Source organism: Miscanthus floridulus, chromosome 4, assembly GCF_019320115.1.
Source record: "Miscanthus floridulus cultivar M001 chromosome 4, ASM1932011v1, whole genome shotgun sequence".
NCBI lineage: Eukaryota > Viridiplantae > Streptophyta > Magnoliopsida > Poales > Poaceae > Miscanthus > Miscanthus floridulus.
Genome location: NC_089583.1, coordinates 111810286 through 111882180, shown reverse-complemented (window position 1 = coordinate 111882180; position 71895 = coordinate 111810286). Strand labels below are relative to the sequence as shown.

The window sequence follows — 71895 nt, the reverse complement described above, 5'->3', positions numbered from 1 at the left end:
AGAACTCGAATACATCGACGCAGTAAAGAACCTAATCAACAAGTTACACTTAGCTTGCTTCTAAGATAGTAGAAACTTTATCAAGAATGTATGATTTCGACAATTAACCCATTCTAAATAATGAATGATGCATCATGAGTCCATCTTTCAAATTTGCTAAAATGACTTCATCCATACTAGTATTAATTAGGTAAATTTTGCTAAGGGACACCAACGTGACATTTGCTTATTTATACCATAGAACCATGAATTTACCTAGTATCATTACAAAGTCGTGTTTCTTTGCCACTGGACACAATAGCCATTAAAATAATTATATATCTGACATTAAAAAAGATAAGGGGGTACGAAAGGTCTCTTTGCTCTCCACTCTACCCATCTTCTTATTCCTCTCTCTGCATCCTCTCTATTCTGTCTTTTTGGCTGTCCGAATTAATTTGGTGGATGCGGAACAGGTGACCATGGACATCGCCTGAATAGAGGGTGGACGAGGGGTGTACGGGATGGGGCGGCAAATAAACTCTAGCACAGGCTTGGCGGCTACGACGGCCGGCCGGCCATGGATGTGGAACATAAGGAGATAAGGCACCATTGGAAGGCAACGACGACGGCGGAAGCGGCGGGTGTTGGTGGTGGGGGAGGAGGAGGAGCAGTGGATGACCATGGACGTGACACGAAGGGATCGAGAGGAGGCACCATCAAAAGGCAACAACGACGGTGGGAGTGGTGGGTGTTGGTGGTTGTGGGGGAGGAGGTGTCCATGGAGGGAGGGGTGGCACCAATATGGAAGGCAACTACGGCTGCAAGGAGCGGAAGGTGGTGGTGGTAGGGGAGGAGGAGTGGCCCGGTCGACATGGAGGGACGAGGTCAGTATGCTTTGCGGTGTCATTCAGGGACGCACCGCTGGACTATGCCAGGTGCTCGACGTTGGCAATTTCTTTGCCTGCTGCGAGTAGGGGGATGATGGGGGAGATCTCCATATGCTTCGACTTTGCCAAATTCCTATCATACGATGACCTATTTGGTAGCTGGATCCCGAGCAACAGGTGGGGAGGTAGAGGAGCCTCTTTGACGCGCCGGAGCTCGAGCCCGAGAAGATTAAAGGCAGAAGATAGAGTGGAGGACCCTTTCACACCCCCTTCTCTCCCTGATGTTGGATAAACGATTACTTTAATCGCTATGATTTCCAACGGCAAAGAAATACAGTTTCATAATGGTACTATGCAAAAATGGTTAAGTGTGGATTAGCAAATACCTTGTATGAACTATGCCCTGAGCAAAATTTTCCTACTAATTATTCTCTCGTGGGGAATAAGGTGGTAATGAATCGACTCATTACGTTCCGTAAGTCCAAGAAAGAAACTGAGAAGTGAGATAATGATGGACCAAACATTCTGTTATTCTGCCTTTTGAATTATTTTTGTTACCGTACCAAATTTCTTTGTGAGAGCGTTATGTGACCAAGATTTTTAGATAATCCTAAAATGTAGTTTGTATTTAAGCAACAATTGTTTTACCTTTTTCCCTTCACGTTTGCACTATATGCTTTTTTTTTATCTCAAGTTGACGTTCATCTAGTAGTGAACGTTGTAGGTGAGCTGCCGATCCTAAGACAAGCCACGACAGGTGTGTTTAACGTGGTCTCTCGGGAGCGAGATGTTCTTCGATTTCTCCAAAATCCTTTTATTTAGAGTGTCTTGCGCATCATGCTCACCATTGAAAGTATGCGGTGCATGTTTTGCACACACTTGTGTCAACACCCATTATATTAGTCTCGGATCAGATATCATCTTAATTGTACGTTTTGATGTATTAATGGGAAATAAATCTTTATTTGATCTGAACGATCTGCTGTGATTATTTTTTTAGGGTAAAGTATAATTTACACCCTCCAACTATCGCTAAAGTATAGATTTCAACCTCGAACTTCAAAACCGGATAACTTTGGCCCTCCAACTCTTGAAAAAGTTCAACTTTCATCCTTCTGGGCGGTTTTGCGTATGGACAGTACTTTTGATATTTCCAGGAGGCGCCGAAATTTTATATTATTTGTTTAAGCATCTTAACGTCCTCAAATGAAAAAACTCAAAACTACAAAGTTGTAGATCTCATTGAGAGCTACAACTTTGGTATAAAAAATATTTTATTTAACTCCATACAAATAATATATTAGTGCTCTAATGCGGCAAGCGCTAGTTGACGATTATTATGGTGCTGAAATTTTATATTATTTTTTCGAGCATCTTACTATCCTCAAATGAAAAAAACTCAAAACTACAAAGTTGTAGATCTCATCGAGGTCTAAAATTTACATATAAAAATTATCTTCATCCGTCATCGTATTGAAGGGTTTTCTATTTTTTAAAATTAGAGTCTCATCACGCGACAAGTCGATACAAGTCGCGTGATGAGACTCTAATTTCAAAAAATAGAAAACCCTTTAATACGATGGTGGATGAAGATAATTTTTATATATAAATTGTAGACCTCGATGAGATCTACAACTTTGTAGTTTTGAGTTTTTTCATTTGAGGACAGTAAGATGCTCGAAAAAATAATATAAAATTTCAGCACCATAATAATCGTCAACTAGCGCTTGCCGTATTAGAGCACTAATATATTATTTGTATGAAGTTAAATGAAAATACTTTTTATACCAAAGTTGTAGATCTCAATGAGATCTACAACTTTGTAGTTTTGAGTTTTTTTATTTGAGGATGTTAAGATGCTTAAAAAAATAATATAAAATTTCGACGCCTTCTGGAAATATTTAAAGTACTGTTCATACGCAAAACCGTCAAGAAGGATGAAAGTTGAATTTTTTCAAGAGTTGGAGGGCCAAAGTTATCCGGTTTTGAGGTTCGAGGTTGAAATCTATACTTTGGCGATAGTTGGAGGGTGTAAATTATACTTTACCCTTTTTTTTATACTAACAATTCAACTTAATTTGCTTGCAGGACAGCGAGGTTAGAACGCATGCAACAACTGAAAATCCCAAATCTGGTGCCAGTACAACAGTTATCAGTCAACGTCTCACAACGCAACAAAAAGATCTTTTCTTGAGTTGGTATATGCTATCATTACCTAACCCCCTTGTCCATGTATCCACATGATGCGATGTCATATATAGGGTATATATATCATCAGCCCGGATCTATCGCAATAATTATCAAGGACTCACTCAAGTCGCCAAGTATACGACGCCACAATGCAACGAACCCATATAGAGTAGATTGTGATCAGGAGCTGGCCTTAATGAGAGGAGATTGCAGTGATAGCCAGGAGATCCACTTGTTTAACGAGTCACACTCTTCATGCGTTGCTTAATTACACTGATACATCGCACACGCACAAACGCACGCACATCCAGTACAATTACATACATAACAAACAGGCAGAGCAACCAATCAATCAACGATCCAATCAATATCCATTACGCACCGGCGAGTAGCAGCTACGGTAGTAGTACATACGCACCGATTAATTAATCATCTTTTTTTTTTGCGAATCATCAATCAATTAATTATCTTGCCATGAGGCGGAATCGATCGATCACCAGCAGCGAAATTAACTTAATTACAAACGTGAGGCAACGTGTGAGGTTGGCACACAGAGCGTGGCCACGCAGTGGCGTGCTCGTACACGGACGCTTTATTGGCCCCGTTCGTTGTCTGAAATTTGACTGAAACTGGCTGAAAAATACTGTTCCGGCTGAATTGTTGTGAGAGAAAAATATTGTTTCGGTTAAAAAAAGAAGCCGAACAAGCCATTTTTAAGACGAACGGGGCCATTACAGTAAGTAGTCAATGATTAGCTCCAACTCCATCGCTCAAATCTTAATTACATTACAAACCGCGCGCTGCTGGTCGATGATTCACTTGCCTCGTTATTATTGCGATAGCGCACGGCCGGCCGTGTGCTCGATCTGCTAGTGCTAGCTACCTCTTCCGATCCGATCCGGTATCATCATCGAGGTAATGCCTGCATGCCGCCGTCCGTAGCTAGCTGCAGGCTGCAGCTAGCTGTGCAAGTGCAACTCGCTGGCGGCGTCGTGGCCGGCATTTTTAGCACTTGTTCGATTGTTTCGGATTCATGACCTAGAATTATTTCTGGCTAAAATGATTTATGTAATTTGTATAACAATTTATCAGCCCGCCGGCCAGTGCTGCGGTTGCGCTTCCACCCCCACATGCCCGCCTAGATACACACAAGTGCGTTCGGTTGGGGAGCAGAATCCATGCATGCGGTGCTTCCCTAATCGCACCCGCGGAGAATAATCCCCACGAGTTGCTTGCTTTCGTGTTCTATACTCGTGCAATTAATGGAACGGCCGGTAGTGATGGACTGGAACTGGATGGAGTGAGAGGTAGGTCACGATCTCGGTCGATGGAAACACTGGTCCAGTGGATTGGATCTGCAACCGATATGTTATGATCATCATCTCTGTTTCTTAATTACCTGCACGCTTGAGATCCTAGGAACACAAATGGTTGGTGGGCAATATCTCTCTTTTTAAGTGAAATAAGTATCCTGTTTTATACAACATCATATCGTGCATACTCCTAGAGAACATGGTATAATAAATGCCTACTGTGATAATGTGATGAGTTCAATCCATCTTAGTATTTCTTTTCTTAGAGCTTTTCATAGTGCACTAGTGCGAAATAAGTTGGTTGCTTGACATGAACATGTGTTGGCAAGATAGCCCCTACAAGGTTGAATGACCAACACGATCATTTTTTTTTTACAATATCGGTTGAATGACCAACAAGATAGCCCCCTATAATTAGATCATGCATAGTCCCTACAAGGTTGAATGACCAACATGATCTAATTATAAATGTCTCATGATCTTTCCTGTTTGCAAACTTCTTACCATCGCTTCATCGTTCCCATCGTCTTCTCATCCTAGCTTATAAAAAAAAAACCTACTCTCTCCATTCTAAATTGTATAATGTTTTAGCTTTTCTAGATACATTGTTAAGTGCATATTAAAAGCTATATGTGTCTATAGAAAAATCAAAACGTTTCTTATAATTTGAAATGAAAAAAGTAGTTTTTTAGATAATGGAAGACGGTTCCAGCCTCTACCGTCCCGGAGACACAGCTGAAAAAATGGAGAAAGTATTAGCCATCTTTCTCAACTGTTGTTGCTTATAAAATGTTTACCTTGCTTGCATTGCCGTTCAGTTTTTGTTAAGAGAACGGGACGGGAACCTTAGCTCACTGACAGTCACTGCACGGCTCCGCCTCAAGACTGATATGGGCCTGGTCCTTTTTTTGCGGTCATTTGGGCTTCCCTGGTTTTGAGTTCTCAAGGACCAGTTTTCTTAGGTGGCTGCCGTGTTTACTCCTAGGCCCTAGGGATCAGACCCAGGAACGTAAACAAGCTATAGAAGCGTTGTGTGTGTGTGTGTGTTTTATAATAACATAACACTACAGCTGCGTTGTTGGTGCGCAACTGAAGTCTGAAGGTCGTCATGACATCCTGAATTCCTGATCGCCTCCTGCGTCTGCACACTGCACAGCAACAAAATGTCCTTTTCCCTTTGTTAAGAAGAAAACTGCAGATACGGCAGCATGTTCCTATTGTCCTATGAACTGTCTTAATTTCTCTATCTAATCACCGCTGTTGGATTCTGATCCCCTAGCTGTCTGAATTTTTTAGCTGTTATACGTCTGAATTCTTGCCTGTTATAAATCTCAAACCACGGGTCGATCTCTTGGTTGGAATTTGGAAACGGTGCAAGCATTACTGGTCAATCGGAAGAACACATGCGATGCATTGCTTTCTGTTTAATCAAACTGTCCAAATTGGTAATATCGGTCCGTTCGCTTCGCTGAAAAAACAAGCCAAAACACTGCTCTAGCCGATTTGTTGTGAGAGAAAAACACTGTTCCTACTGAAAAAACAAGCTAAAAAATACGGATTATAAGAGAAGCGAACAGGGCCATCAAAGTGGCATTATAAAGCGTGGCAAGTTATCTAGTCTAGACACTAACGTGTAGTGTAAACAAAATCCACCCGCTTCTTATCAACCATATCTCTCGTAAGTATGAGATGTATGGCGACAGTGGCAAAAGTATCAAATTCAGATGATCTATGCAAATTTTTTTTTACAAAGATCATGTGATATTATCATCATCATAAAAGCTCCCTTAGCTGCCAAAAGTCAATCAAGTTAAAGTGATTGGCAATCCATGAATCCAGGAGTGCCATTTCAGATGATAATATTTCCGTGATATGAATTCAGATCTTTCATGTGCAGGAGCACATCCTCAAATATCCCTCGACGTCTGATTTGTCCCACACGTAGAAACAACACACAAATAATTCTATTTACTAACATCTAACTCATCATAGCTATGATAGTATCAAGTTGGACAGCTGCAATACAAACAGCAGTGGTATATACATGCATGAAAGTCCAGTTGCCATGGAATTTTTTTTATATAGTTAAAAGCAAGCACTTCTCCACGAGAAGTTTTTTTACTATAGAATTCTTTTTCCCCCTTAAAAAAAGTTTATAGGATGCATTCTGGTGGTGAACACAGTGGCCAGCGTTGGCGCTTTCACTTGTTCAGATATATAAGAATTTATTTAATAATATCCTTTGCCAGTTGGATATGAGTATTTGTACATGATGAAAGCGATTTTGTTAGGTGGAAGCGTCGATCTGTCCCCCTTCAGGCTTCAGTTCAACGCGCGCCTGTCTAGGTTTTGCCGTCCTTGCTGACTACTGCCAATGCTCAAGGTCTAAGCTAGCTGTAGCTGGTAGCTAGCTCTAGGTTTCTTTTTAAAACGAATCAGACAGGAGACCTGCCGATCATAAAGAAGAAAGATAAGTCCAAAATAGGCATAACGATACAACATCGACCAACAACCACGCTGGAAAACAAACTCAACAAAAGGAAAAGAAAAACAACTCAAGTCGGTCGGATTAGGACATCGACACGAACTGCACAAAGCCGAAGCTCAACTCAAAAAAGAAAAAAAAGAGAACCACCACCAACACCAAACCACAGCGCTACACCGCCAACCCCCGGACCACTAAGGACGTCAGGGCAAAAACACCTTCGTCACCGCTCGCGCCGTCGTTACCGACGATGATCCACACCGAGCTAGCCTGCTGCCAAGTAGGGCTAGCCGCCCTAGGTCGTTGCAAGCCGTGTAGCCGTCCCGCAATCAGATCCGCTTGCGCTGCCTGTCAAGACGATGTACCACACTGGACTAGCCACCGCCAAGTAGGGCTAGCCACCGTAGCCCGCTGCAAGCCGCCAAACCAACACGTGAGCAGCTGCCTCTGTTGCTCACCAAGCCGATCCCATCCACCGAGATCCAGACGCGTACACTGTAGTTTCCAGCAATCTAGTTGCCTCATCGAAGGTATAAGTGCCACATGGGTCAGAAAACCTCCTTATGTCGGAACGGCTGCCGCTGAGCGGGGCCACCCGCCGCCAAACCACGTAGGTCACCTCGGCAACGCAAATCTACTGGCCACCACCTCTCACGCCGGTCTCCTCGCCAACTTCGTGGGTGCCGCCCACGCCGGTCTCCTCGCCCTCTTCGTGGGCGCAACTAGCGCCCGGTCCTTCTAGGACCGTCGCCCTCCACCGAGCAGATGCCAAGCCCTCTAATCGCTGCTCCAACGTCCTCTTCCTAGCAACCTTCTGACGCCATCGGCAACCACCATGACTAGCATAGCACGAGCTTCCAAAGCGACGCCTCCAACGAAAGGAACGACGCCACAAGCGCTAACCAGGAGGTTAATGTTTTACTCCAGAAAGAAAGCTCCATGCAAGAGGAGGGGGCTGATCGATGGACGCTTGTAAACGGCGCCCGCAAGCGTCGCCGTCATCGGCTCGAAAGGGCAAGGCTTTCGCCAAGGCCCCCAACCCCCTGCACAGACCTCAATGCTGCCGTTGCCAAGCGAGGGTTGCCGCTCGTCATTCCCATCCGGAGCTCAGCCCTGCACAAGGTTGAAGCCGCAACCAGCCCCAGGACGCCGGAGCCCAGGGCAGCAAAGCAGCGTTGCCGCAGTCCAACGTCGCTGTCGACCGCCCTCGCCGGTGGTGTGCCGCCACACCGCCGCCCCCGCCAAGCGGCTGAGCGCGTCCTTGACGAAGCGTCGCCGCCGCCGTGAGACCCTGTGGGGCGAGGACCACCGCCACCGAGCACGCGCAGATCCAGCACAGGGGAACCGGATCCGGCCGTCGGAGGACTGAATCCGCTGCCCCTTAAGCTCCAATCGCCGAGGCCGCGCCTGTAGTCGACGGCGAGCAGCAGCCACCTCCACCTTCGTCGAGCGCGCCGCTCCGGCCAATTTCGTGTATTGTAATGTTTCTTTTTTTCATCTGTATGTACGAAAGACAGTATAGAAATGAAGAAAATGTTGTGTCAGTGAATATCTATCTACCTCGTTATTCAACATGATGCCAAACTGACTGCGTGCCTAACTGTAGTTAGAATGGAGATAACTTTTGCGAATTCGCTAAATAAAATTATCCATTTCTCAAAAAGCTATCCACCGATTTGTTTGGGGACATGCATGTCATTTGTTACCAATCATGATTACACGTGTACACCCAAATATACTAAATAGAGGTTTAGGTTGAAGATTAGCTACACAAAAGCGATCATATGTGATCAAAACAATCTCCTTCCACGTTCCTCCAACTATAACTACCGCCGAACTATCATCAATAATTTTGAGTTACATATTTCTTGAGATCTCCTTTTTTATGAATCACCTCTACAATGCTAAACATTAACAACGGATAAGATAAACTTTAAATATAAGTCAAGTCATTATATGTTTAATCAAGACTTTGCAAATATTATTAGCAGGTTTAATGACCAACTAATTATTCTCTTGATCGTGTTGTCCTAATTAGGCCCTGTTCGCTTATCTTATAATCCGTCTTTTTCAGTTTGTTTTTTCAACCGAAACAACGTTTTTCTCTCACAACAAATCAGCGGGAACAATATTTTTGCTTGTTTTTTCAGCGAAGCGAACGGGGCCTTAATTAAGGACCATTTTGTGTGCTTATATCCTTTAAGGACTCACCCCATTCCACCCGTTTCAAGTTTCGTTTAGTTTCAACTATGAACTTATTCTTCATAGTTTGTGTCGGGTACCTTAGAATGGGGTACCCCAAGCGAAACATCAAATGGGTCGCTAAAGTCCCATCTAAAAAAATAAAAGCTAGAAGGTAAGTCATGGGCCCCTCACCCGCCACGATCGAGCCCACTGGGCCCTCCCCCTCCTCGCCTCGAGCCTCGAGCAGGAGGTCTCGGCATCCCGACGCAAACTCCGCTTCGTGCGAGGCTCCCCAGGGAAGGCCTCGGCAGGGAACGCCGTCTCCGCCTCGCCCGAGGCCCTCCACAGAAGGCCTCGGCAGGAAGCGCGTTCTCCGTATCGCGCGAGGCCTCTCGCGCGAGGCCTTGGCAAGGAGCCTGATCTCCGTCACGCGCGAGGCCTCATTCTCCGTATCGCTCGAGGCCGGCTCGTCCGCGGTCCGTCGCCCCCCGCCTCTGCCGATCCTCCCGACAGCGCGTCATGTCTCATTAATGCTTCAACCACTCCCGGAATCTCAGCCGGACGGTGGCTTAACGCCACAGAATGGCCGACGCGACCCGAGGTCGCATCAGCGCCATACCGGCCGGGACAGGGCACGGCGGGGATTACCGGCCACTGTGTCCTAACACTGTGTCCATGATCAGCCAAGGCCTCGGCACTGTACACCAGGGCCTCGGCGATCTTGGGGTTCGTGCCTGCCGAGACCCCCCACCGCAGTACAAGCCTCGGCACCGACCAAGTCTCGGCCTTGCGTACAGTCCCTCCACAGTGGCTTGCACGTTCGCCGCTGCGTCCACTCCGAGGCATTCCCGGGGCTCCCACGACGCACAGGATATGATGGGACGACCACGCCGCCCCAGTACTCCAAGGACGGACCACTCCGACGACCACGCCGCCACAGGAACAGGCCACAGGGTTCGAACATGCCGCCCCTATTGGCATGATGCCGCATAGTAATACATGTACTGTCCTTGTCCTCCCTTCAACTATAAAAGAAGAAGACTTGGGCTACTTAGGGGGGGAGAACACCTGGTAACACACACACATGCACACATTCCCGCCGCTTGAGAGCAACGTCTCAGACGGCCCACACGACACCTTGCCGAGACCTGGGACTAGTTCCCTCCTTCCCTTAGCTTGTAACCCCCTACTACGAGCACTTCGGTGCAAGGAATACAAGTTTGATCTCTTAGACTGGACATAGGGTACCGATTGCTCGAACCAGTATAAATCTTGTGTCTCTTTGCATCACCATCCGGAATCAGGAGCACGCAGAACAAATTCACTAGTCGGTTGAGGACCCCCCGGTCCAAAACACCGACAGTTGGCGCGCCAGGTAGGGGCCTCTACGTGTTAGTTTCGTCATCCCAGCAGGTGCCGGATGGCAGACCCCGTACGACCATTGCGTCTCGGCACCGTGGTTTGGTTCGGGAGCCTAGAGTTCATGTCTCTAGGGCATGAGTACGACATGGTACTCCTCACTCCTCGAGCCCCACCGTCCGATGATGAAGTTACGCACCGGCAGCCCAGGCGCAGGCGGCGCCCGGGCGGCCGCTCTCGCCGCACTCGCCAGGCACGACGTGAGCAAGGCCACCCCGACGCTACGCGAACCCAGGGCGGCACGCCACTCCCCGCCGATATCCTACGACCAGCTGTTGGTATGGGGTCCCTAGCTAGGGACCTGTCTGGCCTGAGCTTGGACAAAGGAAAATCGCCGGTGGCTCGCGGCGATGCCCAGTCATCAAGCTCCGCTTCCCCACTCCCTGAAGAACCGACCCCGGCGGAGTAGAATCTGGCGACGGCACCATCCCCATACCCCTTTGGGTTGAGAAATGCCGCCGCTTCTTACGCCTACGCATACGCTGCTGCTCACAAGGATCCCTTAGTGCGCTGCCAGCGCTTTGGTCTCGACCTAAGCACCCACACCGACTCCTCGGATGAGGACGCGGCATGGCCCAAAGTGGATTTCTTCGGGCTCCACGACTCTAGGGCTTTGCGCCAGTTCTTGGCCGTAAGCGACTACTGCTTTGGTTACTTCGACTCCGACAACGAAGGCACTTACGATCCCACTCGCGAGTGTTTCCACGTTGGGCTCGGGATGCCGAGGGCAGGCGAAGAGGACGAGGCGGCAGGTAGCCGCTCCCTGCTTTGCCCAGGGGCGGGCGCCACCATGCCCCCATGCATTGCCCTGCCGGCCGTACGAAATGAGAACGTTGCTCTTGCACGACCTTAGCGCCCAGACCTAGAGCAGCTCCGAGAGCTCTAGGCCAAGGTCAAACAAGACCAACTCCTTCTGTAGCAGCTTTGAGACACTCTCAAACAAGAATAGCGAGGCCGCGGCGAAGGCGGGGGAGCCTGACGGAGGGCCCGCGATGTGCATCACCGCATCCACGACGACGAAGGGAGTGAGCAACCCCCAGTCTTCAATCGCGCTAGCCAGAACGTCGTGGCTACGGCAATGCTGGTCCGCGCAATGCCTGAGCCTTCCACCACGGAGGGGCGGCGGGTCCACGACGAGCTCCGTGATCTCCTAGAGACCGCTGCGGTTCAGCAGGCCAAGAGTTCTGCCTCCCGACGGCACAGGGGCACCTCGAACCTGCCCACGGCTGAAAGCTCTAGTTTGGTTTTGGTTAATTGATGAAACCCTAAGTGCTAACCTAGTTTATCAAAGTGATTATGAGATAGGTAGCACTACTCCAAGTGATGAAGCAATGACGAAGATCATGACAATGGTGATAGCATGGTGATGATCAAATGCTTGAACTTGGAAAAGAAGAAAGAGAAAAACAAAAGGCTCAAGGCAAAGGTATAAAATGTAGGAGCCATTTTGTTTTAGTGATCAAGACACTTAGTGAGTGTGATCACATTTAGGATAGATAGACGTACTATTAAGAGGAGTGAAACTCGTATCGGAATGCGGTTATCAAAGTGCCACTAGATGCTCTAACTCATTGCATATGCATTTAGGATCTAGTGGAGTGCTAACACCCTTGAAAATATTTGTGAAAAAAAGGCTAACTCATATGTGCAAGGTGTTTGCAGGGTTGAGATGGGTTTGGGTCCCTCTCTCCCTCCCGCCGAGCTTGCGAGGCGGGATTCGGCGCTTTCGGGAAAATGAAATGTCTATTTTCTATTGCGCCGGATGCAAAATTCTTGGTGGTTGGCACACTTGAGAAAGGGTGAAGAAGTTAGAGTTGAAATGGAGTTGGTCGAAATGATGCTGGCGTCGGTCTACTGACCGGACGCTGGGTCACTCAGCGACCGGACGCTGAAGGGCTGCGTCCGGTCGAGGTGTCAGACGGCACAGTCGCTAGGGTTGAGCACCGGACGCTGGTCTGCGTCCGGTCAAGGTGGACCGGACGCGTCCGGTCAAGGTGGACCGGACGCGTCCGGTCGAAAAAACATTCCTCGGGGAGCTTACTGGAAACGACCGGACGCTGGGGCTTCAGCGTCCGGTCAGTTTTGACCGGAGCGTCCGGTCAGCTTTGTAGCCATTGAAATCTGACGAACAGCGTTTGAAGCCGGTGACGCGTGGCGTCCATCGGGCGACCGGACGCTGAGGGCCAGCGTCCGGTCAGTATGACCGGAGCGTCCGGTCAGAGCGTGTTTTTGCCCAGTGAAGGGGTATAACGGCTCTATTTGATGGGGGCTCTATTTATAGCCCCATGGCCGGCTCAAAGGATAACTCTTGCACATTTTCATTGACATAGCATCCTTGTGAGCTTAGCCAAAGCCCTCCCACTCATCTCCATCATTGATCCATCATCATTGTGAGATTGGGAGAGAATCCAAGTGCATTGCTTGAGTGATTGCATCTAGAGGCACTTGGTATTCGTGTTGCGCTACGGATTTCGCTTGTTTCTCTTGGTGGTTGCCACCACCTAGACGGTTGGAGCAGCGGTGGAGGATCGGCACGAGTTGGTGATTGTTCGTGGCCATCTCCGGTGATTGTGAGGGGAGTTGTACCTTCCTCGGTGGAGTGCCGAAAGGTAACTCTAGTAAATTGCTTGTGTCATTGAGTTACCTCACTTGTGGGTCGGTTCTTGCGGTGTCCAATCGTGTGGACGAGGTTTGTGCAACACCTCTTAGCCGCCGAACCACCAAGTGTTGGTCGACACAACGGGGACGTAGCGTGTTGGCAAGCACGTGAACCTCGGGAGAAAATCGATTGTCTCTTGTCTTTGGCATTCTCCCGGTGATTGGCTATATATTCATCTTGTGATTGGTTCATCCTCTACACGTCGGTATAATCACTCTACTCACTCATTTACATTCTTGCAAACTAGTTGATACAAGCTCTTTAGTGTAATTAGAATTGAGAGCTTGCTTTATTATTTACATTCATCTAGTTGAGCTCTTTAGAGTAGCAAGGTTGAGAGCTCTTAGTGAGTATTTACATAGCAAGTTTGTGTGCCTAAGTATTCATTGCAACTAGAATTGTTGGATAGGTGGCTTGCAACCCTTGTAGAGCTAGAGCAAGTTTGCATTACGCTATTTGTCATACTAATCAAATTGCTCTAGTTGATTTGTAGATTTTTAAATAGGCTATTCACGCCCCCTCTAGCCATATTAGGACCTTTCAACGGCGCCGCCTCGGCAGGAGAGGGAAGCCCTGGCTCGCCCCGAGCCTGACCGAGCGCCAATAGCCCACAGGGTCCCCATGCTTCTAGACCGCCTCGACAATCGATGTGAGGTGCAGGGAGACCATGAGGTGGTCAGTAGGCGACGACGCCACGACAACGAGGGGCCCGCTCGAGGCTACCACCCACACCGGGGCGGTCGCTATGATAATGGGGAGGATCGTAGTCCTTCCCCTGAACCGCCAGGCCCTTGGGTCTTCAGCAGGGCCATCCGCGCTGCTCTTTTTCCCACCCAGTTCCGGCAGCCGACCAATCTCGCAAGGTACAACGGTGAGACCAACCCGGAGCTCTGGCTTGCCGATTACCGCCTGGCCTACCAGCTGAGTGGTGCGGATGATGACCTACTCATCATCCGCAATCTCCCCTTGCTCCTGTCAGACTCGGCGCGAGCCTGGCTCGAGCACCTTCCCCCCTTACAAATCCACGACTGGCGCGACTTGGTTAGGATCTTCATCGGGAACTTCCAGGGCACATACGTGCGCCCTAGGAACTCCTGGGACCTTAAGAACTGTCGCCAAAAGCCGGACGAGTCTCTCCGAGACTTCATCCGGCGCTTCTCCAAATAGTGCACCGAGTTGCCTAGCGTCGGCGATTCGGAGATCGTCCAAGCTTTCCTCTCTGGCACCACTTGTCGGGACTTGGTCCGAGAGTTAGGTCGGAATGTGCCGCGCTCTGCTACCGCGCTTCTCGACATCGCCACCAGCTTTGCCTCGGGTGAAGAGGCTATCGGAGCCATCTTCCCCAACACCGACACCAAGGGTAAGTGGAGGGACGAGGCCCCCGAGGCCTCAGCCTCCCACCTCCCTAAGAGAAAAAAGGGGCACCTAGGGAAGCAGGAGGTCCTAGAGGCTGATCTGGTCGCAGCCACAGAACGCAAGAACCCCCGAGGCTTCAAAGGCCCAGGCCCTTCGACGACATGCTCAAGAAACCCTACCCTTACCACCAGGGCCCGGTCAAGCATGCTCTTGAGGATTGCACCATGCTGCGGTGTTACTACGTCAAGCTCGGGCTCCCCGATGATGACGCCAAGCAGAAGGGCACTGGTGGCCGGGATGAAGACAAGGATGACGGGTTCCCCGAGGTACGCAACGCCTTCATGATCTTCGGTGGGCCCTCGGCCTACCTTACGGTGCGGCAGCGCAAGAGGGAAGGCTGAGAGGTCTTCTTGGTCAAGGTGGCCACCCCCCAGTACCTCGACTGGTCTCGAGAGGCGATCACCTTTGATTGAGATGACCACCCTGACCATATTCTAAATCCCGGGCAGTACCCACTGGTCATCGACCCGATCATTGGCAACACCCGACTCTCCAAAGTGTTGATGGACGGAGGCAGTGGCCTCAACATCCTCTACGCCAACACCCTAGAGCTCTTGGAGATCGACCGGTCGAGGCTCCGAGGCGACGTCGCACCCTTCCACAGCATCGTGCCAGGGAAGCGCACGCGACCCCTCGGGCGCATCGACCTTCCTGTCTGCTTTGGCACCCCTTCCAACTACCGCAAGGAAGTCCTCACCTTTGAGGTAGTCGGGTTCGGGGGAGCCTACCACGCCATCCTGGGACAGCCGTGCTATGCTAAGTTCATGGTAGTGCCCAACTATACCTACCTCAAGCTCAAAATGCCAGGCCCTAGCGGTGTCATCATGGTCGAGTCCATGTACGAACATGTGTACGACTGCGATGTCAAATGCATCGAGTACGCTGAGGCTCTTGCAGAGGCCGAGACCCTCATCGCCCACCTCGACCAACTCAGTGGCGAGGTATCTGACTCCAAGCATCGTGCGGGGGCATTCGAGCCTGCAGAAACCATCAAACTCATCCTAGTCGACCCCGCCTGCCTCGACGACCGAACGCTAAGGATCAACGCCTCCCTCGACATCAAATAGGAAGCCGTGCTCGTCGACTTTCTCCGTGCGAACGCTGACATATTCGCATGGAGTCCCTCGGACATGCCAGGCATACCAAGGGAGGTCGCCGAGCACGCCTTGGACATCCGGGCCGGATCTAGACCCATAAGACAACGCCTGCGCCGCTTCGACGAGGAAAAGCATAGGGCCATCGGTGAGGAGATACAGAAACTCTTGACGGTTGGGTTCATCAAGGAAGTGTCCCACCCAGAGTGGTTGGCTAACCCCGTGTTGGTCAAGAAGAAAAATGGGAAATGGAGAATGTGTGTAGACTACACTGGTTTGAACAAAGCCTATCCAAAGGTCCCCTTCCCATTACCTCGAATCGATCAAATTGTTGATTCCACCGCAGGGTGCGAGACCCTGTCTTTCCTCGATGCGTATTCTGGCTACCATCAGATCAAGATGAAAGAGTCTGACCAACTCGTGACTTCTTTCATCACACCATACGGCATGTACTGCTACGTCACGATGCCCTTCGACCTCAGAAACACAGGTGCCACGTACCAACGATGCATGACCCGGGTCTTGAGCGACTGAAAGCATCTAGTCCCCTAGTTGGATTTCGGTGATTAATGTCAATACAAGATTACTATGACTAACGTGTGTTTTGCAGAGACAATTAAGTTAGGTCATGGTAATGGAGATCGATTGGGCAATCGAGGTTGTCATGCCCCTACGATGGAAATCATTTTGGTTTTCAAAGGATGGACGACAAGGTTAAGGATAACTAGTTCTAAGTGTCAATTGGAGTTGGAAAGACACTTAGAGTAGTTTAGGACTTTGTTTTTCCTTTGGCCGTACTATGAAGGGGGGTATGAATGGGTAGCTTGACCTAGTTGAGTCTAGTGAGTTAGGTGTGGTGCACACTTGTTAAAACTAGCTCTAGGTAGCTCCTATGAATGCCTAAGATCCTTTGGAGCAAACTTCATTCACATATGTTCGAAAGTTGGAAGTGAATGGAGGGTCAAACACTGACCGGACGCTGGCTCCGGTGCGACCGGACGCTGGCCGCAGGGTCCGGTCAGTTCATTTGACCGTGAAGATCAAGTCTGGTGTGACCGGACGCTGGAAGGTCGTGTGACCGGACGCTGAGGGCTAGCGTCCGTTCGACTCCAGTAAGGGTCCAGACTTGGGAAAGAGTGACCGGATGCGTCCGGTCAGTGGTGACCGGACCCTGAGCATCTAGCGTCCGGTCGTTTATAGTAAGCATCCAAGAGCGACCGGACGCGTCCGGTCGGTACTGATCGGACCCTGACAGCGTCCGGTCATCACTTGAAAACTGTTCGTGGGTTGAACTGACCGGAGCGTCCGGTCAAAATGATCGGAGCGTCCGGTCATCCCGCAGAAGCTCATAACGGTTCGTTTTTCAGGCTGCCTTATAAATAGAAGCTCCACTCATGAGTGGAGCATCTTTTGCTCATTCCAACAGCTGAGAAACACATTTGTGAGTGCCAAGAAGAGCAAGGTCCTAGTGAGGTATTTGTGATTTGAAAATCCAAGAGAGTAGCCTCACTAGTAAATCAAGAGTAGCAAAGTGTGCATCCATCTTCTCATTAGGCTTCGCATGGTCAAGTGAGAGTTTGTGCTTATTACTCTTGGTGATCGCCATCACCTAGATGGCTTGGTGGTGATTGGGTGTTTGGTGTTCACCCGGCGGAGCTTGTGGGTGACCCAACTCAAGTTGTGAGCAGCTTTGGGTGATTCACCGCGACGGAGTGTCGAAGAATCAACCCGTAGAGAGCACTTGATCCTTGCGTGGATCAAGGGGGAGCTACACCCTTGCGCGGGTGCTCCAACGAGGACTAGTGGGGAGTGGCGACTCTCCGATACCTCGGCAAAACATCGCCGCGTTCCTTTCTCTCTCTATTTACTTTGAGCACTTACTTTGAGCATTTACTTTGAGCAATTCAATACTTGTTTTTACATCCATAGAATTGTTTGCTAGAGTAAGTTTGGAACTTAGGTTACAAGGTTGTTGTGCATTAGTTTGATATAAACACTTTTCTAGGCACAAGGGGTTAATTGGGCTATCCATAGGATTTGATTATTGCAAGAGAATTTAGAATTAGCCCAATTCACCCCCCCTCTTGGGCATCTTGATCCTTTCAATTGGTATCAGAGCCTCGTGCTCATGTTTTTAAGCTTAATCGCTTAGAGCAAGATGTCTCACGGAGATGGACCTCCTCCTATCTTTGAGGGAGATGATTTTCCATATTGGAAAATCCGCATGGAGGCTTACTTAGAAGCTCTAGATGTTGGAATTCTTAAAGCCGCCTCTCAAGGGTTCACACCTAGGAATGCCGCACAACTTCAAGGCGATGAAGTGAATTATGAAAAATGGAATGCAAAGGCTCGCAACACCATCTTTAGAGGCCTTTGCAAAGATGTGTTTAATCGTGTGAGGAACCACAAAGACGCCCATGCACTATGGTCGGACGTTTGTGCACTCCATGAGGGAACCAAGAGTGAGCGTGAGGAACGCTATCATCTTGTGATTAAAAAGCTAAATTCTTTTGAGATGTTTCCCAAAGAAAGTGCTAATGAGATGTATTCTCGATTAAATGTTCTTGTAGAGGAAGTCAATGGGCTTGGACTCACTCAAATGTCACCATCCAACATTGTGAGAAAGATCTTGAGTGTCCTCCCCATTAACAAATATGGGCACATTGTGACCGTGCTACATCAAGGTGATCTTTCCGCCACTACACCGACACAAATCTTGGGAAAGATCAATGCTCATGAGATGTACATGCACATCACACCACAAGATGGCTCATCCTCTACAAAGAAGAAAGAGAAGGACTTAGCATTCAAAGCTAGCCAAGACAAGGGCAAAGCAAGACTTGAGTATGAGAGCTCAAGTGATGAAGATGATGAAGAAAGCCTTGCCCTCATGGTGAAGAAGACCACCAAGATGCTAAAAAGGCTAAACAAGAGTGGCATCAAGTTTGATGGCAAGAAGAAGAAGTTCTTCACTAGCTCAAGAAGAAAGCCAATCTCCGAGATGGATTGCTACAATTGTGGCGAACTTGGTCATCTAGCTCATCAATGCACAAAGCCCAAGAAAGACAAGTTCAAGAACAAGGGCAAGAAAGATGATTCAAGTGATGAAGATGAAAAGAAGAAGAACAAGCCATACAAGAAGAGAGATGGCAAAAAGAGGGAGTTCTACAAGAAGAAGAAGAGTGGCAAGGCCTATATTGTCGGTGATTGGCTCACGGACATTGATTCATCAAGTGGATCATCCGATGATGATAGTGATGATGAAAAGGTGGCCGCCATTGCTATTGATCTTGCATCTTCACCGCCACCATCGCCATCATCCTCTACACACCTATGCCTTATGGCCAAAGGTGAACGCAAGGTAACTAAGAGTGATGATAGTAGTGATGATGAACATGCTAGTGATGATAATAGTGATAGCGATGATGATGACTCACCTACATATGATGATCTTGTCAAAATACTAAGAAAATATACCAAAATCATTAGAAAAAGTAGAGCTACAAATGAAAAACTTGATGCTAAAAATGATTCACTCTTAGCTAAGTGTGATACATTAGAAAAGGCTAATGATGAGCTCAAGGAAACAAATGATTCTATATCATCCAAACTCAAGGAGCTCAAATCTTCTAAGAAAGAGCTTAAAGATAAAAATGATAAACTTGAGTGGGTGCACAATGAGCTTATCACTAGTCACAATAAGCTAAAAGATGAATATACAACTCTAAAGATTAATTATGATACTCTTATTATTGCACAAGAATTCTTACCAAATGAGCCACATGATGCTACTAACCATGTTGTTAAGATTGATATAGCTACCTCATGTGATGATCTAATTGATGAAAGCATTGAGCATGGATCTAGTAGCAAGGGCAAGCAAGTGGTTGAGTGCAATGACTATGATAAGTATGTCAAGCTCAAGAGTGACAATGAGAAGCTCATGAAAGATCTTGAAAAGATGAAAAGTCACAACACCATTGTGCTAGAAACTCTTGATCATGACAAAGAGGTGATCCTTGAGAATGAGAAGCTAAAAGAAGAAATCAAGAAACTCAAGGAGGAGAAGAACAATGATCTTCTCAAGGAAGAGAACAAGAAGCTCAAGATGGAGAAAGAGCATCTCAAGGTGGGATTGAGCAAGTTTGCTAGAGGCAAGCATCTCCAAAGTGAGCTACTCATGAATACCATCATGAAGATGGATAGAAGTGGCATTGGATATATGGCAAGTGTAGAGAAGAAGAAGGCTCAAGCTCAACACCAATAATCAAAGCCAAAGCCAAAGCCAAAGAGATGTTTTGAATGTGGACAAGAAGGCCACTTTGCTCATGAGTGTCAAACTCCACCACCACAACCCTTGCCCAAGCATGCTAGACCCTTTGCTTTCAATGCTCACTACATGCTTAGAAAAGATTCGAGTGGAAAGATGAAAGTCATGTTCTTAGGTCCCCCCAACAAGAGTAGGCCTAAGAAAATTTGGGTGGCTAAGTCACTTGTTGAGAAGGTAAAGGGCCCTCAACAAGCTTGGATCCCTAAAGCTTGAATCTCTTGTGTGTAGGTGAACTACAAGACTAGTGGAAGTCATTGGGTTATTGATAGTGGTTGCACTCAACATATGACCGGTGATCCTCGTATGTTCACCTCACTAGATGAAGAGGTAGATGGTCAAGAGAAAATAACATTTGGAGATAACTCAAAGGGCAAGGTCAAAGGATTGGGCAAAGTGGCAATATCAAATGATCATTCCATCTCCAATGTGCTCTATGTTGCTTCATTGAGTTTTAACTTGTTATCCGTTGGGCAATTGTGTGATCTTGGCTTTCAATGCCTATTCACCGAGAAGGAGGTTGTTGTATCCAAGTTAGATGACAATCAAGTGATATTCAATGGATTTAGATACAACAACTTATATCTAGTTGACTTCACCTCCGAAGATGCAAACTTGAAGACTTGCCTATTCACCAAAACAACACTTGGGTGGCTATGGCATAGAAGACTTGCTCATGTTGGGATGAGCTCACTCAAGAAGCTTATGAAGAATGATTTGGTGAGAGGGTTGAAGGATGTGAAGTTTGAGAAGGACAAGCTTTGTAGTGCATGTCAAGCCGGCAAGCAAGTTGTAAACACTCATCCAACCAAAGCTTTTATGTCAACCACAAGAGTGCTAGAACTCCTACACATGGATTTATTTGGACCAACAACATACAAGAGTTTGGGAGGAAATCTCTATTGTCTTGTGATTGTGGATGACTATTCAAGATATACATGGGTGTTCTTCCTTCATGACAAATCCGAAGTTGCATCTTGTTTCAAAAAGTTTGCCAAGAGAGCTCAAAATGAATTTGAAGTGAAGCTCAAGAAGATAAGAAGTGACAATGGCAAAGAGTTTGACAACACAAACATAGAAGCTTATTGTGATGAAGTTGGAATCAAACATGAAGTCTCCGCAACCTATACTCCTCAACAAAATGGTGTAGTCGAGAGGAAGAACCGGACTTTGATCACTCTTGCAAGGACAATGCTAGATGAGTACAGCACTCCCGAAGCTCTATGGGCGGAAGCAATCAACACCGCATGTTATGCATCCAATCGCCTATTTCTTCAAAAGTTCCTTGTCAAGACACCATATGAGTTGCTCAATGAGAAGAAGCCGGACGTCTCCTTCTTTAGGGTGTTTGGTTGCAAGTGCTACATCTACAAGAAAGCGGCAGTTTGACAGTTGATCTTCATCAGCGACAGTTCACCATCTTGTCAGTTCAGATGGCTCGCACCAAGAATGTTGGTGGTGGCCCAGGTGATGATGATCGGAGGCCCCCGCCTCGCCAGCTAGCCAGATCTAAAGGCAAGTCAACCAAGCAGGTAACATCCAAGAAGCGGAAGTACCCCGACGCAGAGACAGCGAGAGCAGCAGCTGTTGCAGAGGCCGCAGAGCGTGCCGAGAGAGGTGGTAACCACAGCGGAGTTGTCATTGCAGATTAGCCAGTTTCACCCGCAGTCAGAGCTGCAATTGAGGAGGTTGAGCGTTGTCACGGTAGTCCAGCTAGGACTGCCATGTTTGCAGGACGACGGGTTGCCATTGAGGAGGGTCCGTCAGCACAGCAGCAGCCCCCACTAGCAGAGCCTCAGCTAGCCCAGGAGACTCAGGAGAGTCAGGAGACCGAGCCGGCACCTCAGCTACGCCGCTCGAGTCGTACCAGTGCTGCAGTTCCACCGAGGCCAGTTACATAGCGCAGGGGTTCACGCCCTCCGCCCAGACCATAGGGTCCGCCTCCAGTGGTTCACCTCGACTTGAGGGCCGCTATAGCCAGGCAGGTTCAGCAGCTGCGGTTTGTTGAGTTTGAGGTTTGGTTTCCTCCGAGGAGGGATGAGAGAGCAGCTGAGGGGTTCTACACGCCACTGCAGGAGGATTTCTACAATGCATATCTTAACAGTGGGGCAGTGTTCAGATCATAGAGGGTCTGTCAGATAGAGTCCATTGTGGCAGCAGCCGGAGAGAGCATTCGGCAATACTTGTCATATTTGCTAGGACTGACAGATTTGATTGGACGGACGGGCATATATGTACCTTCTTGGGTCCGTTAGTTTTATGCCTCGCTCTACATCGATCCTCATCACAGATTCATTCACTTTGCTTTCAATGGCAAAGACTACAGAGTGACTAGTGGCAGAGCCAGGGAGATACTGAGACTACAGGAGTAGCCTGTAAAGATGCATGAGGTTTGCTATGGACATTAGGAGCCTCCCAGGCATCCTCATGGAGGGCAGGTGCCCCCTATAGATTTAGTGCGGCATTGCTTCAAGGAGCCTTTTGGTGAGGGGTCGAGCAGGAACCCCAGTGACTTGACTCCTACAGCGAGGATACTAGAGGCCATCATCAGGAGGACACTACTTCCCAGGTTGGGATATAGGGAGGGCTTGACTCGCTTACAGCTCTGGCTTCTCAATGCCATCATGCAGATGACAGTGTTTGACATCTGGGACCTCCTTCTTTCAGAGATGGAGGATACTATAGCTAAGGGATTCAAGGGTCGTAGGCAGCTTCCCTATGCTCACTGGATCACGTTCCTCATCCGTAGAGTTGTGATTGATAAGCTCCCTGGCATGATGGATGAGTATACAGGTGCCACTATAGAGTTCCTAGCTTACAACCTGTCACAGAGGATCAGACACGCCACTCCTCAGGCACCTAGACAGCCTAGCCATTGTCCCAACGTGCCAGAGTCCGCAGCTCAGCAGGATGAGATCATCAGAGGGATTGCAGCCACTGAGGAGGAGCTAGAGGCACAGTAGGAGGTGAGCGAGTACAGTGACAGCTCTGACGACGACTACTAGCCTATACCTCAGATGCCTCCACGTAGACACAATGCAGAGGCAGGTAGCTCCAGTTCTGCTCCACCTGCTCCACAGACAGACCCCGCTCTCATTGCTATTCTTGAGCGGATGCAGCAGGATCAGACACGTCAGACATAGGAGACAGCTGCCAACTTCGTATAGTTTCAGGCTCATCAGGACGAGTTTCAGCGGCAGCAGCAGCTTCTTTAGCACTAGCAGTTACTTATGCAGCAGCAGCTCATGGGATTCATGCAGCATATAGTGACAGCCATTGGGATTCCACTGCCACAGACTTCGCCCCAGCTTGCATAGCCTCCTACCACTTCGATGACTCCAGCAGTACAGCCCGTCGGGCTTCAGAGTCAGGGACAGCCTCCAGCTCAGTTTCCTTCACCTCCTGTATAGGTGTCCCAGTGGTTAGCCTCACCTGGTGTAGCCCCGCGGTTCACTCCTTATCACACGGGTTTCTCACCAGAGCAGACTTTCTCACTATTCGTGCCTGAGTCGTCAGTCTCCAGGAGTCTTGGAGCATCATTCAGTGAGTTGACCGGCATGCCTACTCTGCCTTACATGCATACTGCCGGTCCGTCTACAGCAGCTCCAGCTATCATGACTACTCAGAGGCTCCCCTCGTCTGTCGCCTCGTCAGATCCTACGACAGACATACTTGCAGCTTCATAGGCAGCACCAGCCCTAGCTCAGACCCAGACCGCTTTAGTGACACTTCCTGCTTCAGAGGGTCAATCAGTTCAGAGCTCAGGGTCAGATGATGATGGCGCCTAGTTCCATCTTGCTCCACGTACTTCAGCGCCCGACTCGTCCGCTGCAGCCCCACCGTCCGACCCTTAGGTTTTTGTGTTTGACGCCAAAGGGGGAGAGGGTTTGAGTATGTAGACTTAGGGGGAGCGAGTTTTAGGGAGAGCTAGTTATCTAGTATTAGCTTATTATATACATTTGGAGTTTTATTTGTGTGATACACTATTACTTATGTATTCGTGTATTTACTTTCATGCATACTATTATATATATGTGATAGTGCTATCTACGTGGTTGTGATATTTGACATGTGTGACTTCTACTTTGCTTTATCTATATGTCATATCACTTGTGTAATGCTCAGTTGCTTTTGCTTCTGCGTGTATACTTCGAAGCAAATGAGCTTTGTTATTTGTACTCATGCTTAATTCATATCCTTTGAGTACATTGTGTTGGCTTGGGTCATATAAGCTTGACTAACTCTTTTGTTCTCATTGACAAAAGCTTATATGAACCAAGTCCGTCAAAAACCTCACTCCATAACATACTCATGGTGGTATTGTTATCAATCACCAAAAAGGGGGAGATTGAAAGCATCTAGGCCCCTATTTAGATTTCGGTGATTAATGTCAATACAAGATTACTATGACTAACGTGTGTTTTGCAGAGACAATTAAGTTAGGTCATGGTAATGGAGATCGATTGGGCAATCGAGGTTGTCATGCCCCTACGATGGAAATCGTTTCAGTTTTCAAAGGATGGACGACAAGGTTAAGGATAACTAGTTCTAAGTGTCAATTGGAGTTGGAAAGACACTTAGAGTAGTTTAGGACTTTGTTTTTCCTTTGGCCGTACTATGAAGGGGGGTATGAACAGGTAGCTTGACCTAGTTGAGTCTAGTGAGTTAGGTGTGGTGCACACTTGTTAAAACTAGCTCTAGGTAGCTCCTATGAATGCCTAAGATCCTTTGGAGCAAACTTCATTCACATATGTTCGAAAGTTGGAAGTGAATGGAGGGTCAAACACTGACCGGACGCTGGCTCTGGTGTGACCGGACGCTGGCCGCAGGGTCCGGTCAGTTCATTTGACCGTGAAGATCAAGTCTAGTGTGACCGGACGCTAGAAGGTCGTGTGACCGGATGCTGAGGGCTAGCGTCCGTTCGACTCCAGTAAGGGTCCAGACTTGGGAAAGAGTGACCGGATGCGTCCGGTCAGTGGTGACCGGACCCTGAGCATCTAGCGTCCGGTCATTTACAGTAAGCATCCAAGAGCGACCGGACGCGTCCGGTCGGTACTGACCGGACCCTAATAGCGTCCGGTCATCACTTGAAAACTGTTCGCGGGTTGAACTGACCAGAGCGTCCGGTCAAAATGATCGGAGCGTCCGGTCATCCCGCAGAAGCTCATAACGGTTCATTTTTCAGGCTGCCTTATAAATAGAAGCTCCACTCATGAGTGTAGCATCTTTTGCTCATTCCAATAGCTGAGAAACACATTTGTGAGTGCCAAGAAGAGCATGGTCCTAGTGAGGTGTTTGTGATTTGAAAATCCAAGAGAGTAGCCTCACTAGTAAATCAAGAGTAGCAAAGTGTGCATCCATCTTCTCATTAGGCTTCGCGTGGTCAAGTGAGAGTTCGTGCTTGTTACTCTTGGTGATCACCATCACCTAGACGGCTTGGTGGTGATTGGGAGTTTGGTGTTCACCCGGCAGAGCTTGTGGGTGACCCAACTCAAGTTGTGAGCGGCTTTAGGTGATTCGCCATGACGGAGTGTCGAAGAATCAACCCGTAGAGAGCACTTGATCCTTGCGTGGATCAAGGGGGAGCTACACCCTTGCGCGGGTGCTCCAACGAGGACTAGTGGGGAGTGGCGACTCTCCGATACCTCGGCAAAACATCGCCGTGTTCCTTTCTCTCTCTATTTACTTTGAGCACTTACTTTGAGCAATTCAATACTTGTTTTTACATCCATAGAATTGTTTGCTAGAGTAAGTTTGGAACTTAGGTTGCGAGGTTGTTGTGCATTAGTTTGATATAAACACTTTTCTAGGCACAAGGGGTTAATTGGGCTATCCGTAGGATTTGATTATTGCAAGAGAATTTAGAATTAGCCCAATTCACCCTCCCTCTTGGGCATCTTAATCCTTTCAGCGACAACATTGAGCGGACCATCGAGGCCTACGTAGACGACATCATGGTCAAGACCAGGAAGGCCGAGGGTCTTGTCGACGACTTAAGGATAACCTTTAAATGCCTTAGGGAGAAGGGCATCAAGCTCAATCCCGAGAAGTGTGTGTTCGGGGTCCCCCAAGGCATGCTCTTGGGATTCATAGTCTTGGAACGCGGCATTGAAGCCAACCCAGAGAAAGTCTCGGCCATAACCAGCATGGGACCAATCAGAGACCTCAAGGGAGTGCAAAGGGTCATGGGATGCCTTGTGGTCCTGAGCCGCTTCATCTCACGCCTCGATGAAAAAGGCTTGCCTCTGTACCGACTCTTGAGAAAGTCCGAGCGTTTTTCTTGGACCCCCGAGGCCGAGGAAGCCCTCGATAGACTCAAGAGGCTGCTCACTAATCCTCCCGTCCTAATACCCCCGACCATGGATGAGGCCCTCTTACTCTACGTCACCGCAACGACCCAAGTGGTCAGCGCCGCCGTAGTGGTAGAGAGACAGGAAGAAGGGCATACTCTGCCCACCCAATGACTCGTTTATTTCATCAGCGAGGTGCTCTTCGAGACCAAAGCATGCTACCCCCCACATCCAGAAGCTGGTCTACGCCGTAGTCCTGGCCCAGCGCAAACTGCGCCACTACTTCGAGTCACACCCGGTGACTGTGGTATCATCCTTCCCCCTGGGCGAGATAGTTCATAACCGGGAGGCCTCGGGCAGGATAGCCAAGTGGGCTATCGAGCTTATGGGGAAAACCTTGACCTTTGCACCTCAAAAAGCAATCAAGTCTCAGGTCTTGGCCGATTTCGTAGCTGAATGGACAGATACCCAACTGCCGCCTGCTCAAATTCAGACGGAATGCTGGACCTTGTACTTTGACGGATCCCTAATGAAGACCGGGGCAGGCGTGGGCCTGCTCTTCATTTCGCCCCTTGGAGTATACATGCGCTACATGGTGTGGCTCCACTTCACCGCCTCCAACAATGTGGCCGAATACGAGGCCCTCATCAATGGCTTGCAAGTCGCCATCGAGCTTGGGGCATGGCGCCTCGACGTCCGAGGTGACTCGCGGCTCATCATAGGTCAAGTGATGAAGGAGTCAAACTGCCTCGACCCCAAAATGGAGGCTTACTGCAAGATGGTACGACGCCTAGAAGACATGTTCAATGGTCTCGAACTAAATCACGTCGCGCGGAAATACAACGAGGCCGCCGACGAGCTGGCAAAGATGGCCTCGGTGTGAGCCCCGGTCCCCCCAAATGTCTTCGCTAGGGACCTCCACAAACCTTCCATCGGCTGCACCTCGACAATAGAGGAGGGCCCACCTGTGGAGCCCATGGCGAAGCCCGACGCCCCCTCTGCTGCCGAGACCCCCTCGACCGAGCCCAAGGTCATGGAGGTCAACGCCGAGCCTCTACAGACGGATCAGGACGCAGATTGGCGGGTCCCGTTCCTCGGTTGGCTTGATCAGGGGGATCTCCCTGATGACAGGACCGAAGCGCGATGGCTCGCACGCTGAGCCAAGACCTACGCCCTCTACAATGGTGAATTGTACAGGCGAAGTCCCTCAGGTGTCCTCCAACGTTGTATCAGTGCCAAGGCGGGCCAGGCCCTGCTTTGGGACTTACACGCAGGCACCTACGGGCACCATGTGGCGCCTCGGACGCTCGTAGGGAACACTTTCCGCCAAGGGTTCTACTGGCCGACGGCGGTCGCCGATGCTACCAAGCTAGTATGCTCCTGCGAAGGATGCCAGTACTACGCTCAGCAGACACATCTCCCGGCCCTGGCCCTGCAAACCATCCCCATCACATGGCCATTCGCCATGTGGGGGCTCGACATGGTCGGGCCTCTGCAAAAGGCCCCTGGGGCTACACCCATCTACTGGTATCAATCAATAAGTTCTCCAAATGGATCGAGGCTCGTCCGATCAATCGAATCAAATCCGAGCAGGCGGTGTTGTTCTTCACTGACATTATCCACAGGTTTGGGGTCCCCAACACCATCATCACCGACAATGGCACGCAGTTCACTGGCAAAAAGTTCCTGACATTCTGTGACGACCACCACATCCGTGTGGCCTGGTCAGCTGTAGGACACCCAAGGACCAATGGCCAAGTAGAGCGTGCCAACGGCATGATCCTACAAGGCCTCAAGCCAAGGATTCACAACCGGTTGAAAAAGTTTGGCAAGAAATGGCTCGACGAACTCCCGTCGGTCATCTGGAGCCTGAGGAATACTCCAAGCCGAGCCACAGGATTCATGCCTTTCTTCCTAGTCTATGGGGCCGAGGCCATCCTCCCCACCGACCTAGAATATGGTTCCCCGAGGCTGCAAGCCTATAACGAGCAAAGTAACCGCACCACCCGAGAGGACACCCTTGATCAGCTGGAGGAAGCCCAAGACGTCGCGCTACTACACTCGGCCAAGTACCAGCAGAGCCTGCGGCGCTATCAGGCCCGACGCGTCCGAGGCCGAGACTTGAAGGTAGGTGACCTGGTGTTGAGGCTAGCACAGAGCAACAAGGGTCGCCACAAGCTGACCCCGCCATGGGAAGGACTATACATCGTCGCCCAAGTACTGAAGCCCGAGACCTATAAGCTGGCCAACGAGAAGGGCGAAATCTTCACCAATGCTTGGAACATAGAACAACTACGTCGCTTTTATCCCTAAATTTCCAAGCATTTTATATGTCGTTTCCTGAAATACAATTAAAAAGCGTTCTTTAGTTGGTCTTATTTTTCGAGAAACCCCCGAGCCCATCGTAGGTCTTAGCAATACAATCAACACGACAAGGGAGACTCGGCTCTGCCTTGGCAGAACCAAGCCTCCCTCGGGGGCTAGATGGGGACTCCCCCTAGGTCCCATGCACTATTCTTTAGTTGTTTTTCGCAAAAATTCCTACGCCAAGACTCTAGCAGGCTCTGACGAATCATTTGCAAAGACTCCTTGGACCAAGGTCCGTTTCCTAAGCAAGAGGCCGGTAGAGTCGTGAGACGGCCTACGCCCCCGGGCTATGACACTCCCTCACTACCTCTCGCTCAAGGGATGGCTTAGGCCCCAAAGGGGTATTTTGCAAAACGAAATCTGATCAGAAGCAACAGAGGACAAAGGCTCGGAAGCATGAGAAAAACAACTAAGAAACACAAATACTTCAGAAATAAGGGCCTCGACGGCCACAAACGTTATGATACAAAAATAACCCCTGTTCTATCTTTACATAGCCCTCGGGGCCCAGATTAAGGCTCGGGGCCTTCAGCACCGGTAGATGGAAGGGGAGGAACCACCTCCTCTTCGAAGAGCGTCGCCAGCACCGTGCCAGGGCCCTCCGCCGCCTCCATCAGCTTCGCGACTGCCGCGTTGGCCTCCTCGTCATCATCGGGCAGAACATAGCCATCACTGATGGCCGGGAGGTCGACGCCAAGGTAGTGAGAGGAGATGACGGCCATCGCCCGCTTGACACCCGTGTGCAGCGCCCCTTGGAGTCCCTCGTGCACCTGGCTGCTCAGCGCAATCAAGTGACTCCCAAGGGAGCTGCCTGACTGAATCCCCTCGACCTCCAAGGCCTCGTAGGCGGAAAGGGCGGCACGTTTCAGCGCCTCGTGCTCCTCGATCTTGGTGTTGAGCACTGTCTGCACCGCGCTGGAAGCCTCGGCGGCCCGAGCGAACTCCGCCTCTGACTCTACACCGCGAAAAATGGAATGAGGTCGAGCCAGAGAAAAAACAACCCAAGTTAAGGACGGAAGCCCACGGAACTCACCCTTGGCCTTCGGCTCCCAGCATCGGGTCTCGGCCGCCGCCCTAGAAGCTTCACTCCCCAGCTCTACGTCATACAAAGAAGTTAGGAAGCAAACATAAGGAGAAGGAAACGAAACAGGGGGACTGGAGCTCACCCTCGACCATCCCTCTCAAAACCACAGCCTCGATTTGCGAGGCCTCAACTGAAGCAAGGGCCTCGTCCAAAGCGTCTTTGGCCAGCTGGTGCGCACTCTCCTCTGCCCCCAGCTACCCGACGAGGGCCTTGCCCGAGGCCATCGCTTCTTTAGCCCGGGATCTGAAGGCATCCCGATCGCTGATGGCACGGGTAAGCTCCTCCTCTAGCTCCTTGATCCGCGCCGCCAAGGGGGTGAGCTGCGTCTGAGCTATGGCCGCCTTGACCCTCGCATCAGCACAGCAAAGGCGGAGGTCCTCCTCCTCCACGCTTCGTGCCGACAGGAGCTCGTTAGCATCGGCAAGAAGGCCCCTCTGCCGCTGAAGCTGGTCCCAGATTCCCCTCTCTCGCCGGAGGAAGACCGACTTCCCGAGGGACTGGGTCTCGAGCTCCTAAGGAGGCAGAGCAGAGGTCGTCGATTGCGACAAAACCGAGGAAAGAACAACGTCATGTGAGAAAGGAAAACACAAACCTGGGCGACTCCGGGCAGTTCGTCGGCCACCACGGACAGTGCTGTCCGTAGCGACCGCTCCGCCAGCTCGTGGTACTGCTCGAAGGTACTCCAGCGCCCACCCTCGGTCGTGTCCTCAAGGGCGAATAGAGGCTCCCCCTCAGGGTCGTCCTGGCTCCGCCACAGTACCTGCGGGTGATCCTACCCGCGGGGCTCGGGTCACACCCGCACGAGGGCCGAGCTTCCCTCACCCAAGAGCGGCGCCAGCTGCTCCACGGCATCAGTCTCCTCGACGCCGACCACCTCCCACGCCTGGGAAGTATTGTCAGAGGATATCGGATAGACCTCCATCTCCCGGGCGCTCTCCCGCAACAACGGCGGGCCCTGAGCCAAGGGCACGGCCGAGGCCTCCGCCGCCTGCATCTCCGCCACCTGCACAGATGGCCTCGCTGCCATCACAATGGCCATGGTGACCTCAGGAGCTCTGGCCTCTGCAATCATGGCCTCGGCGGTCTTGGGGGCTCTAGCCTCCGCCATTGTGGCCTCGGCAGACGCAGAAACGCCGATCGCGGACACCGCGGTCTCGGCAGTCGTAGGCGCCGGGGCCTCCATCGCCTCAGCCTCGGAGGCCCCAGGAGCCTCGGCAATAAAGGGCACGATGGCCCCATTCGACCGTGTAGGGGCCACCTCGGCAACCCCTCCTTGGGCAGCCGGTTCCTTTGGGTCGACCCTCGTCGATGCCGCGCCACGTTGGATGGCAGCTTGTGCCTCCACCACCCAGTAGGCGGAGGAGCCGAGGCTTGCCTTAAGCGCCTTGAGGGGCGCCAAGGGCAGGTCGTCCGCAGGCCGCTTCCGACTAAAGAAAATTAACCTACAGGGTCAGCGCGAGACCAAAAAAGTGAACAGGAGACACTATGACCCTGCCAAAAATACACTTACTTAGAACAGGGCGGCCCCCGCTTCGGCACAGCAAACCTCATCCGCAACGACGGAGGCGGCGGCAGTGGCGTCGCATCCGTATCCATCGGCGCCGGTCGGTCCTCAGCGGACCCCGGTGCCCCTTCGGTCCTCTACGGGGGCGGTGGCGTTGCCTCCACTGCTACCTGCTCCGCCACGGCCGCTGAGCCTACTGGGCTTACGGCGCGTTTGCCTAACGCCCGCGCCTCGGGCGTATCGGCCTCAGCCTCGAAGCGGGCAACCGCCGGCCCTAGGTCCGCTTCTCCTCCCCTTCCCGGGGGTGCCGGGCTGCTTGCCGATGCCCCGGGCGCCACCTCCACAACATCAGGAAGGTGGTCCAGGGGACCTCGCCCTCCCTCGCCCTTGTCGTTCCCGTCCGAGGCCTCCGTCGACAACGACGTCGATGGGGATTCCTCCAACGGGAGACCATCCTTCCATTGCTGACGGCGGTGCTTATCCAATGCCTCGTGCGCAAGGATGTGCTTCGTGCGCTTCGCCGCCTTAGCGTCCTTTCGCTTCTTCTATGCATCAGCGTGAGCACGGTTGATCGCCCGCTGCCCCGCGTCCTCATGAATGGGCGGCGGGGAGGAGCACACGTCCCTCATCCCTTGAAGGAACGACAAACGCGCATGAGGAAACAAGGGATAAAGGGAGATTGAGGAGGCTCAGAGGCCACAGCGGCACTCGACTTACCAGCGAAAGGAACCCCCACGACGGTCGCATCATGAAGGGGGTCAGGTTGTCGCCCCTCAACTTCGCATCTACCGTCTCCCCCACCCGACGGTGAATTTCCTCATCGGAGAGGGCGGAGGAAGACATCTGGGTGCCCTCAACGGGCTCACCCGGCCTCATCTCGAACAGCCGCCGCCGCCAAGTCATCAGCGGCAGCACCCTCTGGCGGTGGAAGGCAGCCACGACCACAGCGATCGTGAGGCCATGACTCCGCAGCCTCGCCAGCCCCTCCAGGAGCGGCTCTAGCTTGGGCTAGTCGACCTTTGGGACGCCCCACTTCCATTTCTCCGGGCAACTCCCCACAATCCGCCCAGTATAAGGGGGAAGTCCTCCATCGTCGTTGCGGAGGTAAAACCAACTCGTGTACCACCGGCGGTTGGAGGACGCGAGTTGGGCCGGGATGTAGAGGTGCAGGCGGTCCTGACGCACTTGGAGAGTGCAGCCTCCGGCCCTCGATGCCTTCCTCTTACCCGACGTGCCCATCGGCTTGGTAGTGTGCCCCGCCCGGAACAGGTGGAGCCACAAATCCCAATGGGGAGCGATCCCCAAATACCCCTCGCAGACGGCAACAAAGATAGCCGCCTGAGCGATGGAGTTGGGATTAAAATTGTGGAGCTCCACACCGTAGTAGTGCGGGAGCGCCCGCATGAACCGGTCCGCTAGGATGCCGAGGCCACGCTCATGGAAGGAGACGAAGCTCACGACGTAGCTGTCGCAGGGCCTCGGCTCTGGCTCGCCGTACGGAGCAATCCACTCCGGCCTACTAGGGTCTATCACCGGGCGGAGGAGTCCACCATCGACAAGCGACTGGAGCATCTTCTCGGTGATGTCCGACGGATCCCAAGGGTCTGCCTCGACAACGACGATGTTGCCGGCCATGGGTGCGATGGAGGAATCAGGCGCGGCGGTGAGTTTTTCTCTCTCCCTCCCACGCTCTCGCTTTTTTCTCGCTTTCTCCCTAGGCTCGCTCTTCTCTCCTTCTTCCCGGCACCCGCTGCTCTAGTGATGGCTCGACGGAGGTGGTGCTAATGCAGGCAAGGTAAGACGAGGAGGGGCGAGATTCCTCAGGTATTTATACAGGGAGGAGGCGAAATGAGAGAGCGATGAAATCGGGGAGGTTTTCCCCCGTCCGGCGCGGTTAACCACGAGCCGATTTCGGCGGCCCACACGCCCACGTCTCCCGCATTAAATGTGAGGACAGTTACGTCCCGTCCATCACGTCGTGCTCGGCCACTACGGCAATAGGCGTCGTTTCGCCTCCCCATGAAACCACCTCAAAAGGCGCGCCACCCGTGGCCGAGCCAATAGGGAAGATATTTCCCGCGGCCTATTCCTTTCATAGGAAGGAACCAGGCTCTGAGCCTATTACGATCCAGGGGTTCGAAGGCTGGACCCTAAAGGGTTTCGACAGCCGCCCTAGGATAACAGAGTCAGGGGCAACTGCGGGCGAGCCTATACGGGGCCGAGACCTAAGCGAGCGAAACACTTGGGACGCCCAAAGTCATGTCCGAGACCGGCAGGAAAGTATCCGAATGGGATCCCACCGTAGGGAGGCACCGAGCCACCGAGGCCCAACGAACGGCCTTGGCACCCACTAGAGAAATCCTCTAGTACTCTTGGAGTGTGTCTCTGGACCGCTAGCCGTCCCCTAACGAATGGGGTTCGGGCCTCCACTCGGACTACCCGATAACAGCTCACCGGAAGTGCCACCGCTCGTGCCCATCGAGGGTAGCGAGGCACATTCCACCTCTCCTTCCGAGCGAAAAGGAAGCGCGAGGGTCGCATAAAAAAGTTAGGGGAACCCCCGATGGCCTTCTCAGAGGCTAGGGGGCTCCCCCTGCAAATATGCCGAGACCCCATGACCCGGGCTCGCGCCCAAAGGGGCCTCGGCAAACAAACCCTCACGCGCGAGGGGCGTACAAAAAGCCAGGGGAACTCCCGACGGCCCTCTCACGCAGAGGCTAGGGGCTCTTCCTGCAACCTTGCCAAGACCAGAATGGGCTCGGCAAACTAACCCTTCGTCCGAACAAAAAGGACATGTGAAGATCAGATGAAAGGGCCAGAACACCCAAAACAAAGACAAACAGTCCAAAACCGCGCTAGAGGTTTCGCTACAAACACGATAAAAGGGCACCGAGCCCGTTACGGTCTAGGGGTTCGAAGGCTGGGCCTCCAAAAGGTTTTGACAGCCGCCCCAGGGCAACAGAGTCAGGGACAACATTGGGGCGAGCCTACGAATGGCCCAGGCCCGAGCGAACGATCGCTCGGGGTGCCCTAAGTCGTGTCTGAGACCGGCGGGGAAGTATCCGAATGGGATCCCACCGTAGGGAGGCACCGAGCCACCGAGGCCCACGAACGGCCTCGGCACCCACTAGAGGAACCCCCTGGTACTCTTAGAGTGCATCTCTGGACCACTAGCCATCCCCCAGTGAACGGGGCTCGGGCCTCCACTCGGACTACCCGCTAACAGCTCACTAGAAGTGTCCACGCTCATGCCCATCGAGGGTAGCCTGGCACATTCCACTCCTCCTTCTGAGCGAAAGGAAGCGTGAGGATCATACCCAAAGTCAGGGGACCCCTAACGAACCTCTCGCTCCGTGCGGAGGCTAGAGGGCTTCTTCCTGCAGCCTCGCCGAGACCCCCGCAACCCGAACTTGCGCTTGGGGGCTCGGCAAATGCAATAAGAACTACTCGTTCAGACACGAAAATAAAAAAAGCCCCTGGAGGAGTAACTCCACTCCTCCAGGGGATCGAGGGCTACACCCGGCGGGTGCGCTCGCGCGCACCCACCGGAACCTCAAAAAACAAACCCCAATTCCTACGGGGCAGGTATGAACCAAGCCTCGGCAAAACCTCAGAGGGAGTGCACGCACTCCCCCCGAGGCTCGGGGGCTACTGTCGGGTACCTTAGAATGGGGTACCCCAAGCGAAACATCAAATGGGTCGCTAAAGTCCCATCTAAAAAAATAAAAGCTAGAAGGTAAGTCGTGGGCCCCTCACCCGCCACGATCGAGCCCACTGGGCCCTCCCTCTCCTCACCTCGAGCCTCGAGCAGGAGGTCTCAGCATCCCGACGCAAACTCCGCTTTATGCGAGGCTCCCCAGGGAAGGCCTCGGCAGGGAACGCCGTCTCCGCCTCGCCCGAGGCCCTCCATAGAAGGCCTCGGCAGGAAGCGCGTTCTTCGTATCGCGCGAGGCCTCTCGCGCGAGGCCTCGGCAAGGAGCCTGATCTCCGTCACGCGCGAGGCCTCATTCTCCGTATCGCTCGAGGCCGGCTTGTCCGCGGTCCGTCGCCCCCCGCCTCTGCCGATCCTCCCGACAGCGTGTCATGTCTCATTAATGCTTCAACCACTCCCGGAATCTCAGTCGGACGGTGGCTTAACGCCACAGAATGGCCGACGCGACCCGAGGTCGCATCAGCGCCATACCGGCCGGGACAGGGCACGGCGGGGATTACCGGCCACTGTGTCCTAACACTGTGTCCATGATCAGCCAAGGCCTCGGCACTGTACACCAGGGCCTCGGCGATCTTGGGGTTCGTGCCTACCGAGACCCCCACCGCAGTACAAGCCTCGGCACCGACCAGTCTCGGCCTCGCGTACAGTCCCTTCATAGTGGCTTGCACGTTCGCCGCCGCGTCCACTCTGAGGCGTTCCCGGGGCTCCCACGACGCACAGGATATGATGGGACGACCACGCCGCCCCAGTACTCCAAGGACGGACCACTCCGACGACCACGCCGCCACAGGAACAGGCCACAGGGTTCGGACATGCCGCCCCTGTTGGCATGACGCCGTATAGTAATACATGTACTGTCCTTGTCCTCCCTTCAACTATAAAAGGAGAAGACTTGGGCTACTTAGGGGGGGAGAACACCTGGTAACACACACACGCACACATTCCCGCCGCTTGAGAGCAACGTCTCAGACGGCCCACACGACACCTTGCCGAGACCTGGGACTAGTTCCCTCCTTCCCTTAGCTTATAACCCCCTACTACGAGCACTTCGGTGCAAGGAATACAAGTTCGATCTCTCAGACTGGACGTATGGTACCGATTGCCCGAACCAGTATAAATCTTGTGTCTCTTTGCAGCACCATCCGGAATCGGGAGCACGCAGAACAAATTCACTAGTCGGTTGAGGACCCCCCGGTTACCTTTTAATTTAAATTTAAATACTTATAAACACGGTTTTCCTTTTGGAAAAAATAACAGCTTGATTCTAAAATAAATAGTTTCAGAATAACTTAAATATGTCAAAGAGTTTGTACTTTGTCAAATATCCTATAAACACTAGCTAATTGGAAGGTTAGGCTAGAAACATGAGACCATTACTATATCTTAGAGTGGATAATAATAAATTGTCATGCATTAATTAGCATTAAGCAATATACTTAATTATGAGCTTACCTCCGTTGTATGCTGACCGTTTTCTTCAATGACAGTACATTATCTTTTCTTTAAACTAGCTAGATTAATGGAGCAAGCATACAAGAACATTTGCAAAGCTGTATTCTCCCTATATATAACTCTGATGCATACACATTTGATAGTACAATTCTATTTGCTTTGAATAAGGTGAATAAAATATAATATGTATGTTCAACATTAATTTGTACGAATATTAAGCGCCAAATCATAGATACACAATAATTTCTATCTCTTATATATCAATTAATGGTGGAATTTTTCCCCTTAGATTCCCTCTATTTTAACTAGGATTATGAGGAACATTACTCTTGCATGTTTGGCTTTTTACATATAATGATATGATGTCTTAAGGCAAGGTGTACTTTTGTAGTTAAGAACGTAGTGCGATTTGCATCTCTCAAGAACCCCAACAAGAAGATCGACGCAAATGTATAAATATTTCTTATTCTGTGATGACTAGGTGTTAAAACTGTAATATGCAAGTAGCACCAAGCAATATAATTGATCTCCTCATGAAACTAAACAAATGCAAATTGAGTATAACTCATGTACAACAATGTATTTAAATCATTCATGCATTTCTGATGAGCTTTTCATCAAAGATGGTATTAACCGCCGGATCTTGAGTAGTACTCAAGTTGTACTCGAATAGTCATACGTGTGTAGCAGTGCTCTATATTAATAGTTTGTGTTTCTGTTTCGGTTCCATGGAGTGTGTTATTATACACTTGTACTTGAGTTCTTAGTTTATCTAATCCAGTTAGTTACTATAGTACACCAGACAAGGAGTTAATATGGATGCTAGGTGGTTAGGGATTGGTAGTTAAGTTCTTTAATGCATGTCAAACATGCATGACAAGGATCGAATATTCATTAAAGAATTTGCCACTAGTTTTTCATAATCCTGATCGATATGTTAATATAATGCGGTGTCATTAACGCTTCAGCAGTAGTTAAGCTCAGCTCTACAGTAGTGCATCGATCATAGCGAGATAATCACTGTGATTATATATACCTTAAATAGTTTTAAGCAGAGACACGTTTGCTTGGAGTTTAAAATGAATCATCTTAGTTTTGTGGTGTATAGTTAGTGAGATAATATCGGTGTAATTTTAGTCCAATACAGTGAACCAAGAATACTGGCAAATCCGGTCTGACGGATTCCAAGTGTGTGGTGTTATTCCGACACAAGATTTGCTGCCTAGATTGGTGACAACAGTGACAGCCAAGATCAACTATTTCTAATTCTTGCATTAACACCAGACTATCATTAATTCTTGCCTCACAAATTAAAAATAAAAAACATAAAACTATCATGATCCTCCTGTGTAAGAGCTGTATAAAATGCAATGTACAATGTATCTGAACATAGTTTTTTTTCTAAGTAAACTTCCCTACTGTTTTTTATGCAATTCAATGGCAAAATGTTTATAATCAAAGTAGGTTCAGTGCATGGAGAAAGGCAGGAGGAACACATGAGGAAGGGCACTCGAATTAAACTAAAATGTAAATTTTATTTATAAATAAATAATGTGATCCATTAATCAACTTTAATGACATCTAGGGAAACTTCCTTCTCCCTTTATGAACCAGGAGTCAGCAATATTAGTAAATGTTCAAGACTTCATCAACTGATCCACTGTGCCAAGCAAATGTCAACAGTTCTAGCTGACATTGAGTTAGCTCTAAATCATCTTTCTGCAGGACTTCAAAGAAGTCAAAAGGTCTATATGTATTTTCAGTTTGCCGACAGAATTCGTCAAGAATTTTCTCTATCTGCCCCTTCCAGTTAAGAGTGTATGCATAATAACTTTCAGTTATGACCGGAATACATAGACTAGAGCAAAGAAACAGATGATACAAACCATTGGTCCAATAATGGCAACAAGTAGGGCCAATCAGATCAGGGGACTATTCAGCTAGTAAAGTTAACTGGTTGTTTAAGCTTTTTCTCCAAATTAGATAATACTAATAAATCATTAATGGTACAATAGAACTTGAATCTGAGTACAATAAGTTTCAGTTAATTAACAAGTGTCTTGCACTCTTGCTGCGAAATTTTGGCTAAGCACGGAGCATTAGAAGCACTAATACTGCGGGTTTAATATTCCCAAGTACTTGCAAGTCAGTTGCAGCGCTACATATATATAATGCTCAAACAGTGCTTATTGACTTTTCAGAGCTACTTTTAATTTCGTTAAGAACAGCGATATACTGTAGACAAATTTCCGGGGTACATGCAGCCCATGCTAATTCCTCATAAAAGGACTTAAGTTGTACAGTTATTGGAATCTAAGTAAGGAAAGTACGATAAGTTTAATTGCTAAAATATGGTGGCAATCAGGTAAGTGGAGGTTCAGGATTGGTGCCGAGTATTGCAATGTACACAGTACATTCTAATCTAAAATACATTATCTTGTGAGCTTAAGTTTCTCAAGTACACAAGAAGTCAATTCCAGAGCACCAGTTAGAAAGAGGTGTGCAATGAGCAAAACAAAAAAAAGTACAAATAATTGCGCTTATGTTTCAGAATAACCTAGTTCTAATGGTATGATTTGTACGGAAACAATTAGAGCCACAAAGTTGGAATTAAGAAGAACAAAAGTACGATAACCATAAGTTTCAATGTGTACGATGTGAATCAAATATATGTGTGATTCACGTTGAATGCTACTTGACCTCAAAAAAATGTTGAATGCTAATAACTACTAGTATTTGCATGGACGAAGTACTTGAAGATTGAGTACCAACAAGTAATGCAACAATGAGAAAAGAGTTGAATCATACAACTGACGCCTAATTGTAGTGCTTAGCTATTCGAAAACTGATTACTTATTTTCAATGAATAACAATAATTCTGTTCCAATAACATTGCCTGAACAGGACAGCTGGTGCAAGTGCAACCCATTTGACTGGTCTCATACCGAGTCTGGAGAGGGTAAGCATGTCTGCATGTGCTTCCTGAAAATTGATTAGCATTGACAAGACACAAAGGGAACACTTATGCCTTAATTGAAATGGTGCTGTCAAGTTCATAGTACCAAGATTAGTCACCACTAATCAGTTCTGGCAATAACCAAATTCGTGGTTAGAAACGATTTGCTCATAAAGTGATAGTTTGATGTTATAATTGAAACCACATGCATTTTACAATAGCAAATATGAAGGCAGAAATTTGTGTCTCACCGGCAGTTCTGCGCGATGGAATATGTCTTTCTCCCTATGTTTGGGATCTGACAGCTCTTCGAGTTGCTGGAAATGGGAACAATTGTTTCTGCAACCTCCACGGGAAGCACAAGGTGACATGAACTTAACAACAACCACAAGAACTTCAGCTCACCACCACTCACCACGATCTGCGCGGTGAGCAATTGCTCAAATGGCCAAGCCAATCTCTTCCCCAAGATGAACAATCTCAGCATTACTAATCTTGCCTGGAAGATTATACAATACTGTGGCTCACGTATCCCGACATAATTGCGCATGCGGCTTTCATTATTCTGTCGGTACCATCAAGATAACGATCAAGCCATGCTGTTCGCTTGATACAATGTTTTTCTCTCACAACAAACAGCATCAGCTGGCTTATAAGCTACAGAAACGATCAAACGAACATGGTGCAAGAGTTCAGCTGCAACGACTTAACACACCATCCCCACGGGGTTGACTATGAAGAATAAATTTTGTTTGCTAAAAAAGCCAGACAATTTGATGCTGATTGTGAAGCTACCATCCTTGGTCAACAATGGGGGCCACCTGCACGGCTGCCTGCACCCTACAAATACCCTTTTGGGGGGCACACGGCAGAAGCACTCAGGCATTGTAGCAGTAGCAGGAGCAGCAGCATTTCTCCGAGCTTTAGCCTCTCCTTGCCTTGAGCCCTCCCACACATTACTAAAATGGAGAGATCCTACACTTCATCTGCGCCATCGATGGAAATCGACATGATGGCTCAGTTTCTTGGAGCTGATGATCACTGCTTCACCTATGAGTATGAGCATGTGGATGAGTCCATGGAAGCAATAGCAGCTCTGTTCTTGCCTACCCTTGAGACTGAATCCAACTCCTCCTCTAGCTGTCTCAACTATGATGTCCCTCCACAATGCTGGCCTCAGCCAGACCATAGTTCTAGTGTTACCAGTTTGCTTGATCCAACGGAGAACTTTGAGAGCTTTGAGTTTCCAGTTATTGATCCGTTCTCCGCAAGCGGCTTCGATTCGCATTGTGCTACTCCCTACCTTACTGAGGATCCGAGCTCTCTACATGGCAAACATTCATCAGTCATAGAGGAAGAAGCAGCCAACGTTACACCTGCTGCTAAGAAGAGGAAGGCTAGTGCTACCACCAAGGTAATAAACATAGAAATACTTATGCGTTAATGACTTTTTCAGTTGTATTGTTGTGATCCATGCTTATAATAATCATTAACTGATGCAATGCAGGGATCAAAGAAATCCAGGAAGGTGAGCAAAAAGGATTATATCGGCGATGATGATGGCGGCGATGCCTATGTTGACATGCAAAGCTCCAGTAGCTGCACCTCCGAGGACGGAGATCTTGAAGGAAATACGAATTCAAGCACGAAGAAGGCCTACACTAGGGCCAGCCGTGGAGCAGCAACTGATCCTCAGAGTCTCTATGCAAGGGTAAGTACAAAAAAATTTAGAAGGTCTTTCTAAAAGTTGTAGGGAACACAGACAAGTTAGAAAATGACTCGGGACATGATCTGAATTCTGATGGGAATAAATGTAAATTCTGCAGAAGAGGAGAGAGAGGATCAATGAAAGGCTGAGAATCTTGCAGAACTTGGTTCCCAATGGAACAAAAGTAAGTTCCTCACCTTCAATACATTATTTTTTTCGTGCCTCATATCTTTTGTCATGTAATTTGGTTAATGCAAATTCATGCCTAACTTGGGTAAATATGATCTGACAGGTTGACATTAGTACGATGCTCGAGGAAGCAGCACAGTATGTCAAATTTTTACAGCTTCAAATTAAGGTGGGTTATCAAAATCTGCATGTTAGAAGACTAAATATATGCACAAAAATCAAATAATTGTGTAATACTATACTGTAAAATTGTGACATAACACTAACCTGATGTCTAATAATTCTGTGCAGCTGTTGAGCTCTGACGACATGTGGATGTATGCGCCAATCGCGTACAATGGGATTAACATCAGCAATGTTGATCTGAACATCCCTTCTCTGCAAAAGTAAATCTCTCCCTGGAGCTACGGTGCTAGGTTCTAACACTGAATCACATAGGAATCAATTTGTTGTGGATCATATAGTCCCCTGTATCATACTTGTAATGGAACACCTTTTCAGTTTCTTTTTTTTTGAAGGGAACAGGAGGGGTTGCCCCCTAAGTTTCTTTTGTTTTTGTTTCTTGGCATTTCCAACAAAGACATACAAGGAAGTTACTGTAACCATTTTTTTTAATGTCGCTGTAACCATTTAAACGATCAAAGATCATGGTGATATGATCACCTTCACATTTAAGACAATTAATTTTAATGTCACACAAGGCTGGCATTTGTATTTCTGTAACTCACCAATTTACCATACTGGTACAAAATGCCATCTTGGCTTCATTAGAAGATAAACTAGTTTCTGGACATATACAGTAGCATGGTTACAGATCACAAATAATCTTTGCTTCATACCTGACACTTGCAAATGCTCACCGCGTATGAGCGAGAGTTGATTGGTTTGGTGGTCTAGGCTGTTCGCATTGGCGTCCCTATCTCTGGGGCACAGAATTTTGAGTAGTAACCGCCGGATCTTGAGTAGTACTCAAGTTGTACTCGAATAGTCATACGTGTGTAGCAGTGCTCTATATTAATAGTTTGTGTTTCTGTTTCAGGTTCCATGGAGTGTGTTATTATACACTTGTACTTGAGTTCTTAGTTTATCTAATCCAGTTAGTTACTATAGTACATCAGACAAGGAGTTAATATGGATGCTAGGTGGTTAGGGATTGGTAGTTAAGTTCTTTAATCATGTCAAACATGCATGACAAGGATCGAATATTCATTAAAGAATTTGCCACTACCTTTTCATAATCCTGATCGATATGTTAATATAATGCGGTGTCATTAACGCTTCAGCAGTAGTTAAGCTCAGCTCTACAGTAGTGCATCGATCATAGCGAGATAATCACTGTGATTATATATACCTTAAATAGTTTTTAGCGGAGACACGTTTGCTTGGAGTTTAAAATGAATCATCTTAGTTTTGTGGTGTATAGTTAGTGAGATAATATCGGTGTAATTTTAGTCCAATACAGTGAACCAAGAGTACTGGCAAATCCGGTCTGACGGATTCCAAGTGTGTGGTGTTATTCCGACACAAGATTTGCTGCCTAGATTGGTGACAACAGTGACAGCCAAGATCAACTATTTCTAATTCTTGCATTAACACCAGACTATCATTAATTCTTGCCTCACAAATTAAAAATAAAAAACATAAAAACTATCATGATCCTCCTGTGTAAGAGCTGTATAAAATGGAATGTACAATGTATCTGAACATAGTTTTTTTCTAAGTAAACTTCCCTACTGTTTTTTATGCAATTCACTGGCAAAATGTTTATAATCAAAGTAGGTTCAGTGCATGGAGAAAGGCAGGAGGAACACATGAGGAAGGGCACTCGAATTAAACTAAAATGTAAATTTTCTTTATAAATAAATAATGTGATCCATTAATCAACTTTAATGACATCTAGGGAAACTTCCTTCTCCCTTTATGAACCAGGAGTCAGCAATATTAGTAAATGTTCAAGACTTCATCAACTGATCCACTGTGCCAAGCAAATGTCAACAGTTCTCGCTGACATTGGCTCCGTTCGTTGGTCTGAAACTTGGCTGAAAAACACTGTTCCGGCTGAATTGTTGTGAGAGAAAAACACTGTTCCGGCTAAAAAAAGAAGCCGAACAAACCGAATATGGGGTAAGCCGAACATGCCCATTGAGTTAGCTCTAAATCATCTTTCTGCAGGACTTCAAAGAAGTCAAAAGGTCTATATGTATTTTCAGTTTGCCGACAGAATTCGTCAAGAATTTTCTCTATCTGCCCCTTCCAGTTAAGAGTGTATGCATAATAACTTTCAGTTATGACCGGAATACATAGACTAGAGCAAAGAAACAGATGATACAAACCATTGGTCCAATAATGGCAACAAGTAGGGCCAATCAGATCAGGGGACTATTCAGCTAGTAAAGTTAACTGGTTGTTTAAGCTTTTTCTCCAAATTAGATAATACTAATAAATGATTACAATAGAACTTGAATCTGAGTACAATAAGTTTCAGTTAATTAACAAGTGTCTTGCACTCTTGCTGCGAACTTTTGGCTAAGCACAGAGCACTAGAAGCACTAATACTGCGGGTTTAATATTCCCAAGTACTTGCAAGTCAGTTGCAGCGCTACATATATAACGCTCAAACAGTGCTTATTGACTTTTCAGAGCTATTTTTAATTTCGTTAAGAACAGTGATGTACTGTAGACAAATTTCCGAAGTACATGCAGCCCATGCTAATTCCTCATAAAAGGACTTAAGTTGTACAGTTATTGGAATCTAAGTAAGGAAAGTACGATAACTTTAATTGCTAAAATATGGTGGCAATCAGGTAAGTGGAGGTTCAGGATTGGTGCCGAGTATTGCAATGTACACAGTACATTCTAATCTAAAATACATTATCTTGTGAGCTTAAGTTTCTCAAGTACACAAGAAGTCAATTCCAGAGCACCAGTTAGAAAGAGGTGTGCAATGAGCAAAACAAAAACAGTACAAATGATTGCGCTTATGTTTCAGAATAACCTAGTTCTAATGGTATGATTTGTACGGAAACAATTAGAGCCACAAAGTTGGAATTAAGAAGAACAAAAGTACGATAACCATAAGTTTCACTGTGTATGATGCCAATCAAATATATGTGTGATTCACGTTGAATGCTACTTGACCTCAAAAAAAATGTTGAATGCTAATAACTACTAGTATTTGCATGTACCAAGTACTTGAAGATTGAGTACCAACAAGTAATGCAACAATGAGAAAACAGTTGAATCATACAACTGACGCCTAATTGTAGTGCTTAGCTATTCGAAAACTGATTTCTTATTTTCAATGAATAACAATAATTCTGTTCCAATAACATTGCCTGAACAGGACAGCTGGTGCAAGTGCAACCCCTTTGACTGCTCTCATACCGAGTCTGGAGAGGGTAAGCATGTCTGCATGTGCTTCCTGAAAATTGATTAGCATTGACAAGACACAAAGGGAACACTTATGCCTTAATTGAAATGGTGCTGTCAAGTTCATAGTACCAAGATTAGTCACCACTAATCAGTTCTGGCAATAACCAAATTCGTGGTTAGAAACGATTTGCTCATAAAGTGATAGTTTGATGTTATAATTGAAACCACATGCATTTTACAATAGCAAATATGAAGGCAGAAATTTGTGTCTCACCGGCAGTTCTGCGTGATGGAATATGTCTTTCTCCCTATGTTTGGGATCTGACAGCTCTTCGAGTTGCTGGAAATGGGAACATTTGTTTCTGCAACCTCCACGGCAAGCACAAGGTGACATGAACTTAACAACAACCACAAGAACTTCAGCTCTAACTTTTAGCTCACCACCACTCCCCACGATCTGTGGGGTGAGCAATTGCTCAAATGGCCAAGCCAATCTCTTCCCCAAGATAAACAATCTCAGCATTACTAACCTTGCCTGGAAGATTATACAATACTGTGGCTCGCGTATCGCCACATAATTGCGCATGCGGCTTTCATTATTCTGTCGGTATCATCACGATCAAGAGTTCAGCTGCAACGACTTAACACACCATCCCCACGGGGTTGACTATGAAGAATAAATTTTGTTTGCTAAAAAAAGCCAGACAATTTGATGCTGATTGTGAAGCTACCATCCTTGGTCAACAATGGGGGCCACCTGCACGGCTGCCTGCACCCTACAAATACCCCCTTTTGGGGTGCACACGGCAGAAGCACTCAGGCATTGTAGCAGTAGCAACAGCAGCAGCATTTCTCCGAGCTTTAGCCTCTCCTTGTCTTGAGCCCTCCCACACATTACTAAAATGGAGAGATCCTACACTTCATCTGCGCCATCGATGGAAATGGACATGATGGCTCAGTTTCTTGGAGCTGATGATCACTGCTTCACCTATGAGTATGAGCATGCGGATGAGTCCATGGAAGCAATAGCAGCTCTGTTCTTGCCTACCCTTGAGACTAAATCCAACTCCTCCTCTAGCTGTCTCAACTATGATGTCCCTCCACAATGCTGGCCTCAGCCAGACCATAGTTCTAGTGTTACCAGTTTGCTTGATCCAACGGAGAACTTTGATAGCTTTGAGTTTTCAGTTATTGATCCGTTCCCCGCAAGCGGCTTCGATTCGCATTGTGCTACTCCCTACCTTACTGAGGATCCGAGCTCTCTACATGGCAAACATTCATCAGTCATAGAGGAAGAAGCAGCCAACGTTACACCTGCTGCTAAGAAGAGGAAGGCTAGTGCTACCACCAAGGTAATAAACATAGAAATACTTATGCGTTAAAGACCTTTTCAGTTGTATTGTTGTGATCCATGCTTATAATAATCATTAACTGATGCAATGCAGGGATCAAAGAAATCTAGGAAGGTGAGCAAAAAGGATTATATCGGCGACGATGATGGCGGCGATGGCAATGTTGACATGCAAAGCTCCAGTAGCTGCACCTCCGAGGACGGAGATCTTGAAGGAAATACGAATTCAAGCACGAAGAAGGCCTACACTAGGGCCAGCCGTGGAGCAGCAACTGATCCTCAGAGTCTCTATGCAAGGGTAAGTACAAAAAAATTTAGAAGGTCTTTCCAAAAGTTATAGGGAACACAAACAAGTTAGAAAATGACTGGGGACATTATCTGAATTCTGATGGGAGTAAATGTAAATTCTGCAGAAGAGGAGAGAGAGGATCAATGAAAGGCTGAGAATCTTGCAGAACTTGGTTCCCAATGGAACAAAAGTAAGTTCCTTACCTTCAATACATTATTTTTTTCGTGCCTCATATCTTTTGTCAAGTAATTTGATTAATGCAAATTCATGCCTAACTTGGGTAAATATGATCTGACAGGTTGACATTAGTACGATGCTCGAGGAAGCAGCACAGTATGTAAAATTTTTACAGCTTCAAATTAAGGTGGGTTATAAAAATCTGCATGTTAAAGACTAAATATATGCACAAAAATCAAATAATTGTGTAATACTATACTGTAAAATTGTGACATAACACTAACTTCATGTCTAATAATTCTGTGCAGCTGTTGAGCTCTGACGACATGTGGATGTATGCGCCAATTGCGTACAATGGGATTAACATCAGCAATGTTGATCTGAACATCCCTTCTCTACAAAAGTAAATCCCTCCCTGGAGCTATGGTGCTAGGTTCTAACACTGAATCACATAGGAATCAATTTGTTGTGGATCATATAGTCCCCTGTATCATACCTGTAATGAAACACCTTTTCAGTTTTTTTTTGAAGGGAACAGGAGGGGTTGCCCCCTAAGTTTCTTTTGTTTTTGTTTCTTGGCATTTCCAACAAAGACATACAAGGAAGTTACTGTAACCATTTTTTTTAATGTCGCTGTAACCATTTAAACGATCAAAGATCATGGTGATATGATCACCTTCACATTTAAGACAATTAATTTTAATGTCACACAAGGCTGGCATTTGTATTTCTGTAACTTACCAATTTACCATACTGGTACAAAATGCCATCTTGGCTTCATTAAAAGATAAACTAGTTTCTGGACATATACAGTAGCATGGTTACAGATCACAAATAATCTTTGCTTCATACCTGACACTTGCAAATACTCACCGCGTATGAGCGAGAGTTGATTGGTTTGGTGGCCTAGGCTGTTCGCATTGGCGTCCCTATCTCTAATGTAGACTAGGCCTGATCTTCCGATAGGTATGATAGCGTCGATTGGTGGAGACTCGACGTTCACGATCTATGCTTCGAACCAAGACTAATTCGGACCCCGCAACCGTTACACTACTGCTCCGTTGGTTATCAACCACGCGAACGCGATTGACCTCGCCGAGAAGACTTTCTTGCAAGCGAATCGAGAACACAAGCAAGAACGAGATGAACGCAATCTGAAATTGCAAATAAATATGAGGCTTATGATAACGAGAAGGAGTTCAAGTCTTTATTCGAAAGGACTAATCACCACAGGCGAACAAGATCAAGAACTGGGGCCCTGGTTCACAGCAAGCGGCCTTGGCGGCGACAGTTGCAGCAAAACGACGTCTATTTCACTGAGGAAATCAAGAACTAAACAAAACCCAAACCCTAAGGACAGCGACGGCTGCTATTTATAGAGTCTTGGGCGTCACCCGTGGACGTGCCCCCTAATGGGCCCAAACACGATACACGGTCCTAACGGACCAAAAGACGGTGTCGCAAGCACCCTGGCAGATTCTGGACGCTGACTTGTTTTGACGATTTCCAGTTGATTCCGAAGGTCTTTTGTCGTGAAACCACTTGGATTGGCTTCCTTATTAAATTAGCTTTCCAACCATATGTGGATCGTCGAAAACATAGTCCGGATGCATCCTAGGGTGACCAGTTTAAGGCAGACTGGTCCTGGAGTTCGAGGCAGACTCGAACTTGAGTTGCTTTGGGCCTCCACCTCGGGGACTCGAACCGAATTAGCTTCGGACCTACTTCTTGACTTGGACACCCTTGCTGGCCTCCTACCACTCTATACCATGTGCCAAACATGGTCATATGCATGGGTGCCATGTCCTCATCATCCTCCCCTTCTTGACGAAAAGCCGTCCTCGACGTCGATTGTGCTTGAAACTGATCCTACATAACATAAAGGAGAACGGGGTTGCAAAAATAAAGGGAACTGAAATAATTATGAGAAGGAACATGATCATGTTTCCAAGTTTGTAGCATGTCATCTCGCATAAAAATTTCAGCAAGCATGTAGACTCCATGATCCGAATGCACACGATGTATGTCAACACTATCCTGCAAAAGATTAGAACTAACCAAAGACAATACAGGAATAGATGATCTCGCAGACATAGGTAGCAACCAACAATGCTCCCCTTCTTAGAAGTGAACTTGTTTCTTTGAGGAACATGAGAAAATGTTTGTATGATTATGGTTGACCTCTAAACGATCATAATCTTGTACAACAAAAGGAGAATTCATATTACTGCGAATGTATACTCGATGTATCATATATTGTCCCTTGTTGTTATATTTGCTAATAGCATGATATGTATGTTTAGAAAACCAAGGCAAATCAACATATTTAAATAGGCTCTCTTCCAAACAATCTAAGTTACACAAAACATCAAATTCAATGTAACCCAAAGTATGTAAAGAAGACAACAGTTTGAACTCATCAGTTTTAGTAGCAATATGAATAACATGTTTATTTTCAGCGCAAGTGGTTGGTTCCAAAACATGTAAAACTGAAAGCATCATCAACCAATTCATCTTTATCACAAGAAACATCAAGCAAATTATCATGGGACAAAGATAAATCAAGAGAGGGTTCCACTAACAATTGCTCTATGATAGCATGGTGTGTGGAAGAATTTAGTACATTAAAACAATTCTCACCTTCTGTGAGTGTAGCACCATGGGCATTACCTGTGTTTTTAGCAGAAGTAATAGGTGCATTGTGAAGTGATGATTCTGAATTTGTATATGAGGTTGTGAGCTCCTCATTTTGTGTCATGTCATCCTCGCTCTTTTGTACATTGTCCTGCAAAAGGTTAGGCATAGCAGGAGGAATAACAAGAGATTGATCTAGTTGATGCACCTCATCATTTGAATTAATTACAAGAGATGGATTAACAAAATTTTCTCTCATAAGATCTTTCATATCATTCCAAGTTTGAGGTTTATCAGAAGGATCTAAAGATTCCCGCCAAGATAAAGTAGAATGTCGCAAAACACTAGATGTATTTTTTACCTTCCTCCTTGGACACATAAAGCGAGTAGCAAATATGTTATCGATGGCAATTTTCCACTCCATGTACTCATCAGCACCTATACCATCATAAGTCGGTAGATATGAACAACCTGTCATTGTTAGAATCAAACAAGAAAACACACAAGTATGTATTTTCCTATGAACTACTACAGGATTTGGTCAAGGAGTAAAGTCACACACTCTCAAGCGTCTTACCACGGTCTTATAAGTGTTCTTACCAAAGCAACAGGCGGTGCAATCGGTCGGTACTTGGGATACCGTTGTAGCTTGAGTGTAACAGTTGCAAGGTGAACCTGTACTTGGTTAGAAGAAAGTGGAGCTTGGACAGACACAATATAGTAGCAAGGAATAGCAAAATTCGCAACTGAATGACAAAGCTGAATAAGTATCCCAAGTACTTGTCTTAGTTGCTGGTCTACTCACGTTCCAAGTATCAGATGTATCAAGTGATGTGAACAGCAAGAATATGATTAGGAACAAGGTAGAAATCAGCACACGCAAACACAGCTCAAATGACGCTCTCTATAGTGCTCCTCTAGATATTGTTCCTCTTTTGCCCCTCTCTTTTTTCTATTTTTTGGGCTGTCATTGTTTTTTTGAGAAATTTTAACTTTTTCTTTTTCTTTTTTTGATATTTTTTCTTCACTTAGGAGCACAAAAGAAGTAACCACAGAAAATATGAGCTTAAACAAGTGAAAGACGTGGCCTGTGGAATTTTTAGAAGACGTGCTCGAAATCGATAAAAATCTTGTAACCACGAAAATAGGATCTTATGACCACTTTTTGACCAAAATAAAAATCTCCGACCCCAAACATATAGGGGATGAACGGATCTAAAATTTTTTTCTGATCGATTTTGATATATAGAACGTCAAAATCCGAGTTTGTATGCGAAAACTAGACCAATTTTAAGAACGGACTCCGAATTAGAGGACAAAACAGGAACAATACGCGCAAAATTGGTCACAGCAGCAAGGATTTGATAGAAACAGTGAAGACAAGTGTAACAAATAAGATGGTGTGGACTAGGGTTTGATGAATACAAAGGAAACTCAACAAGACTTGGAGATGTTCATGGATTATAATGAAAAACAAAGGGGAAAACACAAACTGAACTAAAAACGATATAAAACCAGCAACAAAAACTTGACCTAGGGCACAAACTTCAACAACACGAAACAGAGATGATATTGCACTGGCACAATGAGGCTATAGGACAGGGAATATGTGACGATGTATATTTTTTTGGCTTTTTATAGACTATAGGTAATGCAAAAACAGTAACAATCTAAAGGGAAGAACAAAGTTATACCTAACGGACAACAAGGTCTCTGATATCACTTGATATAGACTAGGCCCGATCTTTCGATAGATATGATAGCGTCGATTGGTAGAGACTCGACGTTCACGATCTAGGCTTCGAACCAAGACTGATTTGGACCCCCACAACCGTTACACCACTGCTCCGTTGGTTATCAACCACGCAAACGCGATTGACCTCGCCGAGAAGGCTTTTCTATAAGCGAATTGAGAACACAAGCAAGAACAAGATGAACACAATCTAAAATTGCAAATAAATACGAGGCTTATGATAACAAGGAGTTCAAGTCTTTACTCGAAAGAACTAATCGCCACAGGCGAACAAGATCAAGAACTGGGGCCCTAGTTCACAGCAAGCAGCTTTGGCGGTGACAGTTGCAGCAAAACGACGTCTATTTCATGAGGAAATCAAGAACTAAACAAAACTCAAACCCTAAGGAGAGCGATGGCTGCTATTTATAGAGTCTTGGGTGTCACCTCCCTAGGATGCGCCCCCTAATAGGCCCAAACACGATACACGGTCCAACGGACTAAAAGACGGTGTCGCAGCACCCTGACAGATTCTGGATGCTGACTTGTTTTGACTATTTCTATTGATTCCGAAGATCTTTTGATGTGAAACCACTTGAATTAGCTTCCTTATCAAATTAGCTTTCCAACCATATGTGGATCGTCGAAAACAGAGTCCGGATGCATCCTGGGTGACTAGTTTAAGGCAGACTGGTCCTGGAGACCGAGGCAGACTCGAACTTGAGTTACTTTGGGCCTCCACCTTGGGGACTCGAACCGAATTAGCCTCGGACCTCCTTCTTGACTTGGACACCCTTGCTGGCCTCCTACCCCTCCATACCATGTGTCAAAAATGGTCATATGCTTGGGTGTCATGTCCTCATCAATCTCTGGAGCACAGAATTTGCTGCCTCTGTCTACACTTATCAGTTATCACCATAGCCTGAAGTTTATGCTTGATCAGAGACTTGCGACGATTCTTCAGCATTGTGTACAAGCAACCTATTGGAATGGGGGTTCGATTTTCATGTTCAATACAAGCCGGTCTTTGACCAATATTGTGGCCGATGCTTCGCCACGGCAGGATGCAGATGTGGCTGCTGACCACATGGCCCTTTCTATCTGTGAATCTTGGTTCTCACTATTTGGTGACCTTCGTTCAGCTCTGGTGCCATTAATGAGCTTGCCGAGCGGAGATGATACATCTGCTTCGACTCCTTTGACTATGCTGCCCTTTTCCCTCTCGAATCACTACCACAGAACACGAAGAGGGTGAAGGGCAGAGGCGGTGCTCGACATGAGGGATTTCTGCCATCGCCATTTCTTTGCATTTGGTAGTTGCGAGGAGATGAGGATGAATACAGAACAAAGATCTACCATCGCCATGGGCGAGACCAGTGATGAACTAATGGAGATGAGGCCAGGGATCAGAAGGGACGAGCATCGCGAGGGGAGGCGAGTTGCCAGCGGCGCACCCACTTGGCCGCCTTAGCCGGTCTGCCAGCACCAAGGCCGGTTACTGAGCCTGTCGCTCACCATGGTGGAGAAGTGTCATGGTGGGACGGAGAACGACGACTCAACAAGCGGAGGACGAGTATCGCACAGGGACACTCGTCGGTGGATACAGTCGCACGGGTAGGGCCGCAGGGATGGGGACGCAGCGGCGGTGGTGGCGCGCAAGGATGGGGCTATGCGGGACACAGATTTGGTAACTTTGCTTGTTGAAGTCACGCCATAAGTTTGGCAGACATTCGTCGCTGGAGAAGTGAATCTGCATCTAGCATTCACACGGGATTAGATCACCTGGATTTATCGTGGAACTGTTTGTAAAATAGTAGCTTCAAATACACAAAAATGTGGTTTGATGGGAATAGTCTGTTTTGCCCTTGTGGGGGACCCCATGTGTCATTGTCTCTAGAAAAAAGGAGATCTGGTTCATCTTCTGCCTTCTGCCTTTCAAAATCCGACGAGCACCTCCATGGAGGGTCGCCGTTCATCTTCCCGATGGTTCTGTGCTGGCCTTGGCCATGCCCTGCAGCTTAGCCCCATGACGCACCACGCCACCGCCTCAGCCCTGCTTCCTCACGCCAGTCTCCCTCGTCACGCTCCTACGCACGGCCCTGTGGGATCTGGCTACCGCTGGCAGCTCCCGCCATGCAGGAGCTGGCCCTGTGGGAGCCCACCACCAAGGTGCCATACCCAGCCACAACGTTGGCCGCGCCCCCAACCGCGAGGCTGGCTAGGGGGGCTGTGCTACCGGCCAGGGGGCGCGAGGCCTCGACGGGAAGGAGACGGGCGGCGGCCATCACGGGCTCACCGGAGTAGGTCGAGGGGGTGGAGGAGCTCGAGGGGGACTGGATCTAATAGGCCTGGTAATCACGGGCTCGCCAGAGTAGCTGAACGGAGGGAGGAGGTGGGCGGCGCGGCCTTCCTGATGGTCGTGACGGGAAGGAGACGAGGTGTCGGGCTCCGGTGTACGCGAGAAAGGAGAAGAGGAAACAAAAAATGTGTAACCAGTGCTAAAGGTCAATAATTTTCACCTAAATCCAAGAGGAGGTATAAAACGTCCATTCGTGGAGCACCTCCGAGGAGATACACCAAAATGGTGAATCCAGCCGCTAGATCCATCATTTTAGTGAATCTGAATTTGGTGGATCTAGATTGTTTGGAAAATATTTTGGTGGATCCAAGCTAATAAATTCGAATCCCTGCCAAACAGACCGTCCATGATCCACCGTTCATAGAAGATCCAACGTCCCAGCCATGTAGCTTGAATGCTTGATGTTTTCACGGAGCATTTTGGATAGATTTAACTATAGTCTTTTTATGATCTAATAACTATAGTCTTTTGTGGTCTAATTATACTAGTAGTCTTTTACAGCCTAATTGTACAAGTGAAGTGGCCTATACTTGAAATGAACATTCAGTAGTAGCACTTGTTGCTACAGAAATCAGTAGTTGCACTTTTTCAAAAATCTGCTTAAATATGTTTGGTGCTTGTGGAGTACTCCTATTTGAATGCAGCCATAACTTTCTAAAGAAATGTTTATATACTAGTTGAATGTGTGAAGGCATCAATTTATATTTGTTGGGCATGGATTATTCGAGACTGTATGATTACTTTATAAAAATTACACTCACTGATTGCATTTGCTACTTACTATACTGAGTAAGATATGTGTGAACAGTGGACATGTCAAATGGGGTTTGTAGTCTAAACTTTTCAAGGTGACCACTGTTTAAGCTCACCTCCCTAGTGAAGAGCCTCTCGCGGTCCGGCTGGCAGCGAGCGAGGCTGCAAACTCCTCCAGCATCGGGTCCTCCATGACGTCGCGACCAACATGTGTGGCGTCCAGGGTAGATTTTTTTTAATTTTAACACTTTTTATAAACTAATTTTAAATCTAATATTTTTTTCAAAACTAACACTTTTGGCCGTGCCTATTGCCATGGCGCGGCGAAAAGCCTGTGCCGCGCCATGCATGGTGGCGCGGCGAGTGGCTGACGTGGCGACGACCAGAAATGCTGACCGATGACGTGGCAGGGCCTACCGCGCCACTGATCGCGGCAGTGCCGCGCCCTGATCCGTGGCGTGGTAGAGCCGAATAAAAGCCTCGCGGCCAGTCCCACCTGCCCGAGCAGCAAGCCCGCCTGCCCGCGCCTGGTCCGCCGCGCCCACCACCCACCCGGCCCTCAGTTGCCACCTCCCTCCCTCCCTTTCCTTCCATTCTCCGACCGCCTCCCTCCTCGTCCTCGTTCAAGGTAATGACGCACTTTTTTATTTTTGTTTGAATGGTGGATAGAAATATTATAAATGGGAGTTAAGGTTAGGAGAAAAATTATGTTTGGGAACTATGGACTACGGTTTGAAGGAAGATATTAGTTTGATTTTGTCAATGTTAAGGTTAATTATTTAGTTAGAAGTATGTTTACCATTTATATTTTTATTGCTATAAGTGTTGGTTATATTATTTTAGTTGCAATGCAAATGATTATATTTTATATTAATTTGCGTTGTTTTGATTGATGTATAGTTTGAACCATTTTATTAGATGGAAGACATGTTTCGAGAGCAGTTGTGGCGAAAAACAGGGGTCGTCCTAGAGAATTATACCCCGACGAGTCTAGCAAAGATGCCCCCGTCCCTCCTGAACTCCCTGTCCCTAACTATAACTGTGGTCGTCCGACTGACGTGTTTTCAATCGAGACATCTAGGACACAGCGGCTCATTGCTTCTACACATGCAGTCGTTTTAATATAAGTAATTGTTTTCGTATGTTTTTTTCGTTTGTATTACTAGGTTACTAATATTTTGTTGGAATTTTGTTGTGTAGGCCCATGAGAGGTGCTTTTTCTTTTAGTGGATCGACGATGTAGACTAAGTTTGACCCCTAGGATACCTCCTTTTCGATGATTGGTGGAGAGGGCGACATCCATGAGAGCACTTCGAGTGGTGGGTTCCACCTCCCCCTAACCCTCCTCCAATGATGGCTAAGGAGAAGCACTTAGCCACAGTTAGATGACTCGAGGAACCTCCTCTGTGCGATTGCGGAGATCGAACTGTGATAAACCCTGAGAATACGTTGGAGTTTGTGTGTCCAAATAAGCATGAAGTAAGTGCAAAGTGTATGTGTTGAAATATTGAGCTATATGTGTTCATGTACTAATGTCACCTTATTTAGGTGTATTCAATGGCAAAGTGTCGTTTCAAGGAGTGGTTGTATGGTCCTAAGAACCAATGGTCAGAGGAACCTCCAAAGGCAAAGCAAAAGAAGAAAGAAAGGTTAATTTACAAAGCACCACCAGTCATGTGCGAATATGGTGTTAAATCCAACTACGGTCTAGTCCCTTCGGAGCTTAGAATCAGCCATTATTGCAGCCATATGGTTGACTATGATAAGGTTGGTTATTTTTGTGGTAACCATGAAATTGTATGTTGTTTCTTTTGCTAAGACATATATGATATAATTTTTTGTTTGAATAGAGCACTAGGAAATACAGGTGGGAATGTTATGATGGTCAAGCTAAGTTCTTGGATGAACTGAAGGGGAAGCAAGTAATTGCACGAAAGAGGGGATATGGACCTAACTACTGTCAACCTTTTCAGTTAAGCATCACAAAGACAAGATGCGTGAGTTTGCTAGACAGCATGGTATTTGTAACCCGATCGATGTTGGGCTTGACAAATGGGGATTGGAGAGACGGATGATGTTAGAGGAGGAGAGGGCAAGGAAGGAGGAAAGGGAGGAGACAAGAGTACAGATGCAGGTCTTGAACGAGCATGTTGTTGCATTATGTGTCAGTGAGTGCTTGAAAGCCTTTTTTTCGTTGCCTGGTTTTAAATGTAATATAATCGCGTTGCTAACTAATTGTATTTTATACATGAAGAGATTGGATGCAGTGAGGAACATGCTGCAGAGGTGGCTCATGCAAGGCATGAGGAAAAGACAGTTAGATGAGTACAGAAAGCGAGCTAGTCATACCGTTGAATCACCGATTATATTGTCTGATGAGGAGGGACGAGGCTGAGGATGACACTGCCAGACCTAGTGAGCTCATCACTCTAGCAGAGGTGGGTTTACAGGTGGAGGAGGCTGAGGATGACACTGGTAGGACTGAGCGAGCTCATCGCTCTAGCAGAGGTGGGCTTGCAGGCGGAGGAGGATGATGACGCGTTCTTTACTCAGACCGTAGAGGCCGCAGATGAAGTAGAGGCCGCTTACGACAGGTGACACGAAGGTCAGTGCAATGCAAGGTGAGCCTAGCCACATGAACGAGGAGGAAGAGAACGCATTCTTGTCTTAGGCCTATAGATGAAGCGGAGGCCGCTTACTACAGGCGAAAGGCAGATTAGGGCAATATAGGTGAGCCTAGCCACAGCAACAGGATTTTGGTTGAGGATTGGTACTCACACGACGAGTTGCTTACTCAGTATGTTTATGACTGAGGGTTTTTTATTGCACTGTCAATTAGTTCCATGCTTTATTAATGATCAATGTAGCTATGTACTAGAAATTCCATTGTGTTGTCTTATATTTCATTTGAACTATTGATGTATTGTACCCATGTATCATGTACTCGGATTACCCATGGTCGATCTTAAGTGATCCCATCTGTTTGTATCATGCATTGAGAATTTCTAAAACGAACATAATTGAGTGAAATTATCTCAAATACAACGCCATAGCCCACTAGGTTCTGCCGTGCCATAGCCTAGGTTCTGCCATGCCATAGTCCACGGCGTGACAGTGACACGCCATATCCCACGGCACAACAGTGACGTGGGCAGAAACCGACCAGCCTCATTTGAGCTGCTAGTCGGTGCTGTAAACAACTACAAGTGCTACCATAACCGTGCGCAAGTTGAAACAAATATGAAGCAAATAATTAGATGACAAGTTGCCACATAATATTTTCATTGGTTCATGAGTCTACAAGTTTCGGACGACAATATTTGTTCGACATAAGTTGCCGTAATGAACTAAGTCCCAAGAATGTAAGGATCTCTCGAACGCCTCTTGGAAACCTCATCGCTCGGTGGAAGAAGGGGATCGCCGTACTCCACCTTAAGAAGGGGGTATATGTGGTGCGGCATGGGAGGAGTCATCATGTTACAAATTGATAAACAAAGGGTTAGAGTATTCAAATTAACAATATTCAAATTAACATTATGTAGCATTGCAAAATTTAAACTACTTGTTATGCAATACGAACACAATATGAACGCACCTGCTGCCCTTGTCTTCTATGCCTGCTAGCCTTGTGACCAGATTCTTTGCAAACAGAGCAAAGATTCCTACCACGGGTCTCATTGAAGTCTCCCCTACCGTACATGTCTTCACCATACCCTCTCATAGCGTCCATGTCCCCCTTGAGTCATTTCTTCTTCCTCCTACCCTTCCCTACCTTCATTAGATCTAGATGCGGCATATAGTCATAACCATTATAAGGTGGCCACTGTGTCAGGTCAAGGTATGGCTCGAAGCTCATATCCCAAATACTAACAGTGTTCGAACAGAGATACAAGGATGACATATATGGCAGATCCTTATAGTTGTACCCGTGAACCCTGCTGGCAGTGATCATATGAGAGCAAGGGGCATACATGATCTGAGGGACATTGCAACTACACTCTACCTTTTTAAGATCAACTTGGTAGTTTCGTCCACCATAGCGTTCGCCACCCAAGCTTGTACTACCCTTGCCTCGTACACTAAAGATATGGCGACGGGGTCCATATGACTCGATGGTGTGCTGCTTGGCCAATTCCTCAGCCTCCTTTAAATGTTTAGCTTCGACCTTTCCAAAACACCCCTGCTCAGCTATATTCCTCTACGCAAGTTCCTACCTCTTCACAAAATATTTGTTGCACTTATGAAAGGAGAACTCAACAATTCTAGACACAGGCAACGATCGAACTCCAGTGAATACATGGTTGAAGGACTCCGAGGAGTTAGTGGTTATGATGCATACCTGAACCCCCCCCCTCGTCATATGCTAATGCCCACTGAGCCTTCTGTTCCATCTGTGCCTCTAACCAGGCCTTTCCTGCTTCATTTACCATCTTGTCTAGTTCTCTCTTTGTCTCCTTGAACTGGTGCTCTGTACGTACACAACATAGAGCCTTTACCTTGTCACATACCTACTGCTTCCGCTGACGCCACCAGAAATTAGCGACAAAGTGCCTCATGCACCATCTATACACTAGAGGTGGAACCCATCTATATGCTTAGCTACAGCATTAAGAAGCCCTGGGTGATGGTCCGAGATCAAACATATAGTGCGAGATGGGCCAAGCACTTGTACACGTAGAAGCCGCATGAACCATGACCATAATTCATTGTTCTCTCCCTCCACCAAAGCAAAAGCCATGGGTACTATCTAGTCCTCAGGATCAATAGCAGCAGCCATCATCAAGGTGCCCCTGTACTTTCCTATTAGGAAAGTGCCATCAACAAGTACGACTAGCCGACAAAACTGGAATGCATGTTCTGTTTATGTGAACGACTAGAACACACGATAGAGGACATGCCTCAACAGGTCCCAAAAACACATCCCTCTGGTGTCCACAAACCATTTCAAGCCAGGGTTGTAGTAATACATTGCACATAAGATGCAGGGGCACCCTATTGTACGCTTCCTCCCAACTACCCCATCGAATCACTAGGGCAATTTGCTTAGCACGCCAAGCCTTTCCGTACTTCACATCGTACTTAACAAATCCATATATGGATTGTTGTAAAGAAGACACTGAAATATCATTATTGTCATCAACGAGCCCCAATATACGACAGGCAAGGTAACATGCAGTGAGCTACTGATGATTTTCCTTCCCCCTATTTGATAGGCAAGTGTGGGGTTCGACTAACTTTACTTATCCTCCACTTGCCATCACTCTATTTCTTTCATGCATTTAACCTCCACATACAACCAGTTTTTGCATATCACGTGGTACCTCAACTCCTGGTCCAAATGAGTGACGGTGTATGGCCTATGGTGGTACACTTGCATAGTCTTGAAGGAAGAGCTTCATCTCTGATATTGTATTGAATATCATCCCCTTCTTAGGGGTTTCTTTCTCATGGTCATACAATGATTTCCTACACATCTAGAGACCAGTGTCACAAACTGCCATATCTGTCATGCTGACATCCTTATAGTTCGGAACGCCCTAGAAAGGTACGTTCATCAACCTTAGTTGCTCAGGCTCAGTCACTATGTAAGGTGGTGGTGGAACATACTGCTACACTTCACTAATTCTGGCCCATGAATCATAGGGGGTATCATCTGCTGCCAAATCTATGACTAGTCTACCCTAAGCCTAGATACCATGCAAAACCTCTGTTGGTACTGGTAATGGCATAGTTTGAACCAGGTATTGGCATGGCATTAACTGGTGTTGGCATAGCATCTGTACCTCCTTGGTCATCATCAAAATCATCTGAATCACTGCTAACTATATCACCGATCCTGTCCTCCTCCTCCTTGCTCATCCTCTTCCCATTCGAACTCATTCACATTGAAGTCATTGCTTATACAGCCTACTATAGTTGAATGAAACTGCTCCTGCATCAACCGACCATCCAAATCCATGTTATCCTGAGTTGCTTCCCCTTTGACCCTTAATTCTTGTTCATTGCCTCCAAAACCATCAATGGACGGGCCGTCCTGAACACCCTGCATCCTATACCCATTCTCCACCACCACCTCAGCCATGGGCATATTGGAACCTTGGAGCACCTAGTATAGCGGGACCAGTGAGCAGGGTCGCGTAAGGGCATGAGGACATAGTGTGCCCTAGTCTTCCCAGTACCAAACCTCCCCTTCAGTGTGAAATCACCGCCAAACTTTGTATTCAAACGGACACAAAGGTCGTTGAAGCTAGGAGGTTCATCAAACCATTCCAATTCTTCTTCCATATCCTCAAACATACCATCTTCTCTCCTAACACTCCTCCATATAAAACTCTAACACAACAATACATCTGCAAAAGCATTTCAAGAAACATCATTAAGTCATCAAAATCATCAGTACGTAATGTCCATAGTAATATTAATACCTATTCTAACTATAACTATACTAACTAATCTAATATTAACATCTATATAAGGCTAACTAGAACAACTAATTAGACTAAATCCAATGTATAACTAGGCTCACTAACTGTACTAACTAAACTACCTAACTTTACTATCTATACTAACTATATTACCTATACTAACTAACTTCACTAACTATACTAACTATACTTTACTAATTATACTAACTTTATTTATTTTACTAACTTACTATACTAACAATCTCGAATCAATCAACAAATACACTAGGGGAGTATCTCGTGGCAGCGACGCTCGTCCTCGCGGTGGTGGCACACTAGACTAGGCCAGGAGGCGCAGGCGCTGGCCTCGGCAGGCGCAGCGGGCAGCCACCGTGCGTGGCCGAAGGAGGTGGCGTGCTGGCGCAGCAGCCACACCAGGCGGCCGTGGAGTGCCAGTGTTCGCGTTCCGGTGGCTGGCGTGCTCGGCGACGGGTAGGGCCGGCATGCTCAGTGGTGGGCTGGAGCAGGCGGGCACGGGCGCAGTGGCAAGGCGGGCTTGCTGCTCGGGTAGGCAGGACTGGCCGTGGGGATTATATTCGGCTCTACTGTGCCACAGGTCAGGGCGTGACACTACCGCGCTAAGATAGGTGGCGCGGCAGGCCCTACCACGTCATCGGTCAGCCTTTCTGATCATCGCAACGTCAGCCACACATCACGCCACCATGCATGGCATGACACAGGCTTTTCACCATGCCATGGCAATAGGCGTGGCCAAAAGTGTTAGTTTTGAAAAAAAACAGTGTTAGATTTAAAATTAGTTTACAAAAAGTGTTAAAATTAAAAAAATCATAGAATCCGGGTACGGCGTCAGCATCAACGGGTCAAGCTCAGAGAGGCACCATATGTGGCATGTCTTGATGGCTGGCTCACTGTGATCGGCATGGGCTACAACAATGGCAGAGGAGTCGGTCAGTGCCATCATGGAGTCTTCACTCCCCGGCCATCCTCGACGCCTCCTACATCGACGTTCTCTGCCAACGCGCCCAGTGGCGCCCAACACAGCTCCTCCCAAGTCCAATAGACCACCATGGGTCAGTGGCTGAGACTGCAAGAGAGGTCATGATGGCCCTAGACATATCATTGAGGAAGAACGCTCTTACCACTAGATGCACAAGATTTGCTAGAGGTCACCCCTTGCAACCGATTGTAATCGCGTGCAAGGTGTCAGAAACCCCTGTAGCATAGGCAGTGCTGGGGCAGCCTATAGGTCACCACCCAGTGCGAGGAATAGAGGCAATTGAGGCAGAGAGAAAGTTGGCTTGATCAATCATTTCCTTCCCTTAGAAAGAACATAGACTAGCGAACCAACATCACGGCTCACGCGACCATTAAGCTAATCTCAGTGTTCTAAATAGTGGGCTATATCGGAGCTATAATGGCGCTATAACGGCTCACATCAGTTATCACTACAACACCCTTATGCTAGGCTACAGTTGTGCTATATCGGGATATAGCGGCTTAGCATATCTGTACGCTAAATTCTATAGCCCTCTAATTAGAACACTAGCTAATTTATAGTTCCTTGCAAAAGACAACATCATATTATAGTTCCTTGCAAAAGAAAACATTGCATTATATAGTTAATGGGAAAGGCTAGCACCCAGACGCTCGTGTCGCATGCTTGCTTCACATGGGTCTCATGTCGCTCTATGTCCCAAGCATGCTCCATCTCTATCTGCGCCCACACGATTTCTCGCACCTACCACTCACGTCCCCTTCACACCCACACGCATGGAGGTGGGTCCAGCAGCTACAGCAGGCGGCTGCTGTAGATGGGGTTGAAAGTGCATTTGCTCCCTATGTGGGTTTTGGTGTATTGATGACATCCAAATTAAGGACTAATAAGATCTTAATGAGATATATTGCAGCTTTAGTCCCATGAAAGTTTTAAAGAGTTGATCTAAGATGAAATGGTATCCCCTAATTTCTTAAAGTTGAAAAGGCGGACGAACTCAAAGCAATCTCCAAAGTTTACATTTCTTGTTTTGGGTTTAGGTTTGTCGTACTATTAAGAGGGATACAAATTTAGGTGGTCTGAGTAAGATAGAGTGCTTAAGCATAAAAATAAAATCAAAAGAGAGACACTTAAGCGCCTCACGAACACTTAGATATAACTTTTGATGTTTTAGCCATCAGAAGTGCCGATGCTACCCGAAGGTGCTAGCTGCTGGAAGTCCCGGCTCCCGTCGAAACTCCCAGGGCCTCGGGACATAGGCGCCCAACTCGGCCTACCGTCGAAGGTGCCAACACTAGTCGGAGGTGTCGGCTGCCGAAAGTCCTGGGCCCAGGGGAGTTAGGCTCCCTACTCGGCCAACCACTGGAGGTGCCGACGCTAGCCGGAAGTGCCGGTGGTCGTCAGCAGTTCTGACTCTAGCTGAGTCAACCAAGTGGCCTGCACATTTGAACAGTGCTTTTCTTAGGCATCGGAAGTTCTAGTGATCTACGTTGAAACTTCCGACGTAGATCTAAACGGTTGGTTTTTACCTATGAGTATAAATAGCTCTCTCCTCTCTTCTAACCGTTACCAACTCATTCATTGCTAACCAACCTTTGTCCAAAACAACTCCCAAGCATTCAAGGCACCCCTCTCCTCTCCCTTTTGCTCAAATCTTCGATTCCCCTAGAGTTTTGAGTGAAAGGAGAGTGGATTAAGTGAGAGCATCACTTTGGCAAGCTTGAGCACTCGGTTTCTTCATCAACCCAGTTGGATTTGCATCTATTACTCTTGGGGCTTTGCCCCTAGCCGGCTAGGCATCGCCTAAGAGCTTTCATCTTGTGGAAGAGCCTTAGGAAGTTTGTATTACCCTTGATTTCTTAGTGGAAAACTCAATTTACCTTTGTAGTTGCTTTGAGAGAGGCAAGGAGGTGGAAGAGACTCCGACCTTTGTGGTCACCTCAACAATGAGGACATAGAAGCTCCTTTGTGGGGTTGCTAAACCTCAGGATAAATCCTTGTGTGCTATCATACTTATTCTTGTTTTGTCTCTCTTCCCTCCAAAGCTTCTTCTAGGGTTTGGACTCGATCTACGGAGTGAAAGCATTTCGACATCAAGGGAGTGACCCTACGTGTCTACCTAACCACTTGGAAGTGGGTTTGTAAGAAATCTTGCACTCAAAAGTTCATTTTAGCACTTGTAGCAAAATTCCCGTAGGAGCCAGAACTGTTGACTGTTTGCTTCAAAACTTCCGACCATCGGAAGTTCTGGCCCAAACTGTCAAAAGTTCTGACAGTTGTTGACTATTGACTTTGAGTTTGTGTAGAAATTTTTAGAAATGCCTATTCACCCTCTTTAGGCATTGTTTAGATCCTTTCAATTGGTATTAGACCAAGGTCTTCTTTTAGCGCTTCACCGCGTGAGAAGAAACAATGCCAAACACCGAAAAGATGAAAGCCGATGCCACCGAGATGGCCAAGCAAACTGCAAAAGAGTTGATGGCTGAGCAAGCAAAGCTATTCCAAGATGAAATAAAGAAGATGCAGGATGAGATGAGCAAGATGAAGGAAGAGTTGAGCAAAAAGGTTGAAGATGCTGTAAGTGGCAAGAATGAAGCAACCGAAGACAATGCAAGTGATGTTGGAGCAGGCGAGGATGCTCATGGAAAAGAAATGTAATCAAACATGGGATTCGATTATGGACAACTCATCAAAGGTACACCTCTACATTCTCTTTCCATCAACCTCGGCAAGCCACCTCACTTTGTTGGAACAAGATACACTGATTGGTCTTACAAGATGAAGATGCATCTCATTGCCACAAGACTTTGGGAAGTTCTAGATGTTGGTGTGATGATTTCTACCGATGAAGATAGAGAGATAACTCCGGAAAAAATGCACAATCTCCATCAAAATACACAAGCCATAGAATTGCTTGTGTCAAGCCTAGGCCCAGATGAGTTTAGAAAGGTGAATGGAATGAAAAGTGCAAAACAAATATGGGACACTTTGAAAGTGTCATTTGAAGGAGATAAGAGTATGAGAAAAGGCAACATTGAGTTACTTTATGGTGAATTGGAAAGATTTGTGTTCTTGTAAGATGAAACAACCCAATCTATGTTTGATAGGCTTATGGCATTGGTTAGCCGCATAAGAGCTCTTGGAAGCACCAAATGGGATGACAACAAGGTTGGTAGGAAGATGTTGAGAACCTATAGAGCCAAGAACAACATGCTAGCGCCCGTGATCATGGAAAGGCTCGGTTATGATGAGATGACACCTCAAAAAGTTCTTTCAAAGCTCAAGCATCATGGGTGTCTAGATGAAGATGCAATCAATGCTCACAATCAAAATCCTAATGCAATGGGATACAACAAAAATGCAGCCCTAAAAGCAACTCAAGCTCATGAAGGCAAATCTTCTAGTCAAGAGAAGAAGAAGAAAGTGAAGGATGATTCCTCAAGTGAAGAAGAAGAGTCCAATAAAGATGTTGCACTCATCATTAGAAACTTTAGAAATTGATAAAGAAGAAGAGCAACCACAAGACTTATGGTGATGGGAAGAGAAGGAACAAGAAGAGGTTTTGCTATGGGTGTGGCCAAATCGATCACTTCATAGCCGATTGTCCTAATGAGAAGAAGAAGCACAAGCATAACAAGGATAAAGACAAGAAGAACAAAGGCAAGAAGAGAGGTGAAGCTCATCTTGATGAAGAGTGGGAGTCAAATGATAGTGACTCAACTGATGATGAGAAGAAGAAGAAGAAGGGAGCCGCAAACATCACCATCCACCACTCATCGCCACCGACCATGATCTTCCCTAATTCGACTACACCGCTGATGGGTCGAGATGGCGACTAGAGGGGGGGTGAATAGTCTTTTCTAAAACTTAATCGCGTCGGCTAACCGATACAAATGCGGAATTTAAACTAACGGTCTAGCCAAGACTACACCCCACTATATATGTTCACTAGCACCTTACAAAGATAACAATTATGCAACAAAGGTGCCGGGCTAGCTAGAGCTCTCCTAAACAATTCTAGGAGCAAGGTTACACAAACCTAGGCCACTAGTACTTTAAGCGACAAGGGAGCTCCTACACATGCTAGTAAGCAAAAGCACAAAGCTAACGATGCTCACTAGCAATGCTCAATAACAAGGCAACCAATGCCTAATTAGAGAGCGCAAATACTTAGCTACACAAACTAAGGGGGTGTTTGGTTCCATGGACTAAATTTTAGTCCATGTCACATCGGACGTTCGGATACTATTTAGGAGAACTAAATATGAGTTAATTATAAAACTAATTACATAGATGGAGACTAATTTACGAGACGAATTTATTAAGCCTAATTAATCCGCCATTAACACATATTTACTGTAGCACCACATTGTCAAATCATGGGCTAATTAGGCTTAAAAAATTCGTCTCGCAAATTAGCCACAATCTGTGCAATTAGTTATTTTTTTCGTCTATATTTAATGCTTCATGCATGTGTCCAAACATCCGATGGGACAGGGACTAAAATTTTCCTGCAGAAACCAAACACCCCCTAAGCAATGTGACTAACAAGGTTACTAAAACCAAATTAGCCACGCAAGGGAGCTACTTCTATGCTACACAAGCAAGAAGGTAATTAGCAAGCTACACAAGCTATCTAATTACAAGAGCAACTACACAAGCTTAATATGTATAAAAGTAATTTCAAGCTTGTGTAACGGGGATGCAAACCAACAGGAAGAATAAGGTTGACACGATGATTTTTCTCCCGAGGTTCACGTGTTTGCCAACACGCTAGTCCCCGTTGTGTCGACTGCTCACTTGGTGGTTCGGCGGCTAATTAGCATCACCCGCTAAGCCCGCACGTCAGGCGCCACAAGAACCTACCCCTTAAGTGAGGGTAGCTCAATGACACGCTTTACTAGAGTTGCTCTTCGCGGCTCCCGCGGGGCGAGCACAATGCCCCTCACAAGCACTTCTCCGGAGCGCTGCACAAGCTTCTTGCGCGCTTCGACGGAGACCACCACCAAGCCGTCTAGGAGGTGGCAACCTCCAAGAGTAACAAGCACCACCGGCTTGCAACTCGATCACCTAGTGCCACTCGATGCAACCTCACGATGTAATCGCACTAGAATCGCTCACTCACACAATCGAATGATCACTATCAAGTATGTGTGTGATGGAGGGCTCCCAAGCACTCACAAGCAAGGACACTAAGTCCCTTGAGGTGCTCCACACCAGCCATGGCCAAGGGCCACTTCTATTTATAGCCCCAAGGGCTAAACTAGCCATTACCCCTTCACTGGGCAACGGTCGGGTCGACCGGACGCTCCGGTCATGTTGACCGGACGCTGGACTTCAGCGTCCGGTCGCTCGCAGACGACCATGTGTCCCGATTCCAACGGTCACTTGACCGGACCAGACGCTCCAGCTTCAACTGACCGGACGCTGAACCCCCAGCGTCCGGTCGTTTCTAGTAAGCTCCTGAGCATGACCGGACGCGTCCGGTCGAACGCGATCGGACGCAGCCAGCGTCCGGTCACTCTCCAGCTACTGCGTCACCGTACGTCAGCCTGACCGAACGTAGCCTTCCAGTGTCCGGTGCATTCAGATCCAGCGTCCAGACAGTTGACCGACGCCAGCATCTTCTCCATTTTCTTCACCCTTGCTTAAGTGTGCTAACCACAAGGATTTGCATCCGGCGAAATAGAAAATAGGCATTCCATTTTCCCGAAAGCGCCGAACCCCTGCAAACACCACCTCCTTTGTAAATGTGCCAACACCACCAAGTGTACACCACCATGTGTATGTGTGTTAGCATTTTCACAATCATTTCCCAAAGGATGTTAGCCACTCAACTTGCCACGCCACTCGTTCCTAGCGACAATACAAAGTTAGATCACTCGAGTGGCACTAGATGACCGATATGCAAACAAGTTTGCCCCTCTTGATAGTACGGCCATCTATCCTAAACCCGGTCATAAACTTCTCTACACACCTATGACCGGTGAAATGAAATGCCCTAGGTTATACCTTTGCCTTGCGCATTCCATTCCATCTCCTCCAATGTTGATACAACACATGCACCAACATGATCAACAATGATATGATCCACTTCATATCATCATGTGATCATATTGGTTCATTGATCTTGACTCTACTTGCTCTTCACCGTTGCCATCGTCCATCGGCGCCAAGTCTTGCTCAGGCTTCACCGCCACGCGGTCCATCACTCCAAAGCCTTCGACTTGCCCTTCACGCTTGCAACCGGTCCATCAAGCCAAGTCTTGTCTTGATCTTCTCCACCTTGATCACATGACTCAATGTTATGTCTCATGTGCATTTAAGCTCCTTCATCATCACATGTGTGAGCTGTGCAACATCTCCAAGCCATTTTCACCTTCATGGCATATGTTGCTCACACATATGTACCTGTGGACTAATCACCTGTGTATCTCACATAAACACAATTAGTCCACCTAAGTTGTCACTCAATTACCAAAACCAAACAAGGACCTTTCAACCGCCAAAACTCTTCCCTAACCTATCTTCATCACCGAGGCTCTTCTCCAACCTCATCGACAACGAATACTACACTCCAACTTGCCTCATGGCTAAGGGGGAGAAGGTACATGACTCAACCAATTCTTCTAGTGGTGAGTATGATAGTTGTGATGAGAACATAGAAGAAATTAAAGCAACCATGATAAAGAAATTTGGTAAAAATGCCTTCACTAAAATAAAAATGCTAATGAAGAAATTAGAGAAGAGGGATAGATGCTTAGAGATGCAAGGAGATATAATCACTCAAGAGAGAGAGAGAAAAACCTTGCACTTGAAGCATCTATCACTGAGGAAAAGATCAAGGTTGAGAAGTTAATCGTAGAATTATCTTTAGCTAATGACTCAACTGGGAAATTGACTAAGAAACATTCTTTGGTTAATGACAATAGCTAGCCTCAAGAATGAGAAAAGTATAGCTCAAGAAAGCCTTATAAGCTTGGAAGAAAAATACCATAATCTTGAGTTAAACTATAGCACTCTTTGGGCTAGCACTTCAACTTCTCCTAAGGCAATCGACTCTAATGTCTCCACTAGTAATGGTTATAAAAGATGCTATAAAATGGATGTAAATGCATATGCAACTAATCTTGTTGAGATAGAGAAGAAAGACAAGGAGATTCATAGGTTGAAGATGATATTGAAGAATGGGTGCAAGTGTCAAGAGTAATCCAACAACACTATATACAAGTCATTAAGGCACCCATCCATCAAGGAAGGCATTGGCTACAATAGGTATGATGGGAAGGCCAATGGAAGGAACATGATCAATGGTATGCCTTGTGTGAAGTTTAGCAAAGGTGTTGATCATGATGAGCTCATATGCAAGGCAAACAACAAGGTCTATATTCTCAAGATCCCACCTATAAGTGACAAGACAATCAAGACGAAGCAATCCAAGGCCCCCAAGCCACAAGCACCACTTTCACGGTGCTATGCTAGTGATTATATGTGTTGTTGGGGTAAGGATGGCAAGATTATGGTGAAGTATGTTGGTGCCCAAATAGTGAAGGAGATCATGAGGAGTGTTTGGGTGCCCAAGTTTTATGTGACTAACCCCATATGACCCAAATCTTTTTGGGTACCTAAAACAAAAGCTTGATTTATTTTTATTGGAATATTCCTCTGGTGGAACAAGTTGGGTGGTGGATAGTGGATGCACCAATCATATGACCAAAGAGAAGGACATGTTCATATCATTCTAATCTAGTCATGAACAAAGTGGAAACATTGTGTTTGGTGACAATGGAAAAGGAGAAGTACATGGTTTGGGTAAAATTGCTATCTCAAATGACAACTCTATTTCCAATGTTTTACTTGTGAATTTGTTGAGATACAATTTGTTGTCCGTTTCGCAACTTTGTGAGATGGGTTACAATTGTCTCTTTACGGATAAGGATGTGGAAGTCTATAAAAGGGAGGATTCCTCTATTGCATTTACAGTTCATCTAAAAGGGAAACTCTATCCAGTTGATTTCATATCAAATAGAGTAAATCCTGAGACTTGTTTAATGGTAAAATCTAGCATGGGTTGGTTATAGCATCGCTGACTTGCCCATGTTGGGATGAGGAACTTGGCCAAACTTCAAAAAGGCGAACACATCCTTGGACTAACAAATATTTCTTTTGAGAAAGATAGAATTTATAGTGTATGCTCAGCCAACAAGCAAGTTAGAGCCAAACATCCTGTCAAGAATGTTGTAACAACCGAAAGACCATTGAAATTGCTTAACATGGACATATTTGGACCCATCGCTTATATATGCATTGGTGGTAACAAATATGGTTTTGTAATCGTTGGTGATTATTCTCATTTCACTTGGGTGTTCTTTTTGCGTGATAAGAGTGAGGTACAAGGCATCTTCAAGAAGTTTGCAAGAAGAGCCCAAAATGAGTTTGATGTCAAGATCAAGAGTAGAAATGACGATGGGATGGAGTTCAAGAATACCAACATTGAAGAGTTCCTTGATGAAGAAGGCATCAAGCATGAGTTTTCAGTTCTATACACTCCACAACAAAATGGTGTTGTAGAGAGGAAGAACCAAACGCTCATAGAAGCCGCAAGAGCAATGTTGGATGAGTACAAGTATCCAACCAATGAATGGGTAGAAGCGGTCAACACGGCATGTCATGCCATCAACCGCTTATATCTCCACAAGAAAAGAGAAAAGACCGTCTATGAACTTCTAACCGGTAAAAAGCCTAAGGTGCACTACTTTAGAGTTTTTGGATCCAAGTGTTTCATACTTAACAAGAAATCCAAAAACTCAAAGTTTGTACCAAAGGTTAATGAAGGTTTCATGCTTGGTTATGGTACTAATGAATATGGATATCGTGTTTTCAATAAAATCATTGGTTTAATTGAAATCACAGTAGACGTGACTTTTGATGAAACCAACGGCTCTCAAAAGGAGTAAGTCAATGTTGAGATTGTAGGTAATGAAGAAGCTCATCTTAAAGCTATCAAGAAGCTTGCCATTGGTGAGGTAAAGCCCATCAAAGCATAAGATGAAGATGAAGACACAACTATGTATGTTGATCATGATCCTACCATTCATCATGTTTAACCAATGAATATGGTGAAGCTTCTGCAACAAGAAATGATGGAAGATCAAATGATGCACAAGGTCATCCACGTCAAGATGGTGCTATCAATGGTGATGAGCAAGCTCGACCTCAACTCAACAATCAAGCAAGAAGTGAAGATGACCCTCCAGAAGACCATAGTTTTGATCCTCAAATCAATCAAGACCATGATGATGAAGATTATGGCCCCATCCAAAAATCAACTCAAGTGCCACATCCAAGAGTTCATTTCATTCAACGGGATCATCCCGTTGATAACATATTGGGGAGCATTCGACGAGGGGTAACGACACATTCTCGTTTAGCAAGTTTTTAAGAACATTACTCATTTGTTTCTCCATTGGAACCTCGTAGGGTGGAAGAGGCACTTGATGATCCAGATTGGATGACAACCATGCAAGAGGAGTTAAACAACTTCACTTGGAATGAAGTCTGGTCCTTGGTGGAAAGGCCCAAGCAAAATATGATTGGAACTAAGTGGGTCTTCCGCAACAAGAAAGATGAGCATGGCATGGTGACAAGGAACAAGACAAGGTTGGTGGATTAAGGATTCACTCAAATTGAAGGCTTGGATTTTGGAGAGACCTATGCACCAGTGGCTAGGCTAGAATCGATTCGTATTCTACTTGCCTATGCCACTCATCATGATTTCAAGCTATATCAAATGGACATGAAGAGTGCATTTCTCAATGGCCCTTTATCCGAGTTGGTGTATGTAGAGCAACCACCGGACTTTGAAGACCCTAAGTATCCCAACTCTGTCTACAAGCTCGACAAGGCGCTCTATGGGCTCAAACAAGCCCCTAGAGCTTGGTATGATTGCTTGAAGGATTTTCTACTCAAACAAGGGTTTGAGATAGGAAAGGCCGATGCTACCTTATTCACTCACAAAGTCAATAATGATATCTTTGTTTGCTAAATATATGTCGATGACATAATATTTGGTAGTACTAATGTGACTTTTTATGAGGAATTTAGTAGGATCATGACAAATAGGTTTGAGATGCCTGTGATGAGAGAGTTGAAGTTCTTTCTTGGATTTTAAATCAAGCAACTCAAGGATGGCATGTTCATAAGTCAAACCAAGTACACCAATGACATGTTGAAGAAGTTTGACATGGATAAGGCCAAGCCCATCAAGACACCCATGCCAACCAATGGACATCTTGATCTTGATGAAGGTGGAAAGGACATTGATCAAAAGGTATATCGCTTTATGATTGGATCCCTCCTTTATCTTTGTGCATCTAGACCCAATATTATGCTTAGTGTGTGCATGTGTGCAAGATTTTAAGCTAATCTGAAAGAATGTCATTTGATGGCCATTAAGAGAATTTTTTTGGTATTTAGTGCACACTCCTGATCTTGGCTTGTGGTATCCTAAGGGCTCCACTTTCAAGTTACTTGGCTATTCTGATTCGGATTATGATGGTTGCAAAGTAAATCGAAAGAGTACCACCGAGAC

General features: G+C 46.9%; 4 protein-coding genes across 4 annotated transcripts; 3 read left to right on the top strand and 1 right to left on the bottom strand.

The window, feature by feature from the left end:
• The first annotated feature begins 14636 nt into the window (after nt 1-14636).
• LOC136549085 (uncharacterized) lies at nt 14637-15602 on the top strand. Its single transcript, XM_066540384.1, has 2 exons — nt 14637-14801; nt 15222-15602. Exons 1-2 carry the CDS (start codon nt 14637-14639, stop codon nt 15600-15602), a joined length of 546 nt encoding a protein of 181 aa, XP_066396481.1.
• A 14885-nt stretch (nt 15603-30487) lies between these two features.
• On the bottom strand, nt 30488-31248 carry LOC136549083 (uncharacterized). The gene is made up of 2 exons (XM_066540383.1): nt 31244-31248; nt 30488-31139 (listed from the first exon to the last, which is right to left on the bottom strand). Exons 1-2 carry the CDS (start codon nt 31246-31248, stop codon nt 30488-30490), a joined length of 657 nt encoding a protein of 218 aa, XP_066396480.1.
• An 8989-nt stretch (nt 31249-40237) lies between these two features.
• Nucleotides 40238-41608, top strand: LOC136552633 (transcription factor RSL3-like). Its single transcript, XM_066544193.1, has 5 exons — nt 40238-40735; nt 40829-41032; nt 41148-41213; nt 41322-41387; nt 41510-41608. Exons 1-5 carry the CDS (start codon nt 40286-40288, stop codon nt 41606-41608), a joined length of 885 nt encoding a protein of 294 aa, XP_066400290.1. The 5' UTR covers nt 40238-40285.
• Nucleotides 41609-45492: 3884 nt separating this feature from the next.
• On the top strand, nt 45493-46814 carry LOC136552632 (transcription factor RSL3-like). Its single transcript, XM_066544192.1, has 5 exons — nt 45493-45942; nt 46036-46239; nt 46355-46420; nt 46529-46594; nt 46716-46814. Exons 1-5 carry the CDS (start codon nt 45493-45495, stop codon nt 46812-46814), a joined length of 885 nt encoding a protein of 294 aa, XP_066400289.1.
• Nucleotides 46815-71895: the final 25081 nt, after the last annotated feature.

Coding starts and splice junctions, on each gene's coding strand:
- LOC136549085 (XM_066540384.1), top strand. CDS start 14,637: ATGCTCAAGAAACCCTACCCTTACCACCAGGGCCCGGTCAAGCATGCT. Junction 14,802..15,221: donor AGGATGACGGGTTCCCCGAG/GTACGCAACGCC, acceptor AACTACCGCAAG/GAAGTCCTCACCTTTGAGGT.
- LOC136552633 (XM_066544193.1), top strand. CDS start 40,286: ATGGAGAGATCCTACACTTCATCTGCGCCATCGATGGAAATCGACATG. Junction 41,214..41,321: donor TGGTTCCCAATGGAACAAAA/GTAAGTTCCTCA, acceptor ATGATCTGACAG/GTTGACATTAGTACGATGCT. Junction 41,388..41,509: donor TTTTACAGCTTCAAATTAAG/GTGGGTTATCAA, acceptor AATTCTGTGCAG/CTGTTGAGCTCTGACGACAT.
- LOC136552632 (XM_066544192.1), top strand. CDS start 45,493: ATGGAGAGATCCTACACTTCATCTGCGCCATCGATGGAAATGGACATG. Junction 45,943..46,035: donor AGGCTAGTGCTACCACCAAG/GTAATAAACATA, acceptor GATGCAATGCAG/GGATCAAAGAAATCTAGGAA. Junction 46,240..46,354: donor CTCAGAGTCTCTATGCAAGG/GTAAGTACAAAA, acceptor TAAATTCTGCAG/AAGAGGAGAGAGAGGATCAA.